General features: G+C 58.8%; 2 protein-coding genes across 2 annotated transcripts; both read left to right on the top strand.

Annotated features, from left to right (window-relative positions):
* Positions 1–6,445: 6,445 nt before the first annotated feature.
* Positions 6,446–21,629, top strand: LOC117647325 (photoreceptor-specific nuclear receptor; the record flags this gene model as incomplete). The annotated part of the gene is made up of 8 exons (XM_034389045.1): positions 6,446–6,594; positions 11,683–11,786; positions 15,490–15,604; positions 16,512–16,642; positions 19,476–19,589; positions 19,677–19,825; positions 20,128–20,389; positions 20,737–21,629. Coding segments are annotated over 8 exons (1,263 nt in total), but the record flags the coding sequence as incomplete, so codon positions are not given.
* A 1,112-nt stretch (positions 21,630–22,741) lies between these two features.
* On the top strand, positions 22,742–26,487 carry LOC117647168 (glucose transporter type 1-like). The gene is made up of 7 exons (XM_034388746.1): positions 22,742–23,054; positions 23,414–23,527; positions 23,605–23,765; positions 24,262–24,386; positions 24,602–24,868; positions 24,963–25,150; positions 25,311–26,487. The coding sequence occupies exons 1-7, from the start codon at positions 22,911–22,913 to the stop codon at positions 25,854–25,856; spliced, it is 1,545 nt and encodes a 514-aa protein (XP_034244637.1). The 5' UTR covers positions 22,742–22,910; the 3' UTR covers positions 25,857–26,487.
* Positions 26,488–59,121: the final 32,634 nt, after the last annotated feature.

Genomic DNA, 59,121 nt, shown 5'->3' with positions numbered 1-59,121 from the left:
CAGGACAGCCAGGACCGGCAGGGCTAGCGCGGCTGGCGCGGTGGCAGTTGTTTGATGCAGTGCCGTGCCGTGGCCGCACGCAGTGATGGTCCAGTGTTCGCCATGAAGAGTCCTCGCTCAGGGTCGTCCTCGGGGCAGAGTCCGCAGCACCTGCAGGACCACCAGGACCTCCAGGATTATCGCGGTGAGTTCCCGGCCGCCCGCCGAGTCCTCAGCATCCCCCGTGTCCTCGACGTGGTCGTGCTTGACGTGCTCCTGGAGGTCACCGAGCACGTGAGGTCCATGTGTTCGACGCGTCCTCCAGCGAATGACTTCGTCCATTGTGGTTGTCATCGGCGTCATCGCTGACGTGGACGTTAGCGATGCATGCCCTCACTGGTGATCCCTGGTCGATGCAGTGTCCTCGTTTCGACACCCAACGCCGTCGTTGGCTTCCTCTCGCCGTCGGCGAGCGATGTGCGTGCCACGCCGCTTTCTTCGGACCAGACTGATTTCGAAGAGTTGATCTGTCTCTGTCGCACTCGTGGGGCGTTCTGTCGGGGCGCGAGAAGGAGTAAGCAAGTGACCAGAGCGACGAAAGAACTTCCTGTATGGCTAAGCTAGGTTCGATGTACGTCGGCGCGGTCGTTGTGTATTCACCACATGTGCCGGCGAGCCCACATCCCCTCGACTGTCTCTCGCGAAGGGGGTTAGTCTGCGCGTGTCCACTGCGTGTGACGTCGACGCACCTTGTTGTGGCTGGGCACGATTCAAAACAAAATATACTCACATTGGTTGCGCGTTGCTATGCGTCGACACGACAAAACGAGTGTGCTTCCAATCCCCGGGTGGCTTGGCATCCGAGAACACCACAAAGGGCCGTTCTGGTCTGCCGGATTGGTCTCGCCTCCTGGAAATCCAGTGCATTTTAGTTGAAACGGACATTGCCTCTTTTCTCTATCATTTTTTAAAAACAATCTCCTATTATATTTTTTATACTTATAAAGAAGAACACGCTCGCAGTATTGTGTGTGTGTGTGTGCTGAAAGTAACGCTTGTTTGAGAGACATACCGTCGACGCAGAGGCCCAGAGCTGTTCGGCTCAAAACAGAAATAAATCAGCAAACATATTGAAAGGTGATGCATGCATACCCATGCTCCCAACGCGCAAACCAAGTCACCGAAGATAACCGGAAACAGCCTGACCCCATAAAGCTTTCCGGCCGTACTTTCTGTCTCGCGAAATATGAGAAGTAACGCGTGCGGAAAAACCTCGCGCCAAAAGTCAGCAAGGCCAAAACAGCCCAGTGTAGGCACGGTAGGCACCGAGGCGCAACAATCGCCGAACTCGGTCGCGTCTGGTCGCCTCCCTTTCCTCCTCAGCGGGCAGCAACATTGTCGTGGAGGCAAAGGCCCCATTATCCGCCTTTAAAATCGACGGTAGCAGCGAGGAGTCATCAGTGAGCCACTCAAAAAGGTTGATTAATGTTTTTCAATTCGCGGCTACGAAGTCTGCACTAAATTTGTTCGCCAGTGCGTACCCACGGCACTCAATCAGATCATTCGGCTCTGTTTCGATTAGATTACATTTGCTCCCACCCAGTCCGTTGGGTGGCCTACCTCCTTGCCCCGTGGCGTAGGCAACCCATTTGGCTGGTGTGCCCTTCGCTCTCCGTCCTCCTTGCCCAGTGGCGTAGGCAACCCATTTGACTGGTGTGCCCTTCGCTCTCCGTCCTCCTTCGGGCCGACTCGGAAGAGCCGTTTCATTTGCTCTGTCGCACTCACGTCGCGTTGCGTGAGGGAGCGACAGAGACAGAGCGCCGAAACGAAACGCCCTCCGGAATCGGCCGAAAGCGCGCCGGAAACTTGTTCCTTTCCCGCCGTTTTGTCAACGGCGTGTCACCGCCGCCATTATTTATCGCAGTGACGGTGAGCCGAACAAGGCAACAACGCAACAACGCCAACGAGCGAAGAAACAATGGCTTCTGGAAAAGTTTGGGGAAAACCCGGAATTAGATTGGCGCAGAGGGCGTCGCGCAGCGGCTCCGCGTCGGGCGGCCCCTAACCTCAAACCCATCCCCCGCCGCGCCGTGCCGTGCCTCGCCGTGCCGTGCCTCGCCGTGCCGTGCCGCATCACAAACGCGAACACGAAATCCCTCTCGCAATCCTCCGGCTGCCTCTAGCCGTTTGCTCGGCGGCCGCCAAAGAAAAAGAGCTATAAATATGGAGACATGTTGCTGTTGTTTGTTGTTGTTGTTGTTGTTGTTGTTGTTGTTGTTGCTGCTGCTGACTCCTTCAGTGCAGCGCGCCCTGAAATCCCTCCCTGATTACGATGCGGTGGCAGTCAAACTCGCCCCGCAAAAGAATGAGAAGAGAGTCAGGGAAGCGCCCAGAAGAAAAGTAAAGTCTCGCGCGTGCCGCGGCGTGCCGCCCGCCAGTTTGGGGATTACATTTCGTGTCATTTCCGTCTCCCTTCCACGCCGCGTTTCGCTGCCACCCTGTCGCTTCTGTTCCTGCCGAGGGTCGCGGGTACTTCAGAACGCCTTTCTAAAGCGGAAGGAAACAACAGAAACAACAACAAAAATAACCGCGGGACAACAAGGCGATAAAATAAACGTGCATAATCACGTCGCGTGAATTTCTCCCAAGTATGTTATTTGCGCGTTGTCGACTGTTTTCTCTCTTAAAGTCTCGCCGCAGAGAGCTTTTGGCGTCTACTGTACCGCATTCATATTCCCAGAGAGAACAGCAAGTCAAAACGATGTCAAAATGAACTCAAACTGATTTTGGAGGATGTTGTGTTGACGTCAGAATGTCATCCTTAGGCATCTATGACCTCACCTTATGACCTGCTTGTTCTCCGATGTGTTGCTCGGCCCAAGCGCACCTCGCGTTTAGGTCACTCGACATGGTCACCGGATTCCTGTGGCAGAGGCAAGGGTAACGTTGGTGCTGCTGTTACTCTGCCCAGCGCTCGCTCGAACCCTCACATGTGCACTGATTTTTAATGTGCGTATGCAATTTGAAAAGGCCTTGGTGATAAACTGTTTGGAGCGACCGATCATGATGCGTTTCGCGCGGGAAATGCAGCACGAAAGGGCCTTGCTGGTAAATCTTGAAAGAATAATGCAAACCTGTCGGTGCTGCCTTTAAGAACGGACTCTTCCCCTCCATTAAAATATTTTAATTTCGTTTACGGAAACAGCATGTTTGCAAACGCTTACGAGGCTTACGTCGACCGGCACGTGACCCTTACCATCCCCTGGCAAAGATTTCCAATCGAAAGAACGCGGGTTCGCCACCCCAAGTCGCAGCGCGACTGAAGTGAGGAGCATGCATCGCCGATCCCGCGACGGCCGAAACGGGAATACAATTACAGAATCAAAACCAACAACACCGTCACGGCAGCCGCTCCCCCACCCCATCCCATTCCTCTCCGTCTTCGCCGAGGTCAACATGTTCCCCTCCTGCCGCACCCTCGCCGCCACAAAGCTGGCATTGTGCGCGCAGTAACCTCATATTAATAAGGCCAATAAAATGTCATGGATAGAATACCAATTTGTCGAGAGTGCAGGCTAAAGTGATAGAGGCGTGCGGTGGGCGGGGTGGCGGCGGCCCGGCGCCGCGGCTTAGCGTGTGGGGTGGCTGCCTGCCTGCCTGCTCGAGGGGTGGGTGACAATCAATTTAGGCCGATTGAATTTCCCGCAGGTTAGGAATGAACGCACTTAAGGACGCGCCCCTCGCTGCGCGACGCTGCGCCGCTGACGCCTCGCGCCGCCATTCGCCACTTAAGCCTCAAGGGCGCGAGCGCGCGAGGGGAGCGTCGCGGTTCGGGAAGTTACAAAAAAGAAGATGGAAAAAAAAGGGAGTGGAATAAAATGAGACGCGGAAATAAGGGGGATTGCTCTGCGCCTCTTCGCGCGGTGTCGCGGCCCCGCTTTGGAAGGAAGCACATGTGCGCGCGGGCGGGGAGAGAGAGAGAGAGAGAGAATGAGAGCCCTACCGGAAAGTTGGCAAATTTCTTTGTAAAGTTGCCGCTACAATTCCTGTTCAAAGAAGAAGAAGGAGGAGAAGGGGTGCCTTGCAGTGCAGGTGCTCGGCGTGTGTGTTGGCTGGCTGGCCCCGCCGCCCCGTCCGACATCACGGCACGGCCGAGTGGACGGCTCTATCTTGCACACCGTGAGAGAGGGAGAGAGGGAGAGAGAGAGAGAGAGAGAGAGAGAGAGAGGGCGAAGAGGAGGGAGTGGAGGAGAGAGAGAGAGAGAGAGAGAGAGAGAGGGAGAGAGAGAGAGAGAGAGAGAGAGAGAGAGAGAGAGGGAGAGAGAGAGGGAGAGAGAGAGAGCGCTGACCGCGACGCACTTCATGTTTCTCACCCCATTAGAGGGAAGTGCCTCCTTCCGCACGACGTGCCACCCCCTCGTGTCCGCGTGCCTCTCCCCCGACAGTGTCGCCGCCACGCCGCGCCGCGCCCCCGCCACGGTGTCGGCCGGCTGGTCGCCGAGTACAGGAAGAAGCAATTTGCGAAATTTCATTAGCATATCTATTCCGTCGTCGGCGGGCGCGGAGGGCGGGCCGGGGGCAGGGGGAGGGGTAGGTTCTTTACTTGGCGCCTGATGCTCGCCTCGCGCAGCAGGGAAGGGAAAGGGGGGGGGGAAGGGTTGAGTGGGATTCGACTTGATTGGTGGCAAGCAAAGCCCCACCTCGCCAGCGAAAGGGCGCGCACTGCGTCACTGCCAGGAATTGAGTTAAGTCTCTGTCTGTGCGCGTGTCTGTCTGTATGTCTGTCTGTCTGTCTGTCTGTCAGTCTGTCTGTCTGTCTGTCTGTCTGTCTGTCCGTCCGTCTGTCGAGGAGTGCGTCCGCCCTGAGACGGCACATGCGCCCCGACGGTGAGATAATTAAACTTGAGATTTAGCGGCGTCTAATTATCACCGACTTCGTGATCGCCTCAAAGGGTGCTGCCGCTGCCGTCTCAGAGACGCTCCGGCACTCCGAGACGCTCCCGGGCTTTCGCCTCGCAGCCTTGCGCGGCGCGCAGGAAAATGTCGAATTATCCACGCTCTCACCTGCGGAGTGACTCCGAAGACTTCGTCGCTCTGTCTCTCTCGCACCGCAACGGAGTGGCGACCCACGAGTGCGAAAGACTCAGGCTGCCGCCGGCACGCGCGATGCGAGTCTTGGGGACTCCAGCCCCCAAGTCTCCGGCACGGCCATCCTCCGCGCCGCCTTCGTCGTCGTCGTCTTGAACACTCTCGGCAGTGCCGCCACCCAAATGTCATTAAACACCGCTGCTGCCCGCTGAGCTGCCTAAGCCTGCAGCAAGGGCCGGCCGGGCGGCCGGGCGGCCAGGAGGGGTGGGGGGTGATTACACGCCAGATGCGCTGCTGGGGGTGGAGCAGGCAAACCGGGCCCGACCGGGCCGGGCAGCGGATAATTAATTTTCGATTGGGCTGCGATTTGACACTTGGTTGTGTTGGTAGTACCGGCGGTAATGGCAGCGGCCCGACTTGTTGAGGGCGCCACCTGTGCGCACCTGTGCATGATTACACGCACGCATTGATTCCGCCGCTGTCTCTCTCACACCCACATGCAACGCGCCACTGGTGGGAGAGAGACAGAGCGAGTGTTTGGCATCCCGTTGCATGCACTGAAAATCCAAACGCTATGAGTATAGCGTCAACTGGTGCGATGCAAAAGCATTGCACATGAAGTGCAATGCCTCCCCATTCCCTGCATTTGCATAGGGCATTTTCGGGACCATGACGTAAGGTGCAATATGGCTATCGCATAGCACGTATGGTGCGATATCTCAGCTGCATTGCACCATACGTGCTATACTCATAGCGTTTGGAATCTCTGTGTGCAGTCAGTCAGAGGGGGTTCAGCTTGCGTGTCAAAATGGGAATCGAACCTGAAACCCGTGCCCTCACTGAGAATGAAAGAGTCATGATCATGACTAAAATTTTGGGCGAGGGGGTTGGGGTCATACAATACTATGGAGCTATGTAGGTCTGATACACCCTTCCTCACCGAATTTTGGGCGAGAAAGCCTTCCTCGCCCGAAATAGGGTATCAGCCTTCCTCGCCCAAAATTGGGTATTGATCATGACTTTTTCATTCTCAGTGCTTGGCGTGGGAGACTGACTCCAGGCTTTTGTTCCAGACGCGTCGTCCTGCTCGCCGCGGCCGCTGTCGCTGTGCCTGAACGCGTCGTGCCCGCAGGGGGGCCCCCAGGGGGGCACGCAGGGCGCGCTGCCGGCGTCGCTGCAGCCGCTGCCGCCGACGTCGCTGGGCGGCCAGCTGGCGCCGGGCAGCCTGGTGAGCACGCACGCCCCCAGCCACCTGGCCGGCCTGAGCGTGCCGTCGTCCGCCTTCCACTTCGGGCCGCTGACGCCGCCGCCCAGCGCGCCCCTGTCGCTGGCCGTGCCCGTGTCGTCCGCCAGCGCGGCCACCACGGCGCACGGCGGCGCGCTGGGCGCCACCAAGGGCCGCGGCAACCTCGGCCTCCAGTGCGTCGTCTGCGGCGACGTCAGCTCCGGCAAGCACTACGGCATCCTCGCCTGCAACGGCTGCAGCGGCTTCTTCAAGCGCAGCGTGCGCAGGAAACTCATCTACAGGTCAGTCCGCCCGCCCGCCTGTCCGTCTGTCTGTCTGTCTGTCTGTCTGTCTGTCTGTCTGTCTGTTCGCGGGCAGAAAGGGGTCGCTCTTGGTGAGAATTAGCGCGGCCCTGATGGGCCTGAATCTGCAGAGGATCATTCCTGGTCTAGCCTATCATGGTTATACTGCAGTAATGCAGTGCATTCGTACCAAAGTTGAGGTTCAGGCCTTGTTCTGTGCACCGACTTTCAGTGCAGAGCAATCAAATCAGGCAGAACTTCCCACTCTTACACCTGCTCTCACTCCCACACACACACATACACGCACAAGAGCGACACAAGACGAGCAGCAGCAAGCGTGCTTGCCGGAGAATCGAATTCCACCGCCGTCGCCTTTCACCAACAACATGTTGAGAGCACACGCGCACGCGCGTGCGCACACATACACAGTGTCACACACACGCACGCACACACACACACACACACACACACACACACACACACACACTCACACGCGCACGCACGACTGCTGCGAATCCAATTATTGGCGGAGTGACAATGGGTCACAAGGCCCGCCTCGACGGCAGCGACACGCACAGCCACCCCGACAAGCAGCGGCAGCCGCGGCAGCGCTGTGCTGAAAACCTTGTTCAATCAAATTTGTTTAAATCCGCGCGCGCCACTTTCTATTTTTTGTGCCTTTTTATACTCTCTCTCTCTCTCTCTCTCTCTCTCTCTCTCTCTCTCTCTCTCTCTCTCTCTCTCCCTCTCTCTCTCTCCGAGATTAAGGCAGGCGCCGTTGAAAGCGAGCCCCGGCGGGGCGGCCATCAAATCCGCAAGCCATTGCCGCAAAGGTTCGGGGTAAGCTGTCGCGTCCTGACGGCATGCCATTACACGTTTCGCGCGGCGATGGTCGCGGCGAGGGATGGGAGGGGGAAGGGGCGAGCGGGGAGGGAAGAGGGGAAGGTGGGGAGGGGGAAGGGCCGCAGCTGCGGGCCGGGTTGCTAGTGGCGCAGTTTAATGGGGTTGGAGCCCAAGTGGCGCGGGGTCGGGGTGGGGGAGCTTTAAAGTATCGTTATGTCTATACGGAGGGTGGCGGCCGGTGCCGGCCAGGGCGACGGACGGAGGGAGGGAGGGAGCGAATAGAGAATTGATTCATGTCAAGGATCAGATGCGTTCAGGCTAAACGGATTATGGTTAGATGGGCCGGTGGCGCTGTGCCGCCGGACCAGCGGCGCGGCGCTGCGTGGTTCTTGTGGCATGTGGCGCCGCCGAGGGGTGACCCACTGTAAAATTTTGTGTGACAATGATTGTGTGAATGTGCAAGAATGTGCAAGATTTCTGGCGTTTTTGCCACACATGTTGCCTACTTACAGGCGTTTTAGCCACCTGAATGTGGAATGTAGTCAAATTTTGTCCAACGAATGTGGGAAGCTGTTCCCCCCTCGGGCCCCTGTTTCCCCCACTCCGCCACATGGAGGCAGGAACAAGTCCAGGAATCGGGGGGCAAGATGATCCCTTGACTGGTTGCGAAACCAAGAAGAATCCTTTTGTTTATGCTGCGAGTTGTTTGTGGTGCAACGATCAATGACACCCTTTATCCAGAAAGGTTAGGTCTTAACCAGCTTTTTAAAACATTTCAGTGGTCTCATGGCGCTAGTACGTCACCGTCGACTGCAACTGTTATTTGTGGTGGTTATGTTGACATCAGGGTCTTTGAGTCGGTGCACCATTGCGAAGAAAATCCACCAAATTTTAGTCCATTTGATGTAAAATTGACATTGGTTTTGGGGTTTTTGCCAAGTAGGGGCGTGGGCGAGAAGTGTAGTTAGGGAGAAGAAAAACACCCAAAAGGGGTGACCAAAATCAGCCCAATTTGGCGTGAACTGTCATGCCGCTTTTTGGATGACATTTTTAAAAGCGTCGATCACGAGAGAGGGAGGATCAATTGGCTGGCGGGTGTCAGCCCAATTTCTGGCTCACCTCTCGTCACGCCTTTTCATTTTCCGAAACGTTTTACTTGGGGTTTTGGGCCTCGGACCCAGAGAGTGCCCTCAACCCCAAACCCCTCTCCCCTCCGGAGATAAAGAAGGGAGGAGGGGATCAATTTGGGGACGGGATTCAACCCGGAGGGATAAAATGATTTTTGGGGGGCTTACCACCAGCGTGCCCCCCCCCCCTCCAACAAGGGGGGGGTTTTGGGGAAGGGGGGGCCGGAGGAATTCCAAACTTGGCAGGGGCTCAATGCGGCCGGGGTGGGGGACGCCGTGGTCTAGGGGTTGGCGTGCCGGAACTAGAAGCCGACAAGTCGGGTTCGAATCCACCTGACGTGGGATTTGAGCTTCCCCCGGGTGGATGCAGGGTTTCGCACGATTAATAAACCTATCTAAGTTACGTACGGATGCGAAAGGTTTAGCTTGGAATTCGGATGACTTCATCTGTAAGATTTCTTTGTCCGTACCTTAGATATGATTTTTTTTAAAACAAGGAAACCGTTGCAACACTGTAAACATCGTCCGTTCTACAAGCTACTATCCGTGATGACGCATGGAAAAAATACTTAGTCAGTCCAACCAAATTTTAGTTAGCACAACCGATGCTTCGGGTGGTTTTGGCCCAACTAAGATGTTCCGTACAAGTAACGAAAATTTCGTCAGAAGCACTGAAAATCTATCGGCGTGACTTCGTGCCGCTGTAGGGGCGTGAATGAAGTGTCACGCCATTAAACGGCATGACAGAAAAGTCACGCCAAAAATCGGTGTGACTCAAAAATTCACGCCAATTTTTGGCGTGAATTTCTTGTCATGCCGCTTTTTGGCATGACATTTCTCTTAAAAGGCGTCGTCATTCACGCCAGATGAGGGCGTGACTCACATGTCACGCCGTTTTTCGGCGTGAATTTTGTGTCACGCCAATTAGTGGCGTGACTCTTTGTCACGCCATAATTTGGCTATGTGTCCGACCATTACGTTTTCAGTGAGAGCAGAAAAGTTTGTTGCTTAATTCTTGATTCGGTCGTGCCAACCAAGGAATTCACTGCTGCAACGGACTTTCCGCTCTTCTAACAAATTTTTCGCTCTTCAAACGCAATTTTTGTTACTGGAACAAAAAATCTTAGTTGGGTCAAAACCAACCGAAGCATCGGTTGCACCAACTAATTTTTTTTTCCGTGCGGTTTCGCAAAATGGTGCTTTTGAGTGCGTCTGCGCGCTGTTGTTGCTGTGCTGCGCGCTGGCTGCCTTTGCCGCGTGTCAGGAGCCAGGCCAAGCCGGGCGGGTGGGTGGCGGGCCTTGGCGGGGAGAATGGCCCCGGGCCGCGGGAGGCGGGGCCTAGCGGAGCCAAGCCAAGACCCGCCACCCCGAGGCCGAGGCGCCGCGCCGGGGAGGGGCGGGGCGCGAACCGGGCGAACCTCAATCTTGAGATTGCTTTTGCGCAACTTGAGGCGCGACCCCCTCCCTCTCCCTCCCTTCCCGCGGCACCACGGCGCTGTAGCACTACAGCGCCAGCGCCACCAGCCACCCTTCGCTCGCTGTCCTCTTTAGCACCTGGCGGGGTGGGGCGAGGCGCAGGCTAGCCTGGAGATCAAAATGGCTGCAAGTGCTTGCTGGAGACACTACTGTGCACGGTAAAAACGGTTCTTGGTTTTCGCAGGAACTTACTGGAAATCGCCTATGCCTTCACCATTGGCTTCCTGGGAAAAGCAGGTTCCGTTTTTACCGTGTGGAGCAAAAGAAATCGCAAGGGTCATAGCCACCCTGAACGGGGTTGAAGAAGCACTTCTTGCCAACCTTTCAGTCGGTCCGAAGCGGGCCCCTTTCTCCTCCAACCTGCAAGGCGTGCCACAGTGGGCCAGGAGACCGGTGGAGGCGGCCAAAACTCTAGACGCGTTTTGAGCTCTAGAGTCGCCAAATGGGACTAGAATCGAACGTGTGACCCCACCAATGGATTGCTCTCCGCACGAGGAATCCATTGGTGGGGTCACACGTTCGGTTCGAGTCCCATTTAGCGACTGTGGAGCTCAAAACGCGTCTAGAGTTTCGGCCGCCTCCACCGGTCTTCTGGCCCACTGTGCGTGCCCCACTTGGGTCAGGCAACAAACGGTATGTGCGGTTCTGGTCGCCGCTTTGACCTGCTCGCCTGCGCACGCACGACCGCGTTTTTGTCCGAGGCGCCCTCACACTCACAGGCCTTTGACCGCCTTTGACCACGCGGAGGAGTGCGTCCGCCTCCACCGCGTCCATCGCGTCGGCCGGCAAGGCGCCCTCAGCCCCGCGGTGGTGCTGCGGGGCGCGGCGGGGCGCGGCGGGGCGCGGCGGGGCGCGGCGGGGCGCGGCGGGGCGCGGCGGGGCGCGGGGCCGTAATCGTCCTTTTGTGGTCGCTGGCGTACAAGTCGCGTACTTTCTTTCTCCACCCCGCTTGTTGTCTTTCCGGCGACGCCTCGCTGACTCGCGGGCTGCTCGGGAGGCGCGCCGCCGCCTCGCCGCGCCCGAACCGTCGCCGGCTCGCCCCGCCGCCTGCGCCGCCTGCGCCGCCTCGCTGCTTCAAAGGTTGTTCTGCATGAGCGGCCCGCGTCGCTGTCCACACCTCCAGCCTCCAGCAGCCTCCAGCAGGGCGGCGCAGAGGCCGCCGACGCCGGGCGAATTTCAACACGGCGCGGTGGCGGCGCGGCGGCCTGCAGCACGAGGGGACCGGAGGGGACCGCGGGGTGGGGCGAGGCGTGGCGTTATTAAAAGAGTGGGGTCACGCCACACCGAGTGCCTTCGGTCAGGTTAGGCGGGGTCAGGTTGGGTCGAGCCTGAGGTAGCGGGGCACAGTGGGCCAGAAGACCGGTGGAGGCGGTCAAAACTCTAGACGCGTTTTGAGGTCCACAGTCGCTAAACAGGACTAGAATTGAACGTGTGACCCAAGACGCGTCTAGAGTTTTGACCGCCTCCACCGGTCTTCTGGCCCACTGTGCGGGGGCACACTCTGCAGAGTGCGGATTCAGGATCCTCACGGGAAGGGAGAAAAATATCGTGCTCTTTGCCTACACTTATGTGCACACTTACATGTGCCTCTTGCCTAGGCGGTCCCGAAACGAAAACAAATTGTTGTTGTTGTTGTTTGCAGATGCCAGGCCGGCACGGGCCGGTGCATCGTGGACAAGGCGCACCGGAACCAGTGCCAGGCGTGCCGGCTCAAGAAGTGCCTGCAGATGGGCATGAACAAGGACGGTGAGTTTTTAACCCGCTTCCCTAATAACTCGATTACGATGACCCTCCTCCCTCTCCCCTCCCCTCCCCTGGCGTCGTGGCCATCGATTGTCACAACTTTGCGGCGGCTTCTCGTCCCTAACGACGCCAATCACCGGGAGAATCCCCCCCCCTCCTCTCTTTTCCTGTCCTTTGCCGCCCGCCTGATACGTTTCCCCGAAGTTAGTTTGCCGTAAGCCTCCCCGTCCGACACTCTGTTGAGAGAGAGAGAGGAGAGAGAGAGAGAGAGAGAGAGAGAGAGAGAGAGAGAGAGAGAGAGAGAGAGAGAGAGAGAGAGAGAGAGAGAGAGAGAGAGAGAGAGAGAGAGAGAGCAGGAGGTTCACGAGTTCCGCGCGCGCTTTGTTCGTCAAAAAAGCAACTGGCGGATTGACTGTTGGACTGGCTGAATGACGGACCAGCGGACCGTCGGACTCACGGGGTGCTCCGCACAGTGTGCCAGAAGACCGGTGGAGGCGGCCAAAACTCGAGACGCGTTTTGAGCTCCAGAGTCGCTGAATGGGACTCGAATCGAACGTGTGACCCCACCAATGACTTCCTCCTTCGGAGAGCAATCCATTGGTGGGGTCACACGCTCGGTTCGAGTCCCATTTAGCGACTCTGGAGCTCAAAACGCGTCCGGCACTTTGGCCGCCTCCGCCGCCACACTCGTTACCGCGGTTACCGCGGTCACCGTGGCGCCGCTCGGTTCCAGCAATTAGGCGATGCGCTAACATCTGCATAAGGCGCGTGCCGGGGCGCGTGGCGCCGCGCGGCGAGGAGCGGCGGCCGCCACTTTACAAAGAGAGCGTCGCGACGATGATGCGCGATGCGCAGAGCGCACCAAAGCGCGGCTAATGGCTCTCTCTCTCTCTCTCTCTCCTCTCGCTCTCTCCCTGAGTCTTCGCGCCTGGCGCGCAGGCAGCGTGGGCGCTCGCACGCTCGGCGGGACTGCCTACCGCGCGGGCTGAACGCGCGGCGCGGAGACACGGACAGAGACAGGACGAAAGGAGGAAGAGAAAGAGAGAGAGAGACAGGCAAAAGAGACAAAGAAAGAGAAAGAAACACCTCGGCTAGCCACAATTAGACGGGGCGGAGCAGCAGTACGCCGCGCACAGAGACGACGACGGCGCGGCGAGGGCGGGGCGGGGCGGGGCGGGGCGGGGCGGGGCGGGGCGGGGCGGGCGAGGGCGTGCCAAAAAACGTGTCAAACGAATTATGCAAATAATCCCCGCGAGGCTGCTACACCGGGGGGTCGGCTACAGTCGCCTCCTCCTTCTCACGGGGGCGGGACGTCCCCCACCCCGCCCCGCCCCGCCCGCCCCGCCCACCCCGCCCCGCCCCGCCCCGCCCCCCCCCACGCCGCGCGCCCCGCCCGCAAAGTTTGCAGCGTTATTCAACCAAACCTCATTATTCCACGAAACAGTGCCCGCTCGCCCTCTGCTCGGCGCGTGGCGTGGCGGGGCGTGGCGGGGCGTGGCGGCCGCGGGAACAACAGCGAAAGAAACAAGGGTGGCGCGCCAGGGATGGAGGTGGGGTGGGGTGGGGGGGACAGTGTTTAGTCGTATGACGTAACGCACGTAACAGGGCGCGAGCTTGCGCGAGCGAGGCAAAGGCACACAGACGATGACGGACGATGAGGCTTCCCTCTCCGTGACCGCCCCAGTGCCCCGCAGTGCCCCGCAGTGCCCGACCTGACAGGCGCACGCCGCCGTCTGTCTCTCTCGCACTCAAGGCCGCCCCGTGAAGGCGCGAGAGAGACAGAGCGACGAGAGCGCCTCCCGGAATGAGTCTGTGCCTAACACGCGCTCCACACAACTTGACAGCAGCGCCGGGCTCGGCCGGGCTCCGCACACGCGGCGCTTCTCGCGTGGAGTTCGGAGTTTCGACGAGGCGGGCCTCCACCGCCGCAAGCTCATTCCGAATTCCGGTTCGTCGCTCTGTCTCTGTCGCACTCACGGGGCGTCCCGCAGGGGTGCGAGAGAGACGAAGAGGCGGTGCACAGTGGGCCAGAAGACCGGTGGAGGCGGCCAAAACTCCAGACGCGTTTTGAGCTCCAGAGTCGCTATAAAGAGGACTCGAACCGAACGTGTGACCCCACCAATGGATTGCTCTCCGAACGAGGAATTCGTTGGTAGGGTCACACATTCGGTTCGAGCCCCATTTAGCGACTCTGGAGCTCAAAACGCGCGTAGAGTTTTGGCCGCCTCCACCGGTCTTCTGGCCCACTGTGTGCCCCCTGTTTTGGCCGCAGCGGGCACGGCCGCGCTGCCGCGCACGGCGCGGGCATGGCGGGGGTCCTCGGGTGGAGCGTGACGTCAAGCTGGCGGGAGTGAGGGAGTGAGAGAGTTGGGTGCCGGAGGGCTGGTGGGCCGGCGGGCCGGCGGCTGCAGGAGGGTGCACGTCGTCGCGCTGCTGGTCGCGCTGCTGGTCGCGCTGCTCGCCCTGCCCGCCCTGGACCCGCGGGCGGGATGCCGGCGCGGCACCGCGGGGGGCCTCAGCCCGCCTTTGGGAAGGGAAGGCACGCCTCGCTGGTTCGCACATAACTTTGTCCGTGCCGTGGGCCGTGGCTGCAGCTCGTGTCTCTCTCGCACCCTCGCGGCGCCCCCCAGGGGTGCGAGAGAGACAGAGCGACGAGCCGTTGTGCTGGCGGTGCTGGCTGGGCCGTGCGCCAGTGACTGAGTGCGTGGTGCCCTCGGGGCGGGGTGGGGCCCGGGGCCCAGGGCGGGGTGGGAAAACATCCAACTCAGCTTCCAAACGTCCCAAACGTCTGTCTCGCGCCGTCCGCGACGCTTCATGAGAGCGACAAGCGACGAAGACTCTGCCTGGCAGAGCGACGGAGTCCTCTGCTGGGCGCCGCCGCCGCCGTTCAGAGTCTGAAAGTCTGAACGGTAAACGCGTCCGTTTGTTTTTGGCAGTCGGACGCAGCGCGCGCCGCGGCCGAACAAAACCCGAACGATTACCGCATGCCTCCCCCCCACCCCCACCCCCGGCCGGACCACACGCGGACCCGCAAGCAACGCGCAGCGGAGCAGCGCCTGTTATGACAGCGGGACAAACAGCCTTACCTCACCTGTCAGTGGCAGTGGCAGCCAGCGGCCGCCAGCCGACATCCCGACATCCCTCGCGGACCGCCGCACTGCGCCGCACACGGCCCACCTCACCTGCGCAAACAATAGTTGTGACTCCCGCCGCGTCTGGAGCGCTGCGCTCGGCGCGCTCGGCGCGGCGCCTCCGCATGCGTTTGAAGGGCGGCCACTGATTGCTTCCCGCCGGCCGACCTAACCTAGACAGTCAGAGTGACCAACCTGACTACACTGAAAAACCAAACGTGGTCTGGACAGCACCACTGGTGTGGTCAAATGGGTGCCATTATAGCAACACTAGACCAACTTAACCTAGCAATTAAGAGTGACTGACCTGACCGTCCCCATCCGGCGTGACGGCTTGACCAACCTAACCTCACTGCGAGAAAAAAGTACAGAAAAAGTACGGAACATATCTGGTCAATAATTTGCTGTACTATTTTTCCGTACCCGATTACATGAGTTCTTATGGAACAGGTACGGACGTTCCGTACTTTTTTCCGTACTTCCGTACTATATTTGTCTGTACATTTTCCGTACAAAAGTACGGAATTTTTTTACAGGGCTCACTTTGTTGTGACGAGACTCGTGTTGTGTTGCAGCCGTGCAGAATGAGCGCCAGCCACGCAACACCGCCACCATCCGGCCGGAGGCGCTGGTGGAGATGGACCAGGAGCGCGCCCTCAGGGAGGCGGCCGTGGCCGTCGGCGTCTTCGGGTGAGTCGAGGCTGAAGGCGGGGATCACGGCCGCGCGGACGCGGCGCGCGTTTTGAATCTGAAAAGAAAGTGGATTAGCGGCGGAGGCTGCCGAGAATAATCAATTAATGGAAATGAGGTGTCGCGGTGGCAAAGCTAGCGGGTGAAGTGCGATCGCAGGACTTTTTGATGCGTGGATTTTGAAGGCCGGATCGAAGGGATATCTGGCCCGCCCTGCCTCCGCGTGGTCCACTTCGCGGTTCACTGGGCAGTGAGGTCGCGGCTCGGGCGGGCAAAGGGCTAAAGGGCCACAGAGCCAAAGGGCCAGCCAGGTGAGCAGGTGGCCGGCAGGTGGCAGGCCAAACCGTGAAAGGTCACGTTTCGGCCCTTCACGCGCCGCGATCAAAGACTGGCACAGCAATGGCAGTCACGGCCGGGGAAAAAAATGGGGAAAAGGGGAAAACAAAAGAAAGACTCGATATTTTCCAAGCTAAAATAATGTTTATACTCTTTGGATTTTTCTTTGTGCTTTTGACTCGTGATGACTCGAAAGTCCCCAGTTTAGTTTAGTGTTTCGCTCTCTTCGGCGGACTTTGGTCGCCTCTGGCGGCTACTGGGTAGTCGTTTGTCACTCCGCACCAGCTGGGACCCAGCCTGGGACGCTACAGCACAAGAAGTCATGCGGACGTCAATGCTCGGGGGGACTGGTGCCGGCGGGCTGCTCTGCGCTCTGCTCCGGGTCGCTGGGCCAGGCTAAAGCGTTTGTAATGGGACTTGCTGGGCCGCGCTAATCCGCTGCATCTGTTGCTGGCTGGCTGGCTGGCGGTATTTCCATAAAGGCCGCCAGAGGGGTGGTGGCGCCGCGACGTACTACGACGCGACGCGCGCCTCGTGCCGCGGGTCGTCGCGGTCGTCATGTAAGAAGAAGTGTTCCTTGTGTCGGCAGGCCGCCCGTGGGGCTCGCGATGGGCTTCTCGCCCGTCAGGTACACGCAGGGCGTCCAGGGCATGACGCTGCCGCCGCAGAGCCCCGGCAACTCCAAGGACGACGTGGACGACGGTGAGTACAGCGTCGTCAACCTCAAACCTCGACCACTTTTTTTCGCGACCGAAGGCAAAATTTGGTCCATTTGGGTTAGAACGACGTGAAGTAACGTCATTTTGACCCGATATTGACCACTCCTTGTTCCACTTGGACATATAATTAGGTTAAAGTGTTAAATTTGATGCCCTAGTTATATAACTCACACAAAGACACATAAACAAAGCTGGACTTAAAACTGAGAACCTTTAGGTTTATAACAAGGAACCTGCAGATGCGACGCCTTTTTTCTCCTATCTCATACACCGGAGAAGTGGCCGAGGTATGCTGCTGTCCTGCAGTAGTGTTTTGTTTCTGAATTTATCTGCAGCTTTCCTTTCGCGGGGCGAGCCTCTCTGACGCAGACGAATGTTCTCTGTGTGTGTCTATGTGGGTGTGGGGCCCCACCCATGAATGTTAAGCAGGCATCGGATCAGCTGGACACCCCGGTATACACTGGTGTCCATCCCCGAGCAGTGCAAGTGCTTCGGGAGGGAAGGGGAGGCTACAGTGAAAGAAAAAGGAACGAGGAATGGAAGCGAAACAAAATTCGAAGCTAGGTCAAAATCCATGAACCAATCATGTGTGTGCACCGTCCACGATTTTTTCCGTGCCACTTAATTTTGATAGTGTGGTACAGTCTGCCGGAGAAGTCGATGGAAGGCCAGTACTTTTGGTCCTGGCTGTCCTCTCTACTTTTTGCTCCGAGTGCTTCGGAGATATGACTCAGCGTTCGCCGTGAGTGGTGAGATTAGAGAGTCATCTTGACGTTGGTCGGCCTGCCGCGACTCGTCGTTATGGAGCAGAAATTTAATGCAACGCTAATCATCGGCATCACGCTTCAAAGTACGTCCATAACCGACGGAAGAAAGGAATTTAGTACACCTTGGCTTTAAAGTTACTTCACTTATTTCAACCAATTCACTTAAACTTATTTCAACTTCTGTCCGAAAAAATCAATATGTTTGCCCATTTTTCTTTGCAGAAACACTATCTCAACGGCTTAACATTTTTCATGGGGATAAAAAAGAAATACATACGTTGTAAAAGGCTGGAAAATATCAATGTCGTTGTTTCGTTTTGCAAAAATTAAATTAAAAATCAATTATCATTAAAGAATCTAAAGTGCCTGCTTCTTTGATGGTGTGAAGCCCTCTCAGGGTAAGGTCATATGGAAGATAGGTCTGCGCAACCGAGATGCATGCTGGGAGACCGGGCAAGCCGGCAGGCAGGCTGGCAGGCAGGTAGGCGGTCCTCCGCTGCGGCCGGCGACGGATTCGGGAGGGATTAGCTGCCCGGTCTCCCAGCATGCATCTCGGTTGCGCAGACCTATCTTCCATATGACCTTACTTCAGGGCGGTCAAGTTCGCCATGACTCGCTCGCACCGCCACGCACTCGGATTGAAAGCTTCGCTGAAGGCCTGAAGAAGGCGGCCTGAAGGCGCGCCGTCGAGAGGAAGAACGACTTGGCACTGTTTTATGTAATCATTGCGCCGTACTGTAGCCAAGGCCCGGCGGGTCGGCATGCAAAAGCCGAGAGGAAGTGCCGTCGGGATTACAAGGGACTGCCTTCCTGCTCTTTCGTCGCTCCGTCTCCGTCGCACCCCTTGCGGAGAGCCCCGTGAGCGCGAGAGAGACGGAGGAGCGCAGGTTCCGGGACTTTGGTCCGGGATTACGGCTTGTAATTCATGACTACGGGGATGAATAGGCAGAGCGACTTGAGGCGTTATTTTCACCAATGTTTTTGCCAGAGAGAGAGTGAGAGAGAGAGTGAGAGAGAGAGCGCTCTGCTTGGCCATTGGCTGCGGGCGGGCTCAGAGGCGGCGCGCGTCGGGACCAAGTCGCTCAGAAGGAATCGCTGCCTCAGCTCAGGGCGTCCGGGGAGGAAGGCGGGGAGGGGAGGGGGGAGTTGTCTCTTTGTGGCCCAGCCCGGCCCAGCCTGCGTCGAGCAAAGCGAGCAAAGCCCTTGTCCCAGCCCGGCCTTCGATTGAATTGTTGGTCTCCAGAGGGCAGCGGCGGCAGGGGGAAGGGAGCGGAGCGGAGCGCGCGGCCCCGATTCCGAAGACTCTGCCAGCGATTCGGAATTTTGCTTTCTGGGGGGCCGACCCTCCGACCCTCCGACCCTAGTCGACCCGACGAGACTCGACTGGCTGCTGAGCCCCTTGCAATCCGGGGCCGTCCGGGGCGGGCAGGCTTTTCCGGGGCGTGACAGGGTGGGGGGGGGAAGCAATCGGCGAGGGAGAAACGGCGGGGATGGAGGCGCCCAAGGAAAGGGCGGCACGGAGCGGAGGGTCTCGGAAAGGAGCGGCGCGAAAGCGGCGTTTGGTTGCCCCGGCACCTGGAGGCTGGAGGTGGTCGAGGTTGTGGCGGTGAAAAAACACTCACACCAAAACAAGGCACTCGCAGACAGCACACAAGTCTGCACTCGAGAGTACTTTGAATCCAAGAGCTTCCGCGGTTTTGAGACCTGGGCGGGAAGCGCCTGCCACGCGCAGGGTAGGCAACCCCGCGGCAGTGTGCTCGGCAGGACGGCCCGACCGCCATTACCATTACCATCAAGGGCCAGAGTCTGGCCGCCAGACCACGCATGATCGTGTGCCATTTCGGCGGCGGCCGTCGAGACCTTGGTTTTCCTGTATCGTCTCGAAGCCAAGCTACTGCACTAAGCCTTTAAGACCCGAGTTATCGCAAAACTAACCTCAAAACTGGCACTTTTCACCGACAGGTCTGAGGAAGGAATACGTAGTTTAATAGGCAGCAGGACGAAAAGCAAAGTAAACACCACATGACTGATGCGCCCCTTTATTTCCAGAGGACAGCATCGACGTCACCAACGAGGACACGCTGCCCGCCGACGCCCACCAGCACTCCGAGTCGGCGTCCGCGTCGCCCGGCACCGGCCAGGGCTCCCTGGAGAGCGAGCGGGGTGAGCGGGGCGGCGCGCCGTCCAACGGGCTGTCGCTGGGCCTCATGAGCCCGGGCAGCGGCGGCAGCATGTCGCTGGCCGGCATGGCGCAGGCCAGCGGCGGCCACCCCATGGGGCTGCCCCTGTACGGCCCCATGCACGAGACCGTCTACGAGACGGCGGCCCGGCTGCTGTTCATGGCGGTCAAGTGGGCCAAGAACCTGCCCTCCTTCGCCAGCCTGCCGTTCCGAGACCAGGTAGGCGTCACCGCCACTTTGGTTCCTCACCGGAGAGAGTCCCCCGCTTCACAGTGGGCCGACCATTGGAGGCGGCCAAAACTCTAAACGCGCTTTGAGCTCCAGAGTCGCTAAATAGGCCTCGAACCGAACGTGTGACCCCACCAATGGATTGCTCTCCGAACGAGGAATCCATTGGTGGGGTCACACGCTCGCTTCGAGACCTGTTTAGCGACTCTGGAGCTCAAAACGCGTCTGGAGTTTTGGCCGCCTCCACTGGTCTTCTGGCCCACTGTGCGCTTGACGGCCGCGTTCCGTTCCAGGTGATCCTCCTGGAGGAGTCCTGGTCCGAGCTGTTCCTCCTCAACGCCGTGCAGTGGTGCCTGCCGCTGGAGCACGCGCCGCTCTTCTCGCCGCAGGAGCACTCGTCGCTCAACGGCAAGGGCTCCGGCCTCGGCGCCAGCCCGCCCGCCGGCACCGCCGCCGACGTCCGCACCCTGCACGACACGCTGCTGCGGTTCAAGGCGCACGCCGTGGACCCCGCCGAGTTCGCCTGCATGAAGGCCATCGTGCTCTTCCGATCCGGTGAGTATTGTGGCTTGAAGCCACACTGAAAAACCAACCGTGGTCTAGACCACACCAACTGGTGTGGTCAAATGGGTGCCATTTTGACCGCATCAGTTGGTGTGGTCTACCACGTTTGGTGCGTTTGGTGTGGTCATTGCATAGAAAGACCAAGACCACGCCAAACGTGGTCTAGACCACACGAAACGTGGCCAAACATGGTCTAGACCACACCAACTGATGCGGTCAAAACGGCACCCATTTGACCACACCAGTGGTGTAATCTCGACCACGTTTGGTTTTTCAGTGCACGCGTTGCACTCCTCTGCTTTCCGCGAATCGGACTTTGAACTGAGTTGGTCCCGCAGAGACGCGCGGCCTGAAGGACCCGGGGCAGGTGGAAAACCTGCAGGACCAGGCGCAGGTGATGCTGGGCCAGCACACGCGCTCGCACCACCCGGGGCAGGCGGCGCGCTTCGGTCGCCTGCTACTCATGCTGCCCCTGCTGCGCACCATCGGGGCCCTCAGGATCGAGGCCATCTTCTTCCAGAGGACCATCGGCAGCACGCCCATGGAGAAGGTCCTGTGCGACATGTACAAGAACTGACGCCACCTATTTGTTTGATTGTTTATTTATTTATTTATTTATTACATAGTTATTGTTCACGAGCTAGAGTTTACTCAATGTTTCAAGTAGTGTGGGAAGGTTTCTTTGTTTGTGCCTTTGCCGGCAAGTTGGCCCGATCGGTGGGCCGGGGAGGGGGGATGCAGAGTCGCCAACGGCTGCGAATGAAAACGAAATAAAACGTATGTCTGGAGTGAACGATTCAGTCTTAGCAACTATATTAGGATATTTTCGTCACTTTCTTTTTGTGTCATTCGTTGCACTTTCGAAATTAGATAAATTGTTTGAACTGTGACAGGAATTGAAGACATTACTTTTTGTTTTTGCCGAAGTTGTTTTTCTTTTGTGTATTGTGGAGTGAAAGAATGAAGAGAAATTCGGAAGTCCATGCCATTGAATGCACTTCTCGGTTCGTCTTGTTCTATGCTGTGTCTTTGGTTCCTATCACTGCGTACGTGCCTAGGTACCGTCTTCGTCTGTCTTTGCATATTGCTGTAAAATGCAGGGCCTAATTAAATGCTTAGATTGTAAGTCTTATCCGTTCGACTAACGATGAAACGTGGAACTTTACCTGTATTTAACGATTGATTTTACCAAAGCTGTGTCGCTTTAAGAAGGTCGGAGTGTTGTACAATGCTGTTGTGTATAGTTTCTTTATTACATATGCATTATTTCTTATTGTTACTTTTGATCCTTTCTTACTCATCCTCACCCAAAGCGCGGCCAATGGAACCGGAGAGATGGTTGCACAGTCGACAGGGTCGACCCAGGGAGCGAGACTGATCTACATTTTCAACACTACACTCTAAATGTAGAGTGCCCAGTAAGGGGGCGCCTTTGTCGCCCGCCCCACTTTTTAGGGTGCCAAATGTCGCCCAGTTTCTGAGCACCTTTGTCGCCCAGTCTCGGGGTGGACTAATCATGCAGTAACGGCCCTCTCCCTGGAGAGCATGGACAGGTGTCTAGTCCTGGGCGAGTAAGGGCCAGATCTGGGCACCTTTGGCACCTTAGTCGCTGCTGAGCCATGGGTGAAGGCATTCCTATGGTTTGTCCAACCCAGACTAGGCGACAAGGTGCCCAAATGGGCGACATTTGGCGCCCTAAAAAGTGGGGCAGCGACAAAGGCACCCAGTTACTGGGCACCCTACATTTAGAGTGTACCCATTTCAGCCGCGGATCCAAGAGGGGGGGGGGGCGGCCTGGGCTGGATCCGCCTTTGACCCATTTTCATGATAAACGCCTTAGAATTTAAGTGCCACCCCACCAAACTCAACACAAGGTCCTTGAACAGGCACCAAGGCACCATGCGGTTTCGGTTCCGGCTACAAAGATACGGAACTAAGCCGACGACGCCCTGGCATCCCGAGAGCACGCCCAACACGCCCCCCGCACGCCCCCCGCCCGAGCAGCACGTCCAGGACACGCGAAAACAATTCACTGAATCGGTTATGACGCCGCTCTATAGATTACGGGTCTCTGCCGGCTGGCTCCGAGCCGGACGCCGCCCCTCTCGCGCGCCTCCACATGAGCGCGCGGGAGAGACAGAGAGAGAGATACCCGCCGCTGAGTCGCTGACCCTTGCCGACTCATGTGGGCTCACACGTCCGCCAGCGTGCGGCGTGGTGCGTCGCGGCACCGCCGGCATAACCGTCTGGCGGCCCGGCCCGCCCAGCCCAGCCCGCGCTTAGCTGGATTACTACTGACCCCGCCCGGGCCGCGCGCCGCGCCTGCACTGCCATTCACGTAGGTGTTATTGGCCAACACTATCGGCCGGCCGGCACGCCGGTGCGCCACTGTACGTACCTCAAAATCTGCATCGTAGTGCTGCGATTAGATACGGGGCAGAGCACGCGGCCAGCCGGCGGGACGACGTTTATGGCAGGAGATAAAGAGAGAGCCATTGAAATGGACTAAGCAATGTGGCGCGCCGCGACCGACCACCAGCACCTAGTCGTCGAGCAGGACCGCATCCTGCAGGACCACAGCGACGCCGCAGACGCCACAGACGCCGCCGACGCCGCAGACACCATGACGGCCGTGGGATTCAAGGGCGAGAAGGAGGTGAGCGGCGAGGGCGGAACCCAGGGTTCATTCATAGGTTAGGGCGGCCCTCCGCGAGCGTGGGGTAGCGCCACCTCGTAGCGCCGCGCCGCCCCGGAGCGGGGTAGTGACGGCCATCTTTTGACTGGCCTGTGCTGAGATGCTGCGGTGCCTTTCGGAGATCGCCCAGAAAACGCGTCCATCGAACCACCGCGATTTCTTGAAGGCTCAATGATTGGAAAGAATTTTTGTTGACTTTAGTTTTCTTCCAATGAGACGTATTTCTGGGCTGTGTTCTGGAGCTACTTGGGTTGCCAATGAGGTTCAGTTTTCTTCATCACTTTTCAAACACACATGTGCAAATCGGAATTCCGTTCCAGCCGACGGTGGACGGGGGGAGGCTGACGTGGAACCTGATGATCAGCGTCATCGCCTCCCTCTGCGGGATGTTCACGTTCGGCTACAACACGGGCGTCATCAACTCGCCCAAGACCGTAAGCATGCCGAAACTAAGTGACCCTGGAACTGTGCCCGCGGCCGCGCTCAGCCCACCCTGTTGCCGCTCCCGCAGGACATCAAGAACTTCATCAACAGCGTGTACCTGTCGCGGTACGGCCAGGCGGCGGACGACGCCCTGGCCGAGTCCCTCTTCTCCTACATCGTGGCCGCGTTCGCGCTGGGCGGGCTGGTCAGCGGCCCCCTGGCGGGGCTGCTCGCCGAAGGCCTCGGCAGGTACGTCGTCGTCAGCCAGAAGTGCGCCGTCAGCGATCACGCGCATCGTCCACGCGAGGGCGCCGTTTCGGCCCGATCTTCGCACTCGGCGGATTACAGCGTAGATGAGATTGAGAGGGCAGCCGCCTGACGGCCGTCCGTTTCGCAAGCCCTGCGAGACGGCGCCGGCCAGAAAAGTGACATGTCACGGATCACGCAGGCCGTCTTATCAGCAGTAACGTGACCGGATGCTCGCGGCGTCGCGGCGCGCTCGCTCATTCGCAATCAATTGTCGTTTATTGCTCTGTAATCGGCCGGTCGGCCGCATGGCGGTAGACGAGGTAGACACGGCGTGACCGGGTGTTGAACCACGGATTACGCTCGCCAAACACCCCCTGATTGAGTGCAGACAACGACGGACGGACGGACAGACAGACAGGAGGACAGACATGCAGGGTCACCGCCTTACACAGCAGGCTGGGTGAACACCGCACATAACCACCCCCTTTCGTTACAGGAAGGGTGGTTTACTGCTCATAAGCGCCGTTGGCGTTGTAGCCTCGCTCTTGTTGGGCTTTGCCAACCTGGCGGCCTCCCACGAAATGTTGTTGGTGGGCCGCTTCCTCATTGGCGCTTGCTCCGGTGAGTACACTGGCGGGCTGGTCCTTCCAGACAATGTTACTACTGCGGGCCGCCCCCCGAAAGTCCGCGCTTCGCCGGCGGGACCGGCAGGGGGCGGTAGCGGCCGACGCTGTATACGAAATCGCTTTACGCGCGCGGGGTATCGCCGACGCCGTCGCGTCGGGCATACCCCACACCGGGCGTCGCAGAGTCCCTGACGGCGGGAGTATTTGCAGGGCTGTTCACGTCGCTGTCGCCGATGTACATCTCTGAGGTGGCCCCGCTGGCGATGCGCGGCGCGCTGGGCGTGTGCAACCAGCTGAGCGTGACCATCGCGCTGCTGGTGGCGCAGCTGTTGGGGGCGGACTTCGGCCTGCAGCGCTGGGACGTGCTGCTGGGCATCAGCGCGGTGCCGTGCGTGGTGCTGCTCGTGCTGCTGCCGCTGTGCCCGGAGTCGCCACGCTTCCTGCTCGCCTCCGGCCGCGTCGACGCCGCCGAGAACGGTAAAGGCACGGGGTAGCGCCGCGGGGCGGGGGTGGCGCGATGCGCGCGTGGGGTAGTGACAGACCGACTGACGCCGTCCTCGCTCGTCCGCAGCGCTGTCCTGGCTGCGCGCCGCGCCCGCCTCCCACGTCCACGCCGAGGTCCAGGCCATGAAGGACGAGGAGGAGGGCGCCGAGCCGGCCATGGGCTTCCTGCAGCTGGTGCGCAACTCGTCGCTGAGGAAGCCGCTGCTCGTCGCAGCTGTGCTGCAGCTGTCCCAGCAGCTGTCCGGCATCAACGGGGTGAGCTAATTGCCTGGGGTGGGCCTGGGGCGGGGCATGTCACACTCGGTGCTCGCTGCCAAGGGTGGGGTACCGCCAGGGTGCCGCCCGCTCGCCATTTTTTTCGCGTCGAGTGTCCACCGCCGGCACACCGTTAGCTGAACGCCCGTTTTTCCCGCAGGTGCTGTACTATTCCACCGACGTGTTCACCAAGGCGGGGCTGGACGAGTCCACGTCCAAGCTGGCCACGGTGGGCACGGGCGGCATCATGGTGCTGATGACGCTGGTGTCGACGCAGTTCGTGGACAGGCTGGGGCGCCGCGCGCTGCTGCTGCTGGGGCTGGTGGGCATGTTCGTGAGCTCGCTGGCCGTGACGGCCACGCTGGGCCTGGCCAACGAGGGCGCCGTGGTGCGCGCGCTGGCCGTGGTGTCGGTGCTGGCCTTCGTGGTGCTGTTCTCGCTGGGCCCCGGCTCCATCCCCTGGCTCATCACCGCCGAGCTCTTCTCGCAGGGCCCGCGGCCCGCCGCCATGGCGTGCAGCGTGACCGTCAACTGGGCCGCCAACCTGGTGGTCAGCCTCGCCTTCCCGCCCATGCAGGTCGCCCTCGGCTACCTCGTGTTCGCGCCCTTCTCCGTCCTGCTCTTCTTCTTCTCGCTCTTCACGGCGCTGCGCGTGCCCGAGACCAAGAACAAGACCTTCAGGGAGATCGCCGACTCGTTCAGATGAAGCGGAGGCCGTGCCGGCCGAGGCCACCCCTTGCCCTCCGTGCTGGCGCGCGGAGTACCGTCATCGCGAGGCAGGGGGTAGCGACGACCGCCCCGACCTCACCCCCAGTGGAGTACCGTCATCGCGAGGCAGGGGGTAGCGACGCCCACCCCGACCTCGGAGCTCATCAAAGGATGCAGGCTGTGCTATTTATGTGCGATTTTTACTCGAAGCGGACCCCGATGTATCCAGGTTCTTCCCGCGAGGCGATGCTCATTGTGATATTTGACCCCGTGCGGTCACCCGTGCTCATTTTGACGATCTCACGATGATCACGTGATCAAAAGTACTGATGCTATAAATCACTCTCAACAGCGGGACACACTGATGTTCGCAGTACAGGAAGACTGAGCCAAAGTCGGCTCTGTACATGTTTGTCAAAAAATTACTGAAAGTCCTCTTTGTGATCAATATTCTGTAAGCGACACATTCATTACTTCACTCATACTCATTCCATTCATTTATTACTCACTCATCCACTCAATCATTAGATTAAGACCATATCTTACTCAGCTCATTGTAAGTTCTTCATAACATGCTCTGTCATCTTAGATTGTAAGTATTTTTGTAAATACGATTAGTCCTAAACGAACAGTGCGTTGTTATTCACTTCCTTTATCCTATACACATCTTTTATTCCTGGAGTATTTGTCTTCTTTCAGGGTTCATCGCTTATCCGTGTATCGTAGTTTCACAGGGCGTTATGTCTGGGAAACGGGGAGACAAGTGTATAGTGCGTTAGAAAAAACCAGGGATCTAATTTTAGGCAACCGTGTTACGCGTGTGAGCCGTCGCCGGTTTACGAGGCACTATCATCTCACCGAAATCCAACTAAATGTCAACTCCCGGCTTATCGGTGGCGCAGACCAATTTTTCCTTCTTTTAAAAATAAAATGGAAAGACGAAAGTTTCGAGAAACTAGACACGGCCACCACACGCGCCCGCACACCTTTATCGTCGTGCAGACCTTCGTTCTGGCCGGGGGCGGCCGGGGGCCGTTAGGGGCGGTGAGAGGGTGGGGGTGGGTGCGGCGAGGGGGTGGGGGCTGTGACAGTGGCGCGATGTTGAATGGGCCTCACGCTTCGCTAGGCCTCCTCGGCGATAATATTTATAAAACGGCCGCTGTGCTTTCTACTCGACCATGTCTTCCTCCCCCCGCGCCCTCCCTCCCCCCACCGTGCCCATTCAGCAAAGCCCCTTTCTCCCCCTCCCCCTCCCAAACCAGCGATCCTGTTCTTTCTGTTTCACTGCAGACGCTTCCCGTGCACCTGCTGTGTCTGTGGCCCTTCTGTGCGCGCCTCTTGCGCCCGCCGTTCACCCATCCGTTCATCCCCCCGCCCCCTCCCCGCCACCCGCGCGCCGCCCTGCCCGAACCGCACGCCGTGCACTCCACCCCGGTTGTCATCGTGTACTCCCCGCCCTCCGCCGCCGCGGCCAGCGTGACCCGCCGTCCGTCTGCACACCCAGGACCGCGTCGAGGACACTAAGCGATCTACCCCCAACCTCACTTTGAACCTACCCCACTGCCCGCCCAACTATCAACCCCGAATACCCTACCGAGCTCTCGACGGCGAGGCTAGACGCAGGCACGAGTGTGGCCTTGTGGGGCTTGCGGTGGAGCGGGCGAAAACGAGTGAAAAGAATCCCCCGCGGACAGGCCGGCCGCTGCCCCGGGGAGGTCGGGGATGCGCGGCGAGGCTGCGTCGCGGGACTAAACGCTTTCTCCGCGATGAATGACGCTTTCTTGTCGCCAGCGGGCCGTGCCGTGCCGCGCCGCGCCGCGCTGCCACTGTCTCTCTCGGGCCGGGCGGGACGCCCCGTGAGTGCGAGAGAGACGGTTCAGTGTGCTGGCGGCTGCTGCCCACCCAGGAACACGCGACCACACAGCGTCGGCATCCTGCCTGCGTCCCGCACGCGTTTCTCAGCTCGGTTTTCGGCGCAGTGCCGTTTCGCCGTTTGAAGGAGACGAGGCGACGAAGTGGACGGAGCGGCGGACGCCCGGCGAGTAGGCAACACGTGCAGCGCGCGTGGCGCGGTGGTGCCTACCCGGCGGGCTGGAGCTGGCCGCTCGAAGAAGGCGCCCAGCGAGGGGCATCCACTGCACTCGCACGAACACGAAGCATGCTGTGGTGTCACAACAGTTCGAGACTGTTTGGCTCCACTGAAAAACCAAACGTGCTCTAGACCACACCAACTGGTGTGGTCAAATGGTTGCCATTTTGACCGCATCAGTTGGTGTGGTCGAATGGGTGCCATTTTGACCGCATCAGTTAGTGTGGTCTAGACCACGTTTGGCCAGGTTTCGTGTGGTCTAGACCACGTTTGGCGTGGTCTTTCCATGCAATGACCACACCAAACGCACCGAACGTGGTCTTAGACCACAACTGATGCGGTCAACAAGGCACCCATTTGACCACACCAGTGGCGTGGTCTAGACCACGTTTGGTTTTTCAGTGTCTGTGGTTCTGTACAAGGAAAACCAGCCACCACCAACAGGCCAAGACGAAGGCAGAAGCACTCCACGTTCCTCGGAGGGAAACTGATCCAGGTCTGCAGTCAAATTGGGCGCATCGGTCGACGTATGAAGTTGCTTCAAGTTTTGAGGTTTGTTGGAAGTGTGTTGCACTTCCTGGCGAGCGCTTGACACTGTCGGCGAGCTGCCTGCGATGACGTCACGGGGCTCTAGTCCCCGACACGGCGGATTTCGCCCAGATGGATTCCACGGTGCGCTCGCTGCTCGGCTCGCGCCGCACGCGTAGCGCGGCTAGTTGCAGAGCAGTTCTAGCCGGAACTCTACTTTGGAAGGTGAGGCTGACCTCATTTCCCGTTTCTGCAACTACTTTCAAAGCTCCTGCCCGACCGTGCTTCAAATATACCTGACTTCCTTGGAAGGCGGAGATCGTGAAAAGTAAGAGGCTTTTAGTTAGAACAGCGACTGCAAGCTTGCAAAAATGCCAACTTGATAAGGGTGCTTCTTGCCCCATTTGACACCGCCTCCGATATGCGAGTTGTTGCTGTTAGCTCCAGGGTCCTTCCTCTCTTTTTTGGAGCACGGAGAGGCACGTTCGAACAGGGAAGATCGCGGGGGAGGGATCGAAGCAAAAGGAAGAGGATCGCAGGAAGGAGCGGGGCGCGGCGGGGCGCGGCGGGGCGCGGTGGGGACGGGATTTGAGTGCGTAGCCCGCGGAGGAACAGCACAGTGTTTGTGAATGGCTTCTATTCTTAGGCGGCGCGGCACGGTGAGGCACTGAATGGGCTGTTGCTGAATGGGTCCCGAGACCACACACACTCACACACACGCACGCGGGCCGCACGCGACACTGCGCGACAGCGCGGGGCAGCTCTAAGTGGAACGCCGAGTGGAATAGTGGGCAGAAGACCTGTTCGCGCGGACGGGGGGACTCCGGGCAGCTCTGACCGAGTTTCAAGCTCTAGTTTCTTCGTGTCTCGAAATGGAGCTCATGGCGGCACCATTGGATTCCCCGTTCGAAGAGCAATCCATTAGCACCCTCATGTCGCACTGAAAACCTAAGAGGGTACTGAGTACTACTCAGTACCCACTTAGGTTTTCAGTGTGACACTTAAGCCCTATATGTGTTTACTCAGTAATACACCTAAGTGTCCTATGTGTGTACTCAGTACACATTAAAGTTTTCAGTGCGGGTTCTGTTGAGGACACGGTGTAAGTTGGGGAAGAACAGTAGTACTTTGCTTACACTGTACGTACATTTCTTCCCCAACTTACCCTTACCCTCTGAGCCCGACAGACCCACTGTCCAGCAGGCCCTGCATGACCGCTTGGACCTCCACCGCGCGCATTAGGCCGGTGGCCGAGCGACCAGGAAGGCAAGTCCCCGACCCAGAATTCGGGTCGGAAGGGCGTAAATCTTTTTCGGCGGCATCTGTCGAGTTGGAGAAAGACGCCGGGCAGGTGGGACGCCGTGGCACGCCGTGGGACGTCTCCTTGCAGCGCTTGCGGCGCTTGCACCACACCGAAATACATATCGCCGCTCTTTGCATCATGCCCCCTCCCTCCCCTCCCCCCCTCCCCTCCCCTCCAATCCCTCCGCACGCCACAACTCTTTCTTCTCGGGGATTGGCTGGCCTGGTGGCCGTGCAGCCGGTCTATTTGCGTCATTCGCCTGGCCAGCCTGCACGCCACACTGCGTTTCGCTTGTTCGTCACCGCAAACTTTTTCGCGCGCTTCTTTATTTACATTGCCGCCAACTGCACGACACTGCGCGGCGAGTCCGTCCGCGCCTCGACAACGTCACAATGTCGCCGTCTCGCGGACTGAGGCGCGAACCCAGGGTTTTTCTACCGAGTGGACAATGCACTTTTGTCTTCTTACAGAGGCTTGTTGCCTACCGTTCAGGCGGACGATCTAGTGCCCGGCGGGAGGGGGAACTTTTACATAGCAGTACCGAACGCCACGGAATTCGGCTCGGCGACGTCCGCGGCCACTCTGCAGTGAGGCCGCAGTGAGTGCGAAAAGCCGGGCGATCTGTTACTCGTCGGGACTTTGGGCGCCGAAGAACGCCCCACCCTGCCCCGCCCTGCCCCGCCCCCCGTTTGAAAGTGACGACGGCTACAAGTGTAGAACAAGGAGCGAAAGTTTAGCGCCCACGTGCGCGGCCCGCTGCAAACGTGGTCGAGCTGACTGGTTTTTGGACTCCGGAAAACAATCGTCCCTGCGCCCGGTGATCTCCTGGCTCGGCGACTTCTGTTGACAGGTGATGTGGTCAAAGCAGGTAGAGGTACCTGCTACAGCAAGTTGGACTTTTGTCGTCCAAAACGCCTACGCTGAAAGAAACCTTGCCTTTTTTTGTCTTTTCGAAGCTGCACCAGGTGTAGGCCGGTGGCGTCTCACGTTGTTACAACCAACGACGCGGATCCAAGCGTCTCGAGGGGGTGGGCGGGACGGGCGGGTCGGGACGGGTGAGGCCGGGTCGGGTCGTCCCCGCGGCCCCCAAGCCTCAAGCCCCAGGCCCCGCGGCCCCCAGGGCGGCAGGGTGAATGGAAACAGATGAATGGATAGCGACATTGCTGCCAACCATCACAACGCGAATACCGGAAACACGGCTTGCCAACTGCCCCCATTCGCCGGGGCGGCACAGGGCGGCACAGGGCGGCACAGGGCGGCCCCGGGCCCCACTAATGCTGCGGCTCACACTAGGCCGCCCTGTCCCTGCCTGTCCCAGCCTGTCTCTTTCGTTTGCCGCTGTTCGCGCAAAATACGCCGCGAACGCCCCGCGAGGCCGCCCTGCACTGTTAGAAAACGAAATAAATCAAAATCTGTCTGGTGTGGCGATTGTTCTTGGGGAGTAGCACTTCTTCCACCAATCAGTTCGTTTTCTTTGTTTTCAAAAAGTATCTAATGATTGGCCTAGTTAGAAGAAGAATCTGCCCGATTCCGGGAATGTGGAGTTCTTCTGGGTGCATTCCCTTTCGACAGTACTCCCTCGGGCTCCGGGCTGCTTGTTCGAGTGAGAAGTCGCTCCGGGCGGAGGACGTTTCACCGTATGTTCCGCCCCGACGCATTCTCCCTCTCTTGTTGGCGGTGTAGAGGACGATGGGCTTACACTGTCCACATCCTTGCTCCCCACCCCCCGTCCCCCTTCACCCCCTTCACCTCGTTCCGCCCCTTCTCCCTTCGTTTCTCTTCTCAGCTCATCGCTTTCAGTTCTCTCGTGGCCGCGCCCGATCCCTGCCGCGCTTTCATTCATAGTTTCGCTCGTCCCCCTCCCCCTCCCACCTTTCCCTGCTGCTTGCTTGATATTCGCCTCGGCCATTTATTTCGTGTTCCATTTGTCACGTTATATATACCGGCCGTAATGAGCTGGGTTATATTTATATAATAACCGCCGACCGATGGTGCTTGTCAGTTGTCATTATTTCTGTTCCGTGCGCTGCTGGGGCTGCTGGCGGGCAGCGTCCAGTTCGGCCGTGGCCTGGCGTCGGACGGGTCTCTTCCGGCGGGCACCCGTCGACGCACTCCCAGAACGGCCAGTGCAATGTGAACGTAAAGGTAAGTGCATTGAGTTGAAAACAGTCAGTAGTATGGTTGCCTCAGGGTTAAAGCTTGGTGGCGTAGTAAGGATGCTCCTATGTTACTACTCGAGTTTCGTTGATATCGTAGTATGGATACCCCATTGATACTTCACTTTGGTGGATCCGGCGGGCACCCGTCGACGCACTCCTAGAGCGGCCAGTGCAATTTGAACGTAAAGGTAAGTGCATAGAGTTGAAAACAGTCAGTAGTATGGTTGCCTCAGGGTTACGGCTTGATGGGATGCCCCTCTGTACTCTTACTCGAGTTTCATTGATATCGTAGTATGGATACCCCATTGTTACTTCACCTCGGGGGATGGCGCACAGTAGTATGGACACCCCACCGTGTTTCCACTTCAGCTTGGTGACCCTGGTTGACTCGGCACGTGACAGTGTAGTCAAAAAAGTGACGAAATAGTGGGGCGATTTGGGGGGCCGGCGGGAGTATTTGAACCCAGGGCCACTCCTGTCATGATTCCACGGGCGATAAAAATCTGAAGCCGTTACTGTCGTGTAATTTATTGTAATTTACTGCGGTATCGTTCGTTATTCATCACGATCAGGAGCCCCTTCTCCCTCGCACTCGTGGGGGCGTCCCGCCGGCGAGGCGAGAGAGACAGCGACGGAGCACTGTTCGGACTACAGGAGCGCCTGCCTCCTCCAAGTGCCGCATAGTGTGTGTGTTGTCGGCCGCAGCGAGCCCTCTGCGTTTTCGTCGTGCTGTCCCTCTCGCACTCGTGGGAGCGCCCCACTGGAGTGCGAGAGAGACAGCACGGCGCGGGATGATGTGTGGGGATGACGCCCGGCGCCATTAGCCCGTCACGAATTTGACAGTTTATGACACCACGGCCATTGCAGTGGCGGTAGGAGCCGCGGTCCATTCAACAGAGAGAGACGGACAAACGACCGCTGTCTCCGTTACACCATTCTCGATGAAAACCGAAAAGGGTGCGCAACGGATCGCGAGAGAGAGAGCACACAGCCACTCTCCCACACACTCACACTCGCCCTGATACAGGTGGCAAGACGTCAGCAGAGCTAGGGCAACGCGGCCAAACCCCAAAGTCCGCGAAATAGTCTCCCCGAGGCCGGCGACGGTGGGTGCGCGAGGCTGCGGCGGCGAGGCGTCGCAGACTCGGTCGCAGGTGACCCTGCCGACGTGTTGGACGTGACGGTGTGCGGTAAGAAGAACGACTTTTCCAAATAAACGACCGTCCTCCATCTTGTGCACCACGATGTGCGCGCATTCTCGCTCGCTCCCTCCCCCTCTCTCTTTGCGCGAACTGTGTCGTTGCACGCGCGAGGTGCACTAGTCGCTCTAATTTTATTGCGATGCAAGTAATTCAGTAGCTATGGTTACGGTGCTGTGGGCCCTGTGATGTTGGTCCGCCTTTCTATCTGGGACTCATTAACCCGGGCCAGGGCCCCCCTCCCCTCCGTTCCCTCTCCACCTCCCCTCCGCCGCTCATCAAACATTCATACACTTTTCCTATGCACAAAGCCTTTGCGGCATTGTGGTGGCGAATCAGTGCAGCCCCCTCCCCCCCTTACCCCCTTGGCCCGCCCCTGTCCGCGCGGTGTGGTGGTCGTGTTGTTTTGCGAGTCAAATCTCAACTATGCTCTGTGCTTTGGCGTGTGGGTCAGCCTCATCAGCATGGCCGCTGCGGCGGTTTGTGGATCCTCTCTATTAGTGTGAGTGTGCGCGTGCGTATGCGTGTGTGTTTCGCTTTCTTTCTCGGCCACATTGTACTTGTACATTCATTCATTAGTCTCTCTCCTTAGGGCCGCCTAACCTCCCCGTCAGCAGGTGTTTCGGAGTTTCGGCCGACCGTGCCGTACTTTTATTCACTTTTTCCTCGTTTTCGTTGTGTCCGCCGCCGGAAGATGGCGCAGCGATCTTTCTGCAACGGTTCGAGGGACAATTTCCGGGGCCTCAGGCGGCAATCTTTTTCCAGTGACAGACAGCAGGAAGCATATGTAAATATGCACTCGTTTTTGGGCGGCCGGGCCCGGCCGGGCGGCGGCGCGGGGATGGGGTGTCCGCCAATGGGACAATTAAGACGGAGGGAGCGGGAGGAGGGGAAGGTGGAGGGGGAAGGGCGAAAAGAAGGCGGGAGAGAAAAATGTCCAGATCGAGCAGACGGCCTCCTGCAATGTGCGAGGAAAATGGAAATGACAAAAAGGCAAACTTTTCATCTCGTTATAGCAATAAATTGACATGACGGTTTATGAGTGTGTTCGCGTGCAACATACATGCACACACGCGCGCTCAACGTAAAATTAATATTCGTTTCAAGGATGAGGGAAGGTCGACTAACAGCAGCAGCAGCGCAAAACTTTTGCAACACAACATGTTTAGCGGCCACCATGAGGTTCGCAAAAGCTGCCTGTGTGGGCGCCATGATGATACCTGCGTGTGGGGCGGTGCGGGCGGTACACTGCGTATTAGCGACGCCACATTACCTCCCCGGGGGAGACTCGGGGAGAGGCCGCGGGACACGATCTCTATAGAAAGCGCTGATCGGCGGGGCGAGGTCTTCGGAGAGATATTGTTCGTGTCATAATGCCCTTGATTGATGGTGTCGGCCTCGTCGTCACCACCGCGTCACCACGGTGAAAGTGTTGACGGGCTGCTTTGTGCTGGAGGGCTGAGGGAAGGGCCTGACCTGGCCTATCGCCGTCACGCCATGCCGCTCTGTTATCCCTGCTGAGCTGTATCGCAAGGGTAAGTCGCGGCAGGGGGCGCACCGCTCGGCTCCGCTCGGCTCCGCTCGCTGCGCTGCCGCCTTTTTATTATTTGCCTTTCTCTTTTTTCCCGTTTCTTATTATCCGCGCACCGCCCTTTGCCGCGTGCCCCACTTCTTTCTTAAGTTTCCGCGCCGACGCCCTGTATCAAAAGCCCCACTCAGAATGTCTGCGGTTGTTGTTGTTGTTGGGTTTTACTTGTGCCTCGCCGCGGTTTTGGCGCACGGCTTGGCTGCAGACGCCGCCCTCTCCAAATTATTGTTTTCCAATACAATAAACACTGGAGATCGCTCGGCAATCCTCCGGCGGGCCGGCCGGGCACTAGAGACAGAAAAGAGGGGTCGGGTTGAATGGCGCTCCGGCGCTGGCCGGCCGGGGCGACCTCTGGCGGCGGCAGCGCCAACTATCCGATGGAACGCGCGGCGCCGCAGTGGGATGGGGCGGCCAGCGGCCACGAGTTGTGGGTTTGTGGCCGGCGGAGGAGCCGGGCGGAACCGTTCGACTTGTTGTGAATTCTGGCTCCTTTGGATTGGAATGGAAGCAATACTTCGTCCGGCCCCCGGCATCCCCCGGCCCTCCCGCCCCGCCCCGCGCTTCCCCACCCCGCAGCCGCACTGGGCACACACCCTTATATCTCTTTCAAACCGTAAAAACGTGACCCACACCGGACTGGGCACGCGCGCGCGTGTGTGTGTGTGTGTGTGTGTGTGTGTGTGTGTGTGTGTGTGTGTGTGCGCGCGCGCGCGCCTGGAGTGTGGCTGGCTGCCTTTCGGGCGGCATCCCGTTTTCAATGCTTTGTGGTTTGATTCCATTTGAGGGGATTAAAAAGTAACACCCCCCGTGCCCGGCGGTGCCCGGCCCTGCCCACCGGCCCCGGTCCGTCCGGGCTGAGAGAGGTCCGCGTCGCGTCCCGGGGATGGTATTGGCGTATTGGATGGCCCCGGCGTTATTCCGCTGGCCCGTAAAAGTACCCAATGGATGAGTGCGGTTTTCCCTCCGCAAAAGCGGGCGAGTTCTACACATGCCGACTGCCCTTTTCGCTGTTGGCGTTTGCTTGTTCTGTTTCGCCTCTTCACTGAAAATCAAACAGTGATACATCTCACTCTCTGAGGGGTGAGACACAACTGTCTCACCGAAAAAGGGTGATACTTAAATGTATCACCGGAAAAATGGTCGTACACGCTCGTCTCACCGAAAAAGGGTCGTACACAAATGTATGACCGAAAAAAGGGTGATACTTCTCCAGGAAAACAAGGGCCAATCTCGCTGATGTCTCACCTTTTTTTCGGCCATACATTTGTGTACGACCTTTATTTCGGTGATACGTGCGTGTACGACCATGTTTTCGGTGATACATTCCTGTACGACCTTTTTTTCGGTGATACATTTCGTATCGCCGAAAATTGGTCAGATGTCTCACCCGTTGAATTGCAGTGTTGTTGTTGCTGTTGCTGCCCCATACGCCCCACGCCGTTTTGCTACCATCCCAGTCTCTGTTCCGTCTTTGTTGCAGTTTTTGTTGTTGTTGTTAGTTGTGTTGTTGCCCCTTCCGCCGTTTTCGTTGCTTGTTCCCGTTCTGTATTTCGACTTTGCTTCGTTGATGTCGTTCGCACTGTTTTGTGTCTTTACCCCCGTTCCGTGTGTCGTCTTTTGTTACTGTCGACAATTATTGTTGTTGTTTTCGTGTTTTGACGGTTTGCTCGAGGGTGGAAAGAATGAGACTCGCGTCCGGGATAGCGATCGCGCGGAAAGGCGTCAGAGGTCGTTATCGCCGGTCGTTCGTTCGACAGGCATTCACAATGCAAAGCGAGACAAGGCCTAAACGGCGCGGTGTGCGAGGCTCGCGCGGTCGGCCCTACACTTTAAAGCGAGCGCTCTAGGTTTATCGTTCCTCCACTGCGAGTCCCTTTGGGACTTTATCGGCGCGGGAAGGTTATATAGCCCCTCCAGAGTATCGGCAGGTGAGCGGGGAGAAAGGCCCCGCCGCGCGCGCCGTGAAAGGAACCTTCCGGGAAGACTAAGGTTCAATTTTGGAGAGAGCTTCTGTGCGCCGGCATAAACACACGGTGGATGTCCGTTCGGGGCGTGGGCGTGGCGGGGCGGGGCGGGGCGGGGCGAACGCGGCGGGGGCGCGCCAAACAGACACAGCCGGGGATATATATGTCTCTATCGGGAAACAACAAATTTCAAAAATAAGACCGCAATTGAAAAAGGATGCCGGCGGTATCGAGATGGAGGGGTGCGTTCGTTCCGTCCGTTCGGCCACCCTGCAGGCCCTGGAGGCCACATTTCAAGGAGATTTACAACCAAGATTGTTAAACTGAAGGCGAGCCCGCCACCATCCCGCCGCGCCGCGCCCGCCAGGCTGCGCTGATGTCTTGACCCCTGGGACTTCCCCCACCCCCGCCTCCCCTTTCCTCGCCCCTACATGCGGCTATTCTGCACCCGCAGGAAAGGAAGCTTCTTGTATCGATAGAAAAAGAGAGCCGACATGAAAAAAACCCAGCAATTTACGGTCTTTCCATCTGTGTTTTTCCCTTCTAAATACATGAAAAAAAAAAAGAATGTCGCTGCGGGTCGTTTGACGGTGTAAGAATGCGTGAACCGATTTACAACTTGACTCATTAGGGGTGAAATCAGCGATGTGATCCCATTAGGCTGCGCGAATAATGCGGATCAAAAAGATTATGAATATGCGAGGAAAACGCCGTCGGGTTTCACGCGTGCCTGAGAGCCGGCGAGAGAGGAGGGGCCGTACAATCCGATACGTACTGCACGTGTAACATCAATCACACACTCACGCACACCGACACACACACACTTTCCTTTCGCACAAGTTCACAAAGTGCGATCTGTGTGGAAGCGCTCGCTTCTCTTAATTGATAATTGGCACGCTAAATAAAATATTGGAGATTGCCGCGTCCGTTTGTGGAGGGCGCTGGTAGGGGAGGGGGTGGGGGAAGGGGTGGCGGGTGGCGGGACCTTGGGTTTGAGCAGCAGCGGCAGCCGCCACGCCATGCGCAGTGTCCGAGGAACTCCACTGAACAGGCACGACGCGAAAAACGGGATTTCTCTCTTTCTCTTTCTCTCTCTCTCTCTCTCTCTCTCTCTCTCTCTCTCTCTCTCTCTCTCTCTCTCGACGGCAGCGCGCTGGAAAAGTGAAGCAGACACAAGGACACACACGCGCGCACGATGCGGAGCGCGGTGACATTCGCGTCGAATTGAGTTTGATCCGCCTCTGTCGGCCGGGCACGGCGGTCGCGTGGGGGGTGAGGCGCCCCCTCCCCCTTCTCTGGTGGTATGATTCGCAGCCCCCCCCCCCCACCCCTCCGGGTCCACCCGTCCAGGGCCTATCGGAGCCGCTCCGGTGGTGGTCGTTGTTGTCGTGATGTCATTATTGTCCGCGTGCTGTATGGAAGCGGCCGCACTCAAACACACACACACACACACACACACACACACACACGAACACACACACACACACACACACACACACAGAGGGAAAGGCTTGTGTGTGTGCCCAAAGAGCGACACACACTGATGACGTTGTTAATTTGACAGTGCCAATGGAAGCCATTCGTTTGATATTCGGCCTCTAATTGTCGGCATGATGAAAGGGCATTATTGCGAGCGCGGCGCCGGTTTCGTCGCTCCGTCTCTCTCGCACTCGCAGGCCGGGCCGGGCGGGTGCGAGAGAGAGAGACAGTCCCCGTTGTGAATCGGCCCGCTGTTGCACAGGGCATTGATGATCAATAATTTGGGCGTCGTTTGTCAGTGTGTCGTTTGTGCGACGCGGACTGCGCGGACTGCCCCGCGCGCCCCTTTTGGGGCCTCTCGTCGCCTCGCGGCCCTCAGAGGGGCCGTAACTTCGGGCCGGGTTTTATTCTGCTCATTTTCAGGGGCGCGTTTTGGGCCGTAACCCGAAAACGGCGATCGTTTTCGAAGCGTTTGGTGTGATGAAGTAAACACAAATCGTAACCATGGAATTACAGGACTCTTCTTGTTTTTTTTAGGCCTCTAAAATTTGGTGATCACGCTCAGGGGGCCTCTCTCTGACACCAATTTTGGTATCAGTTTGTAATTATTCGAAAACTGTGTAACTACTTCAGTGAGGTCACATTTTAGCAGTGGTGCTTGCGACTGCGCCTTCAGGCAGATTCTCTCGAACACAGTGCGGCATTCTCCTTCGAGATTTCCCGCCCCAAAAGAGCCCCACTAATTGGCAAAACCGCGCGGGAGCTTTGGCAGTGTACTCACTGGCACTTGAATGTGACACGTGGATTTGAAAGAACATCGCGCCAGAGTAAAATTAGAAAGCTCCGCCCTGGCCGGCCGGCGGGAGGGAATCCCACTCACAAAATGGCGACCGCCAAATGGGCGCAATGCATTATAAGAGTGCGAACAACAAGCACACTGCAAAAAACTGCCGCGAAAATTTTAGCGTGAAAAATTTGGTGCGAAAAAATGCGCGGGAAACGAGTCAATGAGGTCAACACGTGTCATTTTCACGTCATGTCGGTTGCCTTTTCACCCCGGGTGTCTTCCCTGGCTTGTTGGAGGGCAACATAGTGTCCAGGTTGCTTTACCCCCAAAAAAACCATACAGTGTACATTCGCGTGAAACTTCGTACAGAGTGGTTAGATCCGGAGTGGTCAGATCCGGAGCGCGCGCTCAGCGTTGGCTCTGGTCGCGCCACTGGAAGAACACCATTCCCGCCACTGACTCCGCGGCGTGCGTGACACTGCGCGACCTCTGGGCTGCCTTTCGCCGCGCGTAGTGGCGACCGCCGGACTCTCTCTGTCTCTCTCGCACTCGTGGGGCGTGCCGCATGGGGGTGCGAGAGAGACAGAGCGACGCGACTGCTTTTCGGAGCCGCGCGGCGGTGGCGGTCCTGCACGCCCGCGCTACTCCGCCACTCGCACGCGTGTCCGCGCCGCGAACTGCAGACTGAGTCCGAGAGTCGCTTTCGTCGCTCTGTCTCTCTCGCACTCATGACGCGTCCCGTGTGGGTGCGAGAGAGACAGAGCGACGAAAAGGACTCTCGGGATCAGTCTGCTGGACCGCTAAGTGCGCTGCCGACTGGGCCGGCGCAGCGCGGTCACCTTTCACCTCGACTCGCCTCCCCTTTCACCAATTGATGACACTCAGGAAGAGGACGCGATGCGCGAAAATGCAGCGCCGCTCTCCGGGCGGCAAATGGGAATCAAGACGAGTAACGGGGAGCTGGCCGTGCTCGCCGTCGCACAGTGGGCCAGAAGACCGGTGGAGGCGGCCAAAACTCTAGACGCGTTTTGAGCTCCAGAGTCGCTAAACAGGACACGAACCGAACGTGTGACCCCACCAATGGATTGCTCTCCGAACGAGGAATCCATTGGTGGGTGGGGTCACACGTTCGGTTCGAGTCCTGTTTAGCGACTCTGGAGCTCAAAACGCGTCTAGAGTTTTGGCCGCCTCCACCGGCCTTCTGGCCCACTGTGCGTGCCCGGCCCACGCTGGGCCGCCGAGCGCCACTGGAGGAGAACATGATTCCCGAGGTTTAGGTATGTACGGGTGGCTTTGTGTAAGTGGTTTATTTTTTTCCCTCTGAAACATTGGCCGGGGTTCGAACCCGCGCCTCGCCGGCTCGCCCTTCGCAGGCGCCTTGGCTCCACCGCTCCGCCGCGACGCCCTGGTCCGCGTGGAGCGGCGCGGCGCCCTGGCCGTGCGTCCGCGAGACGCGAGTCCGCGGCCGAGTGGCGGCGCCACGGTGCGGCTGCGCTGGCGGCGCTCGGCGTCGCGGCGCGGCGGGGGCGGGGCGTCGGGGCGCCGGGAGGCGTGGCCAGGCCGGCCAGGCCGCACGCGACCAGTGGCGCGCTCTGGGCGCGCGGCGCGGCGGCGGCGGCAAGCTCGGCAGAGGCGGGGCTCCCGGCGTCGCGCCGCCGGCGGCTGCGGCGTCCCGTCTGCCTTCCCGGCGGCCCGGCGCGGCGCGGCGAGCGAGGCGAGGCGGCGGCAAGGCAAGGCGAGTCCGCTGCGAGCCTCGCTCGACCTCGGTTCGTCCGCCCCGACCGCTTCGCTAGGCGCTGCGTGCTGCGTGCACCGCCTCGTGCGCCCCTGCCGCGTCCCGTGCCGCCGAGCCGCCGAGCCGCCGTGCCGCGTGTGTGGCGGAGACGCTCAACAAGTGCGACAGCCAAGGACTGCGGACGCTGCGGACGCTGCGGACCCCCCGCCGGAGCGACGCGCCACGCCACCGCAAAAACCCGTTCTGCATTTTATTGGTGCGCTGCCGCTGCCCGGCCGGCCAGCCTGCCTGCGGACCTGTCGCCAGCACGCCGGCACGCCGACACGCCGACGGCGCGGTCCTCCACTTGATCCGGGGCGCAGGCCGAGTCCCAGCCCGCCCGGAGCATAAAACCGTATGCGGATAAATTAACGACAGCGGCGAAACCCGTGTGCGCGCGAGCGCGCCCGCGAGTGCGAGTGAGTGCGTGCGTGGAGTGAGTGAGAGAGGAGGCGGACTCGTCTGCTGCATTGTCGCCGCCGACGGCGAAGGACACCGCAGCGGCCTCCGAGGGACGACGTCGTCGACATCGCCGCGATATGACCCTGCGACGCCCGGCCCTGCCGGCCTGCTCCGCCTGCTCATAGGCACCAGGTGAGTGCAGCGCACAGTGGGCCAGAAGACCGGTGGAGGCGGCCGAAATTCTAGACGCGTTTTGCGCTCTAGAGTCGCTGAACAGGACTGGAACTGAGCGTGTGACCCCACCAATGGATTGCTCTGCGAACGAGGAATCCATTGGTGGGGTCACACGTTCGGTTCGAGTCCTGTTTAGCGTCTCTGGAGCTCCAAACGCGTCTGGAGTTTTGACCGCCTCTGGTGCAGCCACTGCAGCCCGCACAGCTTGCAGTGCACCTGCAGCACCTGCAGCCGACTCGGCCGCCACGGCGAGCGGCGCCATCTGGCGGACACAGCCCACTTCGCACCTCGGCGCAAGCGGTGCAAGCGAAGCCCCGGCGAGGTGTGCGGTGCGGTTCCCAGGCAGTGACGCCCCCGGGCCCCGGGGTGGTCGCGCTGCCGCAACGCGCCGCAACGCGAACCAACAACCCACCGCGCCACCGCACTGCGAAAACGGCGAGAAAAAGGCGAAACGTGGTTGCCAGCATGGTCGGGGAGGCCCACCGCGTGTCGGCTGCCTGCCTGCCTGCCCGGCCGCGCCGTCCCCGCGAGAGATGCAGGGCTGCCGGGCAATTATGACGAGTATTTATAACCGAGTGTGGCGTCCGCAGTCCGCGGGCAGGGCTGCAGGGCCCCGCCGGCCCCGCGCTCGCGGCAGCGGCGGCAGCCCCGGCCGGTGGCGATGGAGCGGGCCCCGTCGCGGGACGCGCGGACCACGGCCAGCCAGGCAGGCAGCCAGCCCCACCGGGCCCCACCACTCGGGCATGACAAGTATTAAACGCAGTCAGTTGACCGGTGCACCGCCCGAGCCCTACACACACACACACACACGCACACACGTCGCGGACACGCACGCTCACACACACACACACACACACACACACACACACACACCGGCCAAGAGTTTGTGCGCTCTCTGCAGATGGGATCAATTTACTCACCTTGGCGCATTGCGGGGCGGGGCGGGGAGGCGCAGGGCGCCAACTGGTTCTCAGCGAGCCCAGTGGCCGGGCTGGGCCGGGCCGCGGCGGCCGAGGCGACGAACCCAGATAACTGTCGGTCGCGTCCGTCGGAGTTAGGGGCTTCTTTTTTTTGGCGAACGGCGCGTCATTCGTACATTGGTGTACCCGCGACGCGGTGTGCAGTTGTCGTCCGATGAGCTCCCCCCCTCCCCCCCCCCCCCCCTCGCCTCGTCACGGAATCCGATAAGGCGACAACAAGCCGAGGTTCGTCGGGAACCTTTTGCATCGCAGAACGACGAAAAACTGTAAATGCCTATCGTGGAAATGGTTTGAACTCAGGGCCTCAGTCGTCACGACGTCAGATCGGCGTCGCTTAGCGCCGTTTTTAGGGGCACTGGTTTGACTATCACGTCGGAACTATCACGTCCCGAGTCACGTCGAAAGTTGGTTCAATTTACTCACCTTGGCGCGTCGCGGGTCGAGTCGCGCCGTGACGTTTCCGTCGTGCCAATTTTTTTGGCGTGGCTTTTCTGTCGTGCCAATTTTTTTGGCGTGGCTTTTCTGTCGTGCCAATTTTTTTGGCGTGGCTTTTCTGTCGTGCCAATTTTTTGGCGTGGCTTTTCTGTCGTGCCAATTTTTTGGCGTGGCTTTTCTGTCGTGCCAAATTTTTTGGCGTGGCTTTTCTGTCGTGCCATTTTTTTTGGCGTGGCTTTTCTGTCGTGCCAATTTTTTGGCGCGGCTTTTCTCGCGAATCTCATTTGTTCGCACTACAGCCCTACAGCCCCGCATTGTGAAGTCACGCGAGAGAAGGGCGTGAAGCGCATGTCGTGCCGTCTGTTCCCGAGCGTGGCTCTTTGTCATGGCCGAAACAGTGGATGCACAGGTGTTGACAGTGCCGTTGACGAGCTCCGTCTACGTATCAGCAGCCGGCGAAGGCATGCACGTGTTCGTCGAACGCGGTTCGATTATTCCAGGAAAGCACTTTGCATAGCTGCTCTGAAAGAAAAGGAAATCATTTTGCAAGTCCTGTGGCGTGGCAGTATTTCGAAAAGTTAAAACAAGTAGTCTGAGGGACTGGGCGACGAATGTCGTTAAACGCGATAGTCGACACACATGTGTCGACACGATTTAGTTTTCGACTAACGTCGAAGTCGAACACTTTCAACATCGGGGGGAAAGCGCTTGCTGCTGTCCAGTTTCCACGTGGTGGCGTGACCGTCGGCCACGACACTGGGTGCGCGCGAACTTTGGGGACGTGGGTTCGAATACCCGCGCCGCGTGTCGCCTGCACCGCCACAATTTTTTTTTACTGCCGCGCCGTGACCGCCGAAGCTCGCACTACAACAGGTACTTGGCGCCCTTCGTGACGGCGATCGTTTGCGACGAGCTTGGTGCCTTACAGTGGGGCGTGCGACGTGCAGTATGTACTGCTGGGTGTAGTCCAGTGTAGGCGCCGCCAAGTGAGGCCGTCCAGACAACAATCTGGCCTAATCGAGCGACGAGGGCGGCGATGGCCATCTCTCTCTCTCTCTCTCTCTCTCTCTCTCTCTCTCTCTCTCTCTCTCTCTCTCTCTCTCTCTCTCTCTCTCTCTCACTCACTCACTCACTCACTCACTCACTTGTGGCGCGCCCCGTAGGGGTGCGAGAGAGACAGAACCGCAGCGATCGCTTTTCGGACTCGACCGCCTGGGCGATCTGCCTAACCACCGCACCGTACGGGGCGAGCCGCCGCGATGCCCATTAGCCCCACGCCCCGCCAGGACGGCTTGCTGTCCTACAGTGTAGTAAACACTTCGCCGCTGAAAAGGGCTGCGCAAAAATTGGCCGGCTGGAACGTGCCCACGCACACAGCGGGCACCGCTTGCTGTCCAGCCGTCTGATTCCGAGCACTGCTCTCGTCGCTCTGTCTCTCTCGCACTCGTGGGGCGGTCCGTAGGGGTGCGAGAGAGACAGAGCGACGAAGCAGTGTTCGGAACGTTCGGAATCAGCGACGGCAGGCGGCCGCCACGCCGGGGTGTCGGGGTGGCCCTTTCGGGGGAATTCCCTCTGGAGATCTGAACGCACGGGGCGGGGGTGGGTGTGCCAGATTGGCGGGCCGGAGGAGCTGGCGCGCAGACTGACACGCACACACACGCGCAGGCCTCAAACTGTTGCATGTGTTGTTCCGTAAAACAAATGCTTTCCTGGCCCGGCCTGGCCCGGCCCGGCACACAAAAGTCGCCTGCTCCCTCCCGCCCTCCCGACTTCCGCTGTCGAGAGGTCTGTCTGAGCTGGTGTGCCAGACACACTCGTGCACACACACGCACACACACACACACACACACACAGACGCGCACACGGACGCACCCACACTGGCGGAGGCGTGCGCGCGCTGGCCATTTGGTTTGGCCTGGGATTGTGCACATCTGGACTACAATGGTCCGCTGTTCCTGCCGGCCGTAGCCACATGTGTGAGCCAGAGCCTCGCTGACGCCGCACGTCTCCACGGCCCCTCCCCTTCCCCTCCCCCCCTCCCCTCCCCTCCCCTCCCCTCCCCTCTCCCCTCTCCCCTCTCCCCTCTCAGAGGGCATCTTCATGACTTTGACGCGTCCAGCGCGCCGGGCGAGGGGGTCGCCGCACAGTGGGCCAGAAGACTGGTGGAGGCGGACAAAACTCTAGACGCGTTTTCCCCCATTGGTGGGATCACTCGTTCGGTTCGAGTCCCATTTGGCGACTCTGGAGCTCAAAACGCGTCTAGAGTTTTGGCCGCCTCCACCGGTCTTCTGGCCCACTGTGCGCCGCCTGCCTTCGTTTTTCGTGGAATGGTGGGTGCCCTTCGCCACTCCCTCTCTGTCGCACTCACGGGGCTCTCCGTGTGGGTGCGAGAGAGACGGCGACAAACCGATCGCTGTTTCGCCTATCAAGGTCGCCAGGGCGCGACGCTGAGCGCCCAGCTAAATTGTTCACCGCCCGCTCGGCCCCGGGTTCGAATCCCCGTGGCGCGGCGCGTTTTTTTCGGACTTCCGGTTTCTGTTGCATCCGTTCGTCAGGGCGGCACGGCGGCGGCGGGTCGGCCCTCCCCCCTGGACCAGCATCTGGAACACAGTTCTGGAGCTACATTGTTGGCACCTTCTGGATGCGGTCTGTGCGGAAGGCTGCGCGGCAGGCTGCGGCAGCCCCCCCCCCTCCCCTCCCCTTTGACGGCCACTCTTTTTCCCAGAGCACTTCGCGCTTCGGGTTTATTTCTCCTTCTGGGTGCTTTCTCTCCCCGACAGAGGCGCCGCCGCCGCCCCGCCACGCCGGCCGGCCCCGGGCGGGACTACCTGCGGAACCTGCGGGCTTCGCGTTCGTCGGCGACGTCCCGACCGCCGCCCCGCCGTCCCGGACGCGGCGTCGTAGCGCCAAAAGCAGAAGCCACTTGGAAATGCAACTGCGGGGCGGGGCGGGGCACAGTGGGCCAGAAGACCGGTGGAGGCAGCCAAAACTCTAGACGCGTTTTGAGCTCCAGAGTCGCTAAATGGGACTCGAACCGGACGTGTGACCCCACCAATGGATTGCTCTCCGAACGAGGAATCCATCGGTGGGGTCACACGTTCGGTTCGAGTCCCATTCAGCGACACTGGGGCTCAAAACGCGTCTAGACTTTTGGCCGCCTCCACCGGTCTTCTGGCCCACTGTGCGGGGCGGCGTCCGCGTGGCCGGTTTGTTACTCGCGCCTTGCATTAGTCTGTTTGTGTGTCTGTGCGTACGTACGTCTCTGTGTTCGAACGGCCGAATGGCTCGACGAAGATAGACTTTTACAACGCGCTGGCTATACTCTTGAGGGGCGGCCAGGCCCGGGGCCCGGGGCCTCTGTCTGTGCGGCGCGGCCGTGGCGGGGCACTGGCGGGGCACTGGCGGGGCACTGGTGCCGCCTGCTCAGTGTTCTCTGCACGCTACTTGCAAACATAACAGACGCGCCCCTGCTGCTCTGTGCTCGGCTCTGTTCGCCATAAAGGACTCGAGAGGCGATTGTTTCTTCTGCTGCGTGTGTGTGTGTGTGCGCGAGTGTGTGTGTGTCTAGGTGTGTGTCGGTGTGTGTCTAGGTGTGTGTGTAGCGCCCCTTCCCTCGTGGCCCTCGTCTCTCACCGTGCCGGCTCGGCGTGCCCGGCGCGCCCGGCGTGCCTGGCCTGTGTCTCGAACCAATGGCCCCGTGGCGTGGGCCGTCGGGCTGTGCCGGGCTGGGCCCCACGCGGCCGCAACCAATCGCACGGCTTTGTTTGTGTTCGCTCACCTTCTAAATACCGAAAGAGCGAGCGGGAGCGAGAGAGAGGGAGGGTGGCGCTGGTGGGGCGAAAGGAGAGAGGGGGGGGGGAGTGAGAGGGAGGAACAAGCGACCAACGGTAACACAGGGCTGCCACCCACTCATCTCTCCTCACAAAGCCCCGCGCATAGAAATTCTCCCCGCTCTCTTATCTCCGCGTTCGTTTTGTCTTCTCTCCTTCTTTGTCCTGCTCCCTCATTTATCGCTGGCGTGCGGCTTTCTTCGTCCACTTGACACTAACAAGCCGCAAGGAACGCGGCGAACGCACTGGTCGATTTCTTTTTCATAACTCGAATCGATCCCGTTTCCCTGCCCGATTCCCACGTCCGTCGTGTCGCGTCTTGGGCAGTCTCTCTCTCTCTCTCTCTCTCTCTCTCTCTCTCTCTCTCTCTCTCTCTCTCTCTCTCCTCTCTCTCCTCTCTTCTCTCTCTCCCTCTCTCTCTTTCCGGGCACCTTTCGGCCGCCCTGTGGGTGAGAGAGAGAGAGAGAGAGAGAGAGAGAGAGAGAGAGAGAGAGAGAGAGACCCACCCTAAGGCTCCGCAAACCCTGCCATTTGCCAGACTCCACGCGAGTCTGTTGGGCCGGGGTGGCCGGTGGCGACCGAGGGCCATTCGTTCTGTCTTTTTCCAGGACCTGGCAAAGTCGGGGGTGCAGTCAGTGGTGTAACCTGACCCCGACATCCGGCGAGGCGGGGCGGGGCGGGGCGGGGCGGGGCTGTCTGCAGCCTCGGCCAGCAGATGTGAGCACCCTAGCTCTCTTGTCTTGGGCTGTACACCGCCAAAAAGCGTATAATGACGTAACCGGCTGCTCCGAGGGTTGTCCGGACAATGAGTTATGCCCCGAAAGGAAGTCAGCGTTTCAAATTTTCGGCTCGGAAGCCGTATGGGAGTGAGCTGCTCGCAGTGGGGTTCGTGTTTACAGTGGTCCGTGCGCCAGACGAGCTGCTTTTTGCGCTCGCGTCATCAAATAGGGCCCGAATCAATCACACGGGGGTACCAAAGGACTGCCCTTTGAACGGGGAATCCATTGGCGGCGTCATGAGCGTGATGGGAGTCCCGCACGAGGAAATCAGGAACCTTATGGACCGGGAATGGAACGAATGTACTGCCCTTCCAACGAGGAATCCATTGTTGTGTTTGGTTCGAGTCGTCCCATTTGACGGCGTTGGACGTGTCCGCCTCACAGTGGGCCGGTGGGAGGCGGCCAAAGCTCTAGACGCGTTTTGAGCTCCAGAGTAGCTAAACCGGACTCGAACTGAACGTGTGACCTCACCAATGGATTCCTCGTTCGGAGAGCAATCCATTGGTGGGGTCACACTTCCGGTTCGAGTCCTGTTTAGAGACTCTGGAGCTCAAAACGCGTCTGGAGTTTTGGCCGCCTCCGCCGGTCTTCTGGCCCACTGTGCGCCCGAACAGACGTCGCTCCCGGTACACTGTCAGCAAGGCAAGGGCCTAAGAGTGATCGACCGTCCGTCGCGGCCACACACAATGGGCTGCGTTCCAGTGTGGGTTCAGCCGCCGCCTTCCACCGCCGCGTTCGGACACGGTTCCGCCCGGAACGCCACAATGCAGTCTTCTTGAACGCGCCCCGCACGTATCGCACGGCATGGCGCGTCTCTTGTCCGGCGGCGACCCTGCGGCCGCTGCACTGCGCTACGCCGCTTACGCCCTCCGAGTCCCGGGGCCGCCGTCGACCGCCGCACAACGCACTCATTGTGCCCCGCGTGCCCCGTCCGGGCCCCGGGACATCTGTGTCTGTCTCCAGGCCTTCTTCCCGCCCCTTCCCCTCCCCCTTCGCCCTCCCTTTCTTGAAGTGAGCCAGGCATTCAAGTCACTGCCGCCAGTCGCCAGCGCCACGCCGCCAAGCCATAACCAAGTCCCAGGATAGCAGCGCACCCGCACAAAAAAAGACGGAGGGAGAGAGAGAAGAACCGCGGCTATGGGAAATATGCGCGCCGGAATGCGCGGCCGAAACCGCGATATCCGCAGAAATCCGCGCGAAACTTTTGAAAATTTTGTCCCGGGGTTTTATCATGCCGTTTTCTGGCGACCCCTGTGCCTCCGCTGTAATAAATTGTGGCACTGACTGTACTGGCTGTCATAAGGCGGAGCGCGGGTCATGACGACAGAGCGCGGTGTGGCTTTGCAGCGCGCCTTCTGACGTTTGTTGAGCGAAGTGGGCGAGGAGCGGAAGGGGGAGGGGGAGGTGCGAAAGGGGAGCGAGCCACCCCGTCCGTGCACGGTCCGTGCCCTCCGCCGCCGGGCCGTGGCGAGCCGGGCTCGCTTGCAAAACAGAGCACATAGCTTTAGCCTTCTATGCAGCAGCGTCCAGCCCTTGGCAGACAGTGTGATGGAAGAGTGGGGCCACATTGCGCAAGAGAGAGACGGAGAGAGAGAGAGAGAGAGAGAGAGAGAGAGAGAGAGAGAGAGGCGGCTGCCTTTTCTTTGTGCAGTGATCTTCGCTCTGCCAAAGGGACATGTGTGTGTCGTTTCTCGGCCCGGAAGCCATACGTCGCATGCTGGCCAGAGACGCGTATACAGTGTACAGTCACACAAAGTGAGAAGAGGAGAGTCTTTACGCTGGTGGAAAATTAAAAGGAAAATTTAAAAGAAATACTGTGTTTGGACTGGAGGTGGCGCGGCAAGGCCAAGGTGCTCGATGATAGGCCCTCCCGGCGCAATGACCTTGGCGAAAAGGGAGAGGAAGAAAGGGAAATGATTCGCGAAATAATTACGTTGCTTCTAATTGGGCTGCTCGCCTCCCTCCGGGCCGGCCGGCCGGCTGGCTGACCCAAAGCCCGGAGTCTCCCGGAGTCATCAGTGCCCCGGAACAATGGCTCATTGTCAGTGTCCTGCGCGTGATCCGGGACTCCGTTTCCTGGACCGCCCCTGCTAAATCAACACTTGTCTCTCTCTCCTCCCTCTCTGACCAGTTGCGCCTCCCTCCCCCCCCTTCTCTCTCTCTCTCTCTCTCTCTCTCTCTCTCTCTCTCTCTCTCTCTCTCCCTCTCCCTCCCCCGCGCGCGGCGGGCTGCGCTGCTCATATTGCGAAATCAGCCACGGCCCGCTATTGCTGTTTGTTGTTTCGACGCGAGAGACGCTTTGTGCGCTCTTCAAAGGGATGAGTTGCCTCATTGTCGTCTGGAGGGAGGGAGGAGGGGGGGGGGATGTCCACCAGTGAGCATCCCCCGGGCGCGGCCCAGCCAGACCGGACCACCATGTGGACTTGTTTAAACAAATAATCCCATCTTTGGAGGAGGGAAGTTTGATTTAGAAACCAACAGGCTTTGTCACAGCTATAGCGCTTCTCTGCAATCAAATTTATCTAAATTTTGCGAACTTGGAAAAAAAATTGATTGAGGTTGTTAGATGTCACTTTGACGTTCCTCCGGTGAGAGACCAATCAGAGCAGAGCACAATGCCTAGACGGCGAAAGTTAGTCTCTACACTACAAGTATATATAATTTACATGAGTTGGCGACCCCACATGCGTGCCGGTTATTCAAGGTTGGCACCTCGTATATCCGGTGTCGCGCGGTCCATTTGACCCCTAATAGAGCTTCGTCGCGGCTGTCTCTCTCTCCCTTGTGGGTGCAAGAGAGAGAGAGGGAGAGAGAGAGAGAGAGAGAGAGAGATACGGGGTGAAAAGTCTCTGTTCGGAATCAGCCAGCTGTGTGAGCTCTGGCAGGAGGACGATTGTCACTGCTCTCTCCCCCTCCCTCCCTCCCTCCCCCCGGTGCTCCCGCGGCCTGGCTTTCGGATGGATCATTTGTTTTCTCTTCAAATACTACAAATCCATCGAGAGATAAATAACCGTGGAGGAAGTCGCGCAGGATGCGGAGGACATGCACATGGGAGGGGAGGCCGCCGCGGCGGGGCGGAGTGGGCCGGCAGGGCCGCGCGCCGAAAGAAACACCCACACTGATAAAAGTGGGTTACGGAAGCCATTTCCAGAGCTGCTTCCATTCCCGATTACGTCCTGGAAAAGGGCGGGAAAAAAGTCAAAGCCTCCGACGCGCTTCCATATCAGTCCTTCTCAGTTGGGTCCTACAGTGTATGCCAGGGCCTTCTCACAGTGGCCGCGAGTGCGAGGGAGACAGAGCGACGAAAACGACTCCGAAAATGAGTCTGCTGGCCCGGGGTTAATGAAGCGGACCCGGCAGCACTGCGAGAGCCTTTTCGCTTTACAGTGGAGTGGGAGGCCGGCCGAGACGGCGAATCAAAACGAAGGCTAGTTAGAACAAACTCCCTCGTTTTATAAGCCAACAGCAAACAGCGGCAAACACCAGCCAAAGACCGACAAAGGGCGCCCAGTTATCTTGCCTTTGTTGACGCTGGCTCGCTCAGCTTGCGCTGGCTCGCTCCACAAAGGCCGTGGCGCTGCGCGGGTTGCCTGCCACCGGCCAACTTTGAGTAGATCGTAGGTGTGCACGAGGATGAGCTCATTACCCGCCTTTGAGAGCGAAAGACAGGGGCAGACGGACGGACCGACAGACGGACAGACAGACAGACGGGACGGCTAGGGAGCTTGAGGTGCCCGGAGCACACCGAATAGGATTGTTTGTATGTTGACTCAGAGTGAATCCGATCGTGAACGGGGCCCCGCCCGCCAGCCCCGCCAGCCCCGCCAGCTACCCCTTTCTACAAGGGTCCCCCGGGACTCGGATCGCATCCCTCGTGGCGCCGCGTAGCGCCGCGCCGCTGCTTGTGGCGACGCCCTTTGATCTTTGTTTACGTTTCCATCAATTGTTGACATATCTATTCCGAGCCGCGCGGAGCCGCGGAGCAGCGCGCCGCTTTCTCGTCTAATTCTCCAGCGATTCTTCGCCGTTGTTTGATTGGGAGCGGCCGCGCGGGAGATGGTCGTCGACGGCGGCGTCCTCCTCGTTGACGGCGTCCTGGTGACGGCGTTCTGGTGACGGCGTCCTCCTCGCCGACGATGGCGTCCTCGTCCACGACGGCGTCCTCGTCTACGACGGCGTCCTCGTCCAAGACGGTGTCCTTTTCGACGACGGCGTCTTCGTCCTCCTCGTCGACGGCGTTCTGGTGACGGCGTCCTCCTCGCCGACGACGGCGTCCTCGTCCACGACGGCGTCCTCGTCCTCGACGGCGTCCTCGTCCACGACGGCGTGCTCGTCCTCGATGGCGTCCTCGTCCACGACGGCGTCCTCGCGGCGGCGGCTTTGGCGGCGCCTGTAAATCAGCGCGTGGAATGCCAAACTGTGGCGCATCCACGACGGGACGGGTTCGAGTCAGATTAAAAGTGGAAAAGCCGTACGTGTGTAGTGCGACTCCGGCCTCTCACCGCGATATGGCCGCGTGCCGTGCCGTGCCGTGCCGCGCCGCGCCGCCGCGCTCTCTACATGGAAACCTGATCCAACGCGCCAATGCTCGCAAGAATGCTTGCACTAAACTTCGCCCGGGGATTATGCTCGCAGCGCCCTGCTTCAACTACGGTGCAAAGGTGTAAACAACAACAAGGTTGACTCTCGCGAAGCAGTTCGAGCCGTCGTCGTGTGTGTGTGTGGCGGTGACACACACACACACAATCGAAGAAACTTTTCGATCGCTGACCTCCATTCTTGTTGTTGTTGCTGGCCGGCCCTCTTCCCCGGCCGGGCGGCTCGCGTTCGGTCTTGTTGTTGTTGCTGCTGTAATTTGGCTCCACACGTCGTGCGGTCATTTACAGGCCGGCGACCTGCATATATGAACGTGTTCGCGCACAACGCCGCGCCGCGCCACGCCACGCCGAGCCCGATAGCGGTGAACGAACTGACGAGGGAAGAAGCTGGAAGAAAAGTGACCGCGACCGCCTCTCTCTCTCTCTCTCTCTCTCTCTCTCTCTCTCTCTCTCTCTCTCTCTCTCTCCTCTCCCTTCCCCCTCTCCCCCTCTCTCTCTCCTTCTTTATTTTCTTATTTTTGTTGATTATTGAGCAGCTTACCAGTTTATATACGCACGACATGCGAGCACACAGTGCGAGGTGACAGGCAGCCTCCAGGGAAGAAAGAGGAGAGAGAGACAGAGAGAGAGAGAGAGAGAGAGAGAGAGAGAGAGAGAGAGAGAGAGAGAGAGAGAGAGAGAGAGAGAGAGGGAGAGATAGAGAAAGAGAGAGACGCGGGGGATTCTTTGGCTGCAAGTGACGCCACCGTGACGAGCTTGTCATGTCGATGTCGTGCACCTTGTTATCGCCACGTCATCTCTCGCCTTTTCTCACGCATTTTGTTGTTTTTGTTTTTATTTTTCGGCTGCTCCATATTGCGCTCTTGTTTCGTCGCGCGCGAGTTTTGGGAGGATCCGTGAGTGTGTGAGTGCGTGTGTGTGCGCTCACAGCGAATGTTGGCGAGCTCTCCGCTGTCGCTGCAAGTACCACGTACATGGGAAATGGAAACAGTTTCATTTCTAAACAGGAAGTTTTGAAGCAGACATGCTCGAGTTGATAAGTTCGGTTTCCCTCGCGTCTGGCAGCAGGGAAAATAATGTTGAAACGACGACGATTTTCATTTTATTTTTTTTTATTTTTTTTTAAAAGGACTTAGGCGCGTAGCTGACGTCTGTCTTGCAGCTCCCGGTCCAGTCGCACTGGACGCTGAACACGAATACATTTATCATGCAAGTGGAAGAAGAAGGGGGGGGGGTCGGACTGGTTGGTGCGGGGCATAGCACGCCATGCAACCATTGCCTCTCACAATGTACTAAAACATATTACTTAGAAAAAGCAACATTCCATCTCGGCCGGTCTGCTGCTCTGTATGCGTGCGAGGAGAAGGCGATGGAAAGGGGGGGGGGGCGTCTTTAGCATTAGAGGAGCCAAGTTACGTACTTGGTTTTGTTGGCCTGCATCACCTGACGTCTCCGCATGCAGCGTCCTCCGTGCGTGCGTGTGTGTGTGTGTGTGTGTGTGTGTGTGCATGTGTGCATTAGATGGACACTACTGATACAGCCGAGCGAAGGGAATTGGCTGCAAGGCGGGGTGGTGGCGGCGGCGCGGTGGGCGCGAAGAGAGAGAGACAGAGAGGGGGGCAACAAAATGTTGCAGGAGTTTGCGTCCGTCAAGCCCTCACTGTAATATCTCTGCCGAGACTGAGGAGACTGAGGCGCTGCCTTGGTGGCGGCCGAGCGGCGAGTGGCCGGGGCGCCTGGATTGGCGGGCATGGGACGCATCGCCTGCATTGCCTGCATCGCCGAGCCGGGCGCGTCCCGTTAGAGTTGCAGGCCTTTGCAGGCCTTGCAGTGCAGGGGATCCCAGTCCCCGCAAAAGGCAGACCTGCAGGCAATCCTGCAGGCAATCCTGCAGGCCGGCCCGGTTCCGCCGCGGGTAAACTATCGCAACCTCATTGGCGCCGTCCGCGGCGTCCGCGGCCCAGAGCGGCGCAGTCAGTCACCCCGCTGCCGCGGTGCCTCCCTCTCCCTCCCCCTCTCCCTCCCCCTCTCCCTCCCCCTCTCCCTCCCCCCTCTCCCTCCCCCCCCTCCTCCCCCCTCTCCCTCCCCCTCTCCCTCCCCCCCTCTCTCTCTCTCTCTCTCTCTCTCTCTCTCTCTCTCTCTCTCACTGAAAAACCAAACGTGGTCAAGACCGCACCACTGGTGTGGTCAGATGGATGCCATTTTGACCACATCAGTTGGTGTGGTCTAGACCACGTTTGGCAACGTTTGGTGTGGTCAAAATGGCATCCATTTGACCACACCAGTTGGTGTGGTCTAGACCACGTTTGGTTTTTCAGTGCTCTCTCTCTCTCTCTCTCTCTCTCTCTCTCTCTCTCTCTCTCTCTCTCTCTCTCTCTCTCTCTCTCTCTCTCTCTCTCTCTCTCTCGGGGTGCACCGTGCAGAGGGCAAGAGCGATAGAACGGCCAAGCCAGGTGCGGATCCAGGATTTTTGTGTAATCACCGCCCCCCCTCCAACCGGCGCTTGGACGAGGCGCAGCTGATAGCGGTCGCGTGTCACGAACGAGACGGTCGTGATTGACGTAATTGACGTGATCATAGATCGTAATTCTCGAAAAGTGTCCACTTTTTGACGCCACCACCTGTACCACCTGTTGCCTGCTGTCACCGGGTGTCCCGAAATCCGGAATTCGGTCGAGCCATACGTCTCCCTCCTCACGTCTCGTTTGTAGGTGGTGCCGCCCCCGTGGCCCCCGTGGCCCCGCACGGCCCTTCTAGTGTCGGGGTTGAAAAGTGTGGCATCCTTCGTCGCCGAGGAACCGTTTAACCTTGGCGTCGGCGTCGCCAGGGGTCGGTGCGGGCTCGCGAGGGGTGCGCGCCACGGCGCCCCGCCCCGCCCCGGCGTGGCACCCATCCATCGCCACCGACCGCGCCACCGCGCCGTCCCGCAGCCGTCGCTCTGTCTCTCTCGCGCCCGCACGACGCGCCCCGTGTCAGTGCGGGAGAGAGAGAGAGAGAGAGAGAGAGGGAGAGGGAGAGGGAGAGAGAGAGAGAGAGAGAGAGAGTGAGAGAGAGTGAGAGAGAGAGTGAGAGAGAGTGAGAGAGAGTGAGAGAGAGAGAGAGAGAGAGAGACAGAACGACTCGGGCCGCTGCGGGCGTTCCACGCCTGCCGTGACACGACACAAAAGTACAGTTGCTCTCATCTCCGCGCTACAAATCGAGACCGTAAATTAAATTCCGCACGACGTCGCCTCGCCGCGGTGCGCGGTCCCGAAGAGAGCGGTCCGGTTAACCCACTCCCTGTTTCGTTGTTGTTGTTGTTGCTGCAGTCCACCCTCGTGATGCTGTTGTTTCTGGCGGAGGACAAAGTTCCCCCCGCCAAGAATTGCATTTGGCGCTCGAATTTGCGGCGACCTCTCTCTCTCTCTGTGTTGCCCGCCGACCCGACCCGGCCCGGCACGGCACGGCACGGCACGGCACGGCACGGCCCCCGAGGAGGACTCAATTATTGATAAAGCATCTGGGCCACCGGCAGCCACCGGCACCTCCTCCTCGCTGAGAGGGCCTTCCCCTCCTCCACCCCCCTTCCCCTCCCCTCCTACTCCTCTTCCCCTCCCCTCCTACTCCGGCGACCACCCTCCTAACTCGCCGTGCCGCTGACCATTTAATACCACAAGGTTTTCAAACAAAATGGAGCAAAAAAAAAGTAAAAGAAAAATGTATATATTGGGTCAACTTTATAAAATATCCATAGAATTTGGGAAATCACGATTGACTGACTGACTGACTGTCTGTCGGACTGTTTGGATCCGAATGTAACCGAGCCTCGACAGCGGTCCTGCTCTGTGTGTGTGTGGGGGGGGGGGGGGGGGGGCAGGAGGGCGTGTGGGCGTCGTCGTTGAGCGCAGACGACGTTAGGAAGCCGCTACTGGAGGCAACTTCCTTTGCTCTCTCGCAACACACACACACACGCACACGCACACAAACAGCCAGATATCATCACACACACACTCACACACACACGCCGATCGAGGTAAAGGCATTGAAAGGCATTGGCCGTTTATTCCCGCTCCACATTCATAACTTCCGGTCTTTTCCGTCGTTTTGTTTGCGTTCGGATTTCGGGGAAAAGAATATCGGCGCGGCGCCCCGTCAATAAACAGAGACTATGACGATTTCCCGTTCCGCGGCTTTGACGTGCCGAGGAGTCGTTCTCGTCCGCTCCGTCTCTCTCGCGCCTGCACGGAGCGCCCCACGAGTGCGAGAGAGACAGAGCGACGAAAACGGCTCTCAGTCTGCAGTGCCGAGGCGGTGCGGAGGCAAGCGCCTTGTGTTGTTGCAGACGGGCCAGACGGGACGGACCAGGGCGGACCGCATCGACTCGATACACTTCAGCCCGCTCCACACACACACACACACACACACACACACACACACACACACACACACACACACACACACACACACACACACTTTTGTAAACAAGTTACGTACCCGGGATGGACACGACTATTATCGTTCCAATATAGATTTACAAAAATGCGTTTGTAACTTACAATTTTTTGAATTTTTGAAATTTTTTTTTGTAAGTTTTGTTGTGGTTACTAAAATGACAAAAAACTGTAACGCAAGCCACGACAAAACGACCACAAGACAGAGCCGCGGAGGCGCCCCCTGCAGTGCCGGGGGCGCTGTGCGGCGCTGCGCGGCGCTCTGTGAGGTGAGTCAATAGGGGAGAAGCTTGTCAAACATGCATGCAGGAGGATATACAGTATCGAGTTATGGGCCGATATATATCGAAGCGATACACATCGGAAGTGGCTCGACTTGCGTTGACAAATTCCCCACATAAAGGAGGATGCCTCGCCAATCGAGGATATGGAGTCCCGCGCCACGCCACCGAGGGGCGCATAAAGGATGCATTCGTCCTCTTTTTCCCTTCGCTAGTTTGACGGGGTGCTGCCGCACAGTGGGCCAGAAGACCGGTGGAGGCGGCCAAAACTCTAGACGCGTTTTGAGCTCCAGAGTCGCTAAATGGGACTCGCATCGAACGTGTGACCCCACCAATGGGTTCCTCGTTCGGAGAGCAATCCATTGGTGGGGTCACACGTTCGGTTCGAGTTCTGTTTAGCGACTCTGGAGCTCAAAACGCGTCTAAAGTTTTGGCCGCCTCCACCGGGCTTCTGGCCCACTGTGTGCCGCTGTGCTGTTCGCGGAGAAGGGGAAAGGGGACCTCTGCGGTTTTATACTTTGTCTCACCTCAGTTTTTATTTCGAGCTGCATCCCGGTTGTGGGAGTTTTGGAAACATTTTAGGCAACGGGGCTCGTAAGTAGGGCAGTAGCGGCAACGGGCTGGCGGAAAGCACATGCGGCGCCCTCCCCCTCCCTCAAGTGTTGACTCCACATCCCTCTGGTCCACGCGGGGGCGGGGCGGGGCGGGGCGGGCACAGCAGCAGCGGTCGCGTACTTTTTCGCAACAAAAGCGCATTTTTTAAAAATTGATGAGCAATCCTGTCCTGTGGTGGACCGCGCGCGGGCACTGAGGCGCTGGGGGAGCAGCGCAGCGGGGCCGCGGAGGCCAAGCACGCCCCGCCCCGCCGCCCGCGGCTGGTGCAGCTCTCTTTGTTTGGCCGCCCACATCAAGTTTGAATAACAGCACACGCTCTCGTCCATCAAAGTAGCTCCATGTGGGGTTTTTCGTCGCACAACGTACTCGCTTCGGGAAAAGCCGTCTCCTCAAGTGGCTGCCAATCGTATCGGTTCGCTCAGCAGTGTATCAAAAAAACAGGGGACAAACTAGTGAAAGTTTTGATTGTTCAAAAAACAAGGGCAAAGAAATATAAGAAAAAAAAATCAAGTTGCCACGACAAAAATGAAAAAAAAAACTCTGGCGCAGGAAATGGGGTGAAATTGAACATCCATCGAAGGATACGCAGAGGATACGCCCTCCGCAGATTTGAGGGGAGAGAGAGAAAGAGAGAGAGAGAGAGAAAGAGAGAGAGAGAGAGAGAGAGAGAGAGAGAGAGAGAGAGAGAGAGAGAGAAGGAAAAGAGACAAATTAGACAGTCAATACGCGCAATGACTACAACTCTCCGGGAGTCGTTCGTTTCGGCAGCGACCTGGGCGCGGGCAGCACAGGCACGGCCTTGATGGATTTCCTTCTTTACTTTTTCGACAAAAGAAAAGTCCTCGTCGCCGTTGCTCGTGACAGGGGCGCGTGGCGGGGCGGGGCGGGGCGGCCTCGCCGTGAAAGGCATGCAAATACACACTCCCCTTCTTCTTAACTATAAAAGGAAATTGTCGGAATTGCATGAAAATGAAAAATGTTTCCACTCCGCGCCCGCTCTATTAGCATGGAGACGGTCTGATGCCGTACAAACAGGCTTGCTTCTTTTTTTTTTTGTATTTTCTCCCTTTTTTACTTTGATACGTGCACAACGCCGGGACTTCCCTCGCCTCTTCAGGGGGGAGAAAGCCCACTACGTGTGTGTGTGTGTGTGTGTGTGTGTGTGTGTGTGTGTTGTGTGAACTTGTGTACATACTGGTGTACTTGCATACTTGTGAACTTGTGTGTGCTTCGATCAGCGCGCGAACTCATTCGAAATCCCCTCTCCCCCTCCCCTCCCCCTTCTCCTATTGGCTGCCTGTTTTATAGTGCCGGCCATCTTTTACTTTCCCGGAAGGCTACCGCGGTTCCAGCGACTGGAGTCCAGCGACTGGAGTCCAGCGACCGGAGTGCCTGGACGCGAGTAGGGCCGTCCAGGTCCGGGACGGGGTGGTGAGATGCTCCAGGATGCTCTGGCGCTCCAAGCGCGCGCGCTCCCCGTCGACACCCGCTGCTACTTCCCTGAACGCATTTCTCCATATCGTCTGATTGGCAGTGTGTTGGCTGGAGTGCTAGTTGCGAGTAAGCGGTGCAGGCCCGTCCCTCTACTACCGGAGTCGGAGTAACCCGACCCGTCCTAATCCGAAATCGCGTGTGCGCACGCTCGCCGCGCCGACACATTTAAAAGCGGCTGTTTCTTGTTTTTTCTGCGCTCCGCGCAGCCAGAAAACTCGGTTTTAATTCAATAAACACGGTGATTGATGACTGCGCGAGTGTGCAGCCGCGGAGCTGCAGCGCTGGGCTGACGGGCCGGACCCGTGTGACTCCTTT

Source organism: Thrips palmi, unplaced genomic scaffold (genome assembly GCF_012932325.1).
Source record: "Thrips palmi isolate BJ-2018 unplaced genomic scaffold, TpBJ-2018v1 HiC_scaffold_2, whole genome shotgun sequence".
NCBI lineage: Eukaryota > Metazoa > Arthropoda > Insecta > Thysanoptera > Thripidae > Thrips > Thrips palmi.
Note: the sequence above shows the minus strand (reverse complement) of the source record. Positions and strands in the feature narration are given on the sequence as shown.

Excerpts from the sequence above, each read along its gene's own strand:
- LOC117647168 (XM_034388746.1), top strand. The coding sequence starts at position 22,911 with ATGTGGCGCGCCGCGACCGACCACCAGCACCTAGTCGTCGAGCAGGAC. Across the intron at positions 23,055-23,413 it reads GATTCAAGGGCGAGAAGGAG|CCGACGGTGGACGGGGGGAG; the intron begins GTGAGCGGCGAG and ends ATTCCGTTCCAG. Across the intron at positions 25,151-25,310 it reads AGCTGTCCGGCATCAACGGG|GTGCTGTACTATTCCACCGA; the intron begins GTGAGCTAATTG and ends TTTTTCCCGCAG.